Genomic DNA, 72089 nt, shown 5'->3' on the forward strand with positions numbered 1-72089 from the left:
TTTGGTGGCCCTTTGATGGACCATGCTCGCTCCTTCTGGCTTGGCCTGGGGAAGGGAGGAGTACTCACTTTCCAGGTGAGACCCTCCCGACACTGGTTTCCTGAGTAGGGCTCCTGCCCCAGGCAAGATGGCAGCCCCAGGACTGAAGAAGCTGACTCAGCCTCCTCCCTGCCCTCTTCCCCACTCCCTCCTCCTGGACCACGAGTCCTGTCCAGGGGACATGGGAGTTGTCTGCTGCCCCCTCTCCCCAGAGTGCACCCCCCCACTCCCCTGTTTGTCCTGTCCCTTCCCTGTGCTGCCTGTTCTGGCTTCCCAGCCAGCTGCCCCTTGGCTTTTACTTGAGGTCCTTTTTACTGAGACAGAAGAAGACTCAGACCTCAGGGGAGAAGGCAGTGGAAACCATAGGCTTGGAGCATCCTGGTCCCTGAATACCTGGGGAGGGTGCATTCCTTATATAGATGAAAAGACTGAGGCACAGAAAGGTTCCCCCAATGGGTAACCCTAGAGTCCATTCAGTCCAGTTACCTTCTTCCCACTCCTTCCACTGGATTCTTGATGCTCCGCAAATACCCAGAATGCCTCTGCCTCAGGGCCTTTGCACCTGCTATTTCTTCTGCCTGGAATGCCCTTCCTGTACATACCTGAATGGCTCATTCTTAGCCCTTCAAGTATTTGCTCAAATGGATATCTGAAGCCTTCCCTGACCATCTTATTCTTCCAGAACTCCTTCCTTAACTCCCATTCCCTGCTTAATTTTTCTGCACAGCATTTATCACCTAACACACTACAGAGTTAATTATTATTATTTTTTGTTGTCTTTTGTGTGTGTGTGTGGTACGCGGGCCTCTCACTGTTGTGGCCTCTCCCGTTGCGGAGCACGGGCTCCAGATGCGCAGGCTCAGCGGCCATGGCTCACGGGCCCAGCCGCTCCACGGCATGTGGGATCTTCCCGGACCGGGGCACAAACCTGTGTCCCCTGCATCGGCAGGCGGACTCTCAACCACTGCGCCACCAGGGAAGCCCCTGTTGTCTATCTTTCTCACCAGAGTATAAGCTACCCCAGGTCAGGAAATTCTGTATATCTTGTTGCATTCCCAACTCCTAGAACAGAGTTTGGCACCCAGGAGGCAAACTTGTGCCCTGACTGGAATGCCCTTTCTCTGATACCAGGAGAGCCTCTACCTAACCTTGAAAGCTTGGCCCATGTTTTCCTCCAAGCCTCTCCTATTCTCCAGGCAGGTTTTGATCCTCCCTGCCCTGCCCCCCATTTGCTCTCCACCAAACACCTGTTGCTCTTGAAAGCTCACGTGCATCTGAGCCCAACTGTGATTCACATTCTTGCTTCCCCTCTTCCTAGCCATTGACAAGTGACTTAGTCCCTCTGGGCCTCAGTTTCTTTATCTGTAAAATAGAGGTGATAAGAAGAAATGATATAATATGATACCATACGATATGATATATGACACGACGTGATATGATACGATATGATGTAATAACATATGATACTATACAACATGATACATGATACAATATGATATGATACTGTATGATATGATATATACTTACTATAGAGCAGTTCTGAGCATCTCTTTTGAGATGGACCTGGCACTGCTGGCTCATCTGGATGGCAACCTGGGGGGTGGGGGGGGTACGTTCTTTGGCAGCACCTCCAGTCCAGGCTCCTGAGGGTGGTGGAGGCCGCACCTGCCCACTGCAAGCCGAGAGACAGAGACGTGGCAACATTCGACGAGCACTTGAGTTCTGTGAAGAGGACCTGCCTGGGCTGGTGTGGGCACCCATGACTGGGCCTGCTTAGCCAAAGCCCCTGCCCTGTGAGACCCCGTGTTCACAGGGGCATGGACAGAGCATGACCGTGACTGCCACCCCTGACCCTGTCTCTGCCACTTCCACGTGCTTCCTGTGTCCCGTGGAACCCACAGTGAGGATGCCATCACCCCCATCTTCCACAGGCGCAGGTGAGCCTTGGACACCCCCCTGCCTGCCTCCTCTGGAACGCCAGGCCTTTGCTGGGAGAGGGGGGAGTCTGGGGAGGTACAGCACCTCTCTGGGCCGGCCGAGAGGGGTCCCCAGCCTTTGCTGAGGGCCATTTTACCACTTGTGGAAGACTGGACTTGCCAACCTTGAACATTCCTTCCAATTCTTAGAATCTACAGTTCTAGGAATATTTATCCTCTACATCCAACCAAAATGTCATCCTTCAACCCTTTGTTGTTTCTCCTACATTTCAAAACCAGAAAGCAAAATGCTCAGGTCTTGTGTACCTGGAGGCAAGTAGTTCCTCCTCTTCCAGTGCCCCTACGTGCCTGGGAAGGCATTCCCGGTCATCTGTGGCAGCCGGCTTTACAGAACATCGATAAATCAAAGGCGGTTTGGGTGGAAGAGAAAAGTGGACTCGTGTTTATTCAGCCAATTAGCAAAATGCCCAACAGTCCTTCTCAACTAAGCATCTCCTCTGAAATGATCTTGTGTTTGTGCACCCAACAAACACATTTGCTTGGAGATTATTTTTTTAGTCATTCAATATGATATATTTTTGAGTGTCTACTCTGCCATGTGCTAGGCTGGGTACTGATCATCCAGCGCGCTCAAGAGCAGACATAGAACCCACCCATCTGGCTCTTCGTACCTAAAAAGGGATAGACCTTTTCACCAGTAGGAATTCCAGTCCTTGTGAGAAGTAACAGGCAGCTGCTGTCCTACAGTGGGATAAAGACAGGCGTGTGTTTCAGCCAGGGATCCATGAACACAAGAATCAGAAGCCTGCTCAAGCTAGCTCAGCCAGAGAGGTTGTTGGAAGGGACTCTGGAGTATGGGATGCGTGGTCATGCCGTGTGGGTCCTGGAAAGTCACCAGGCAGCCATCTGCTCCTTGGATGCTCTCTACAGCTACATGATCCTGCTTCTACAAGGGCTATCATGATGCCCCCAAGTTGTGACCTCAGGTCATTAAATCTTTGAGGCTTTCCGGTTTGGCTCCCTGTATTGTCAGGGGTCCAGCAGGACACAGATGGTCTGCTTGACAGGGGAGGTCAAAGAGAGCTTAGGGCAGAGACTATTTACCAGTAAAGGCCTCAGGGAAACCAACAAGGGACCCTGAAGCACGTTGGGGCTGGCAAAGTGGGAAACCATTTCTTTTTGTAGATCAGAAGGGGCAAGGGGAGGGAGCGGTGCCCTTGAACCTGGCAAAGCCTGTGGCAATGGGAGAAAGGCTGCCTGACAAGAGTCACGGCCTTCGGTAGAGGAATTCAGCCCCTGCCAAACCATAACCTGGCAGAGAGGGAACTGTGGGAATAAGGGCCCCTACCTTTCTCTCCTTCCACTCTTCTCTCTCCTGCTGGTGCCTCATGTTGGACAGATCAGGCTAGAATCCAGGAGGTCAGGGAGGCCAGTGGATACAATCCAGATAGAGGTCAGCTTCCCAGGGCACAGAGCAGGGCAGAGAAGGATAGGGTGTGGATTTGGAGGGGCAAATGGAGGATATCCATGGCTAACTTATGTGGTCTTTCCATCTCACTTTCAAGTGCCCAAGAGGGAGAATCTAATTGGATCAGCTCAGACTGAGGCAATGGTGGAAGGAGCTTCTGAGAGATAAGCACCATCATTCTCATTTCCAAGTTGAACAAACCAAGGTTGATAGAGGGGAAGGTGCACTCCCAAGATAGCGAGTGGCAGTGCCACTGAGCTCGGGGAGCTGCCCTTCCTGAATATTCTCTCAGCAACATTCCTGGCCTGGGCTTAGAGAAGTACTTTCTGCGTTTCCCCTTCGACATGTTTCCAACAGGTGTTGTATTCAGGTGTCTCTATAAGATCATAAAGAGTTAGGAATGGGTGTGTGTGCTCTTCTAAGTATGTTCCATCTGAGAAGAGCACTGTTCCAGACCCACTGTGCACTGTCTGGTCCAGTATCCGAGACTCCCATGATGCTCCTTTCTACCTGCAGTTGGACTCCAGTGTTCGTCTGTGCTAGGCTTGCCTGGTGGGTTTTCTGGACAACGTGGGGTCCCCACACCATGGTCACTATACCTCCACAAGGGTCAGGGCCTGATTTCACAGGGTCTTTGCTCCTGATGCAGGCCTGAGCCATGCTTTTGACTTTGCTGTGCCTGGAGTAGCCTGGACACCTTGAAGAGAACAACCTCCATCCCAGCGCAGGTCAAAGGGGCTCCAAGAGGCCCCTTACTAGAACTACATTCACACCATCTGGGAAACTGTAAGTGCTTTCCTTTCTGGGAATCCTCAATAAAAGAGGTTCCTTGTGGTCGTGTCTTAAACTGTTCTGCCTGGAAAGCTTTACTAGGTGTCTTACCTAACCCCCTTTCAGTGTCATCGAAGCTTGTTTTGCTTAGTGAGAACAGAGTAGTCACCTGAGGTGTGTTCAGAGGCCAGTACAGACTTTGTTGTCAAGAGCAAGGAACAGTGAGAACATTCCCAGTGAAGCAGCTGCCATTCTGGGGCACCAGTTGTGTGGAGTGGGTGCCAACTGTGAGGGCCTGGGTTCCAGCCAGGTGTGTGGACTGGGTCACCATCTGAGTGGACTGGGGTGCCAGCCGTGAGAATCCAAGTGCCAGCCAGTTGAATGGACTGGAGTGCCAGCTGTGTGCACTGGGATGCCAGCCAGGTGTGGACTGGATTAGCAGCCAGCTGTGTACACTAGGTGCTCACTGTGTGGACTGGGGCTGCCAGCTGTGAGAACAGGGGTGCCAGCATGGGCCAAGTTGAGACTGGATGGCGTCTCGGCTGCATGCTTACCACTGTTTATGGCACTGAGGTTCTCTTCGAGCAATTTCAATAAATCCAGGTCACTGAATCAAACTGTCTTTACCCAGTGACTTTTTTTTTTTTTAACATCTTTATTGGGGTATAATTGCTTTACAATGCTGTGTTAGTTTCTGCTTTATAACAAAGTGAATCAGTTATACATATACATATGTTCCCATATCTCTTCCCTCTTGCGTCTCCCTCCCTCCCACCCTCCCTATCCCACCCCTCCAGGCGGTCACAAAGCACCGAGCCAATATCCCTGTGCCATGCGGCTGCTTCCCACTAGCTATCTACCTTACGTTTGTTAGTGTGTATATGTCCATGACTCTCTCTCACCCTGTCACAGCTCACCCTTCCCCCTCCCCATATCCTCAAGTCCGTTCTCCAGTAGATCTGCGTCTTTATTCCTGTCTTACCCCTAGGTTCTTCATGACTTTTTTTTTTCTTAAATTCCATATATATGTGTTAGCATACGGTATTTGTCTTTGTCTTTCTGACTTACTTCACTCTGTATGACAGACTCTAGGTCTATCCACCTCATTATAAATAGCTCAATTTCATTTCTTTTTATGGCTGAGTAATATTCCATTGTATATATGTGCCACATCTTCTTTATCCATTCATCCGATGATGGGCACTTAGGTTGTTTCCATCTCTGGGCTATTGTAAATAGAGCTGCAATGAACATTTTGGTACATGACTCTTTTTGAATTTTGGTTTTCTCAGGGTATATGCCCAGTAGTGGGATTGCTGGGTCATATGGTAGTTCTATTTGTAGTTTTTTAAGGAACCTCCATACTGTTCTCCATAGTGGCTGAACCAATTCACATTCCCACCAGCACCCAGTGACTTTTGATGCAGAATTGAAGATGTGTTTCTCTGATGCAAAGAAAAGAAAATGTCCTTAAGAATAATAAAACCATCATTAGGCATGGGACAGATCTTTCAGGATCACATTTTAAAGGGAAAGAATGACTATTTATGCTAAGATGTTAATTTGTTCATACTTGCTGAATGCCTACTATGTGCCAGACAATGTATAAATAATCATACTTAGATGACCAGTGCTCAAGATAAAGTACCTGGGGTTGTTTTTGTACTTGTTACCCACTATAAGTGAATGCTCCATGGCTGAGGCCAGAAGGGTGAGGAAGACTCTCCCGTTCATCCTTTCTTCTCATGGGAAACAATCATTACCCATAATCTATAGAGGCTTAGGCTGAGGGCAGTGTGAAGGACCACGGTAGGTACATGATTGCAGACCAGAGCCGTGGGGTTCTTAGAGGTACTGGTTGTGAGGGGTGCAGCTCAGAGTGAGGGGACCTGAACATTTCTGCAAAGGGAGATGATTTCTGACTTATCTAGCCACAGTTATCATTTCCACACTTTTCCTATATCATTCCTGCCCCCTTAAAAATTTTTTTTTGAATTGAAATATAGTTGTTTCACAATGTTGTATTAGTTTCAGGTGCACAGTAAAGTGATTCAGTTACACATATATGTATAAATATATATATTCTTCTTTTATATTCTCTCGCATTGTAGGTTATTAAAAGACATTGAGTAGAGTCCCCTGTGTGTTATTACAGTAGGTCCTTGTTCGTTATCTATTTTATATATAGTAGTGTGTATATTTGAAGTTCAAACTTTTAATTTATCCCTCTCCCTGCCTCCCCTTTTGTAACCATAAGTTTGTTTTCTATGTCTGTGAGTCTATTTGTTTTGTAAATAAGTTCATTTGTATCTTTTTTTTTTAAGATTCCACATATAAGCGATATAATATGATATTTGTCTTTCTCTGGCTTACTTCACTTAGTATGATTATCTCTAGGTCCATCCATGTTGCTACAAATGGCATTATTTCATTCTTTTTTATAGCTGAGTAATATTCCATTGTGTGTATATATACCACATCTTCTTTATCCATTCGTCTTTTGATGAACACTTAGGTTGCTTCCATGTCTTGGCTATTGTAAATAGTGCTGCTATGAACACTGCAGTGCATGTACCTTTTTGAATTGTGTTTTTCTCTGGATATATGCCTAGGAGTGGGATTGCAGGATTGTATGGTAGCTCCATTTTTAGTTTTTTTAAGGAATTCCCATCAACAGTGTAGGAGGGTTCCTTTTTCTCCACACCTTCTCCAGCATTTATTATTTGTAGATTTTTTGATGATGGCCACTCTGACCAGTGTGAGGTGATACCTCATTGTAGTTTTGATTTGCATTTCTCTAATAGTTAGTGACGATGAGCATCTTTTCATGTGCCTATTGGCCATCTGTATGTCTTCTTTGGAGAAATGTCTTTTTAGATCTTCTGCCCATTTTTTGATTGAGTTGTTTGTTTTTTTGATATTGAGCTGTATAAGCTGTTTTTATATTTTGGAGATTAATCCCTTGTCAGCCGTGTCATTTGAATTCCTGCCCCTTTTCAGCTACATCCTAGAATTTTGTTTTGTTTTTTTTTGTTTTTGCGTTACGCGGGCCTCTCACTGTTGTGGCCTGTCCCGCTGCGGAGCACAGGCTCTGGTCGCACAGGCTCAGCGGCCATGGCTCATGGGCCCAGCCGCTCTGCGGCACGTGGGATCTTCCCGGACCGGGATACGAACCCGTGTCCCGTGCATTGGCAGGTGGACTCTCAACCACTGCACCACCAGGGAAGCCCCATCCTAGAATTTTAACATGTGACCTTGGGGGAAGTGCATTTGGTGGTTGTTTTGAAAAAAATCAAGCAACAAAGGAGGACCTGTTCATATTACTTTTCAAAGAGCCATTGGAAAGATATATACATATGTATATATATATATATACATACATAATATATGTACATAAACCTATAGACACACAAACACATATTGCATAGTTGATTCTTATTATTTATGTGGGTTGTGGTCTACAAAGTTGCCAAAAACTCTGACTTAGTGGATACTGAATCATTGCTTCTAGGGGAAATAAAAGGGTCAGGTTCCTGCGAGCCTCAGGTTGCAACATTTCTGTCAGCCAATCAATACATAACCTTGTTTTATGTGTTTCTCTTTAAAGACACATTCTCTAATATATACTGTTGACTCACTAACATTGAACTCACGGCCAACAGCACTACAACTCACGCCTGAATGAAGCTCATCTAACACACGTATTTTCTCCCCGAGGCCCACCGCAACTTTCTTGTGCTTGGGAACACTAGACAGCACTTCATCACTATGCCTGGGGGGCCTTTTAAAATAGTAAAATCACCAGAAAAAGCACAAAAATGCAAAAAAAGAAAAATGGGGCGGGGCATTAAATAGACTTCAGATAAGACACTTGTTTATAGTATAAGAGAGTGTTGCCTTGTTCAACCTCAGCTGAGAATGTGCATGTCAGGCCACTCAATTTTTTTGCTGCTCTGGACACGTCCATAAATGACTGTGAAAGTATTGACTTTCGTGTTACAAATAAATTTTACCAAGCAGGGGAATTCATGAACATGGAATCTGTGAATAGTGAGGATCGACTGTATATATACTTGCTAGTCTGTGTACACACACTCACACTCACACACACACACACACACAGAAATGACATGTTACTCAGAGGTTAGGGACTCAACCTAGAGGCAGAAAACACCAGTTAGATTTGACCTGATGCTTCAGAACAGAGACACATGAAGATGAGTTCCTTTGAGGTTGTCTCATTATTATATTGGACTTCTAAGCGTTTATAAGTGACCAGGGTAGGGAGGGGCACACTGGTGTTTCTAAATCTGCAGTTGTACTGAGCTTTTTTAGGACATAAGTCATTAAGTTGTTTGGCTAGACTCTGGGAAGACCTTCAACTCTTCTCAAGTGGACAGAAAATGGTAACATGGAATAGGGCCAGGTGTGAATGTAATACATTTAGAATACATAGTTATGACACAACAGGCTCCAGGTCTCGGGATGGCTCTTGGGGTGGGAAGTCAGCGTACACCCTTAAGCAACTCTGAACAAGGTACTGTAAAAGTCAAGGTGGCTGGTCTCGTTCTAGGCAACATCCTATCACTCACCCAGATCCACCAAGTTGGACACCTGAGAGGTACCTTAAACTACCTTTCCTTTCAACATTTGTGATTCTGCTTCTTTTATATCTCTTTAACCAGGCCATTGGTCATTTTCTGGACCATCTCCAACCAGAGGTGACCACAACTATCACTCAGGTATGGACCATGAGCATTACGTAAGAGGAAAGAGCATATTTGCTTACGTTTCTAGTGCTACACATTAGGCCCTAGACCCTGGGTAGATAGGTGGGTGAGTGAATGGTGAAGTAAAAATTGTCTTTGGTTAATATTTTTTCTTATTATCCAGGAGTAACAATCAGTGATCTATCACTTTCTTATCTGTTAAATTGGACCACTTAGTGAGAAATAATGATGGTGATAATGATAAAAATACTAATGATAGCTAGCTATATAAATATATCAGGCATTGGGCCAAGTGTTTTATTTTTATCAGAGTAACAATGTACCTGATAAAATGTTGTGGTTTTCCCACAAACATATTATTTTGAAAAATTTAAAAGATGATCGAGAGCTTTCCTGGTGGCGCAGTGGTTGAGAATCTGCCTGCCAATGCAGGGGATACGGGTTCGGGCCCTGGTCTGGGAAGATCCCACATGCTGCGGAGCAACTAGGTCCGTGAGCCACAACTACTGAGCTTGTGCGTCTGGAGCCTGTGCTCCGCAACAAGAGAGGCTGCGACAGTGAGAGGCCCGTGCACCGCGATGAAGAGTGGCCCCTGCTTGCCACAACTAGAGAAAGCCCTCGCACAGAAACGAAGACCCAACACAGCCAAAAATAAATAAATTAATTTAAAAAAAAAGATGATTGAAAAGTTGAAAGAAAAGTACAGTGAACATCTACATACCCTTTATCTAGTCTCACCAATTACATTTTGTTACATTTCTTTATTTTCTTATCTCTGTCAGTCTATCAACTATCTCTCTATCTACCTACCCATCTATTATCTACCTATCTTATTATTTATTTTTGCTGAATAATTTAAAAATATATTACAGATATTGTATTGCTTTATACCTATATACTTCATCATGTATCTCCTAAGAATTAAAGGCATTCTTCTATATGATCATAATACCATTATAGTAACTAGGGAATTTAAAGTTAATTCAACACTATCATCTATTATGCAGTCCATATTTAAATTTCATGTACTTAGTTTAAAAGAATAAATATCCATATAAGTCTTTGAAGGGAAGACAGCATTTTTCCTTTCTCTTGATTTTTTTTCTCCCTCAGGCAACCATTTCCAACTCTTTTAGCTGTTTTCTTCCAGTATTATCCATGTTTCTAAATAACATGTTTATTTTGTTTTTTTTTTAAAAATCTACTTACCATTTGTTAACTTCTTTTTGTGTAAGAAGAGGATTTATCTCTCTTATCTCCCAAAACACATTTCTTTCTATCTTCCTAATATGATTATATTATCATTTTTGGGTAATATTAGTATTCAGTATTTATGTTATTATGGTTGTATTAATCTCAGCTTGAGTTACATAGTGTATCATGATTACATTTCTTTTCTTGTACAACTTTGTTGTTTTCCTTGGGTTATAATTGCCCTGATTTGTCATTTACTTGGTTTTCTATGTACCTATCACTATTTTATCCCCAAGCTCCCTGGCAGAATTATAATTTTCTCTTAAATATGTTGACACGTAAAATTATGTATTGATTTAATTCTTGGTCCTCCTGCTCAAACTTGGTTTCTCGCTCGTCTGTCACACTGGAACTTCCCTTCATCATCACATTGGAAATTCCCTTGACTCTCTCCTGTATTAAATTCTTGATTCCCTGGATGCCAGACTTTCTCTTTTTTGATTTGCTCCCTCATCTTGGTGGAGAACATCCTTTAGCGGTTTTCTGAGGAAAGGTTCATGGGAGGCACTATTTTTGAGATCTTGTATGTGTGAGGTGATTTTCTATTATATCCTCCCACTTTCTTAAGAGTTTGGCTGAATATAAAATTATAGAATGGAGATCATCTCTCCCCTGATTCTCAGGATTTTTAACGTATTTCTCCATTGTTTCCGCCTTGCAGTGTTGATATTGAGAAGTCTGATGCTAGTCTTGTTCCTGATTTTTTGAGTGTCAGTTGGTGGGTGATGTTTTCCATCCTTTGTTCTGGTACTTGGGGACCCTTTCAATCTGGAAATTCATGTCCTGGTTTATTGTTTCAATAATTTCCCCTCTTGGTTTCTCTCTTTCTGGAGCTTCTGTTATTTTTTTAAACTTTTTATTGGGGTATAGTTGATTTACAATGTTGTGCTAGTTTCAGGTGTGCAGCACAGTGCATCTGTTACACATGTATATACATCCACTCTTGTTTAGATTCTTTTCCCACATAGGCCGTGACAAAGTATTGAGTAGAGTTCCCTGTGCTGTACACTAGGTACTTATTAGGAGCTTCTGTTATTCAAATATTGGCTGTTCTCATTGGTGTTATAATCTTCTTGTACTTTCCCCCATTTTTCACTTCTCTGGTGCTCTGTGCGTCTCTTTGGAGGTTCCCTTAACTTACTCTTACAACTGTTCTACTGAGGTGTACTTGTTATAATATTTTTAGTTTTCAAGAGTTCTTTTAATATTTCTCTTTAATCATTATAAGTTCTTGTTTTAAGGATACAATAGTTTTCCCTATATCTCTGAGGATATTAGTTACAGGTTTTTTAAAAAATCTATCAATACCTTGTTTCTATTTCCCAATTTTTCCCCCCCTGCTTTGCTTATGTTAGTCTTTCTTCCATGATAGAGCAGTTCCTCAAACATCTGGTGAGCCCCAGTGCCTTTCATATTTAAAAGGGAGGCACCAAAATGCTCAATGGAAGTTCCATGCATATAGCTTTATGGACTAGTGACTTCCCAGTATTGCTACTAGGGAAAGAAAGGAAGAATGGTGAACCCAGGCAGACAGGATTACAGACCCCTACACTTAGGTGAGGGATCTGCATGAATCCTCAAATCCCAACTGAAGCCCCTTAACTTATTTGGTGTTGAACCTCATGAACTAGCAGAGTGCCTGGCTTGCAGAGGGCATAAATCAATGACTGAAGCATAAGCAAATCACTAAATTTTGGAATTACACATATCATATCTTGTTTAACTTCCATGTGTTCATACCCAGATCCCTGTGTATTGCTTCTGGCACTTCTGGTCTGAGGTGCTCTAGAGAGGCTGGAGATGAATGGTAGGTATAACCCATAAAAAGAAGTTATAGAGATCTGTGTTTGTCAGTCAGGGAAACTGAGCCTTGAACAGAGATGTCTTCTCTCCTTTTGTAACATCAGTGTCTTCAGTGGGGACTCACCAAGTTCTTGATATGGAAGCTCCCTGAACATTGAACACAGTCAGTTTAGACAAACTTCAATACATTTCATCTTATCAGTGGAGGACCAGCTCCTGAAACTAGTCCCCCCCACCTCAGAAAAGGGGGGCAAACGCTTATAAACAGGCATAAATGCTGTGGACCTGCAGCCCCTTCTCCAATATCCCAACATCAGCAGTGCATGTTCATGCTAAAGTGAGGAGAGGTTGGGTCTTGTCTGCACCTTCAGTGAGGAATCCATACATATATCAGGCAACCCAAACATATAGCTGACATTTACTAGGCACTTACTATGCACCACAAACCACTTTAAGCCTTTTGTAGATTAACTTATTTTATCCTCTCTAGACACCATGAGAAGATAACTTTATTTCATAGCTATGAAACAGAGGCACAGAAATTATAAGTTATTTTCCAAGATCACATAGCTAATAAAATGCCCATATTAGTTATCTATTGCTGCATAACAAATTACCAGTAGTACCCCCTTATCTGCAGTTTCACTTTCTGTGGCTTCAGTTACCCATGGTCAACTGTGGTCCAAAAATATTAAATGGAAAGTTCCAGAAAGAGACAACTCATAATTTGTAAGGTACATGTCATTCTGAGTAGTGTGATGAAATCTCTCGCCATTCTGCTCTGTCCTGCCCAGGACATGAGTCATCTGTTTGTCCGGTGTACAATAAGATATTTTGACAGAAAGAGAGAGAGATAGAGGGAGAGAGAGACCACATTCAGAAAACTTTTATTACAGTATAATTGTTCTATTTTATTATTTGTGATTATTGTTAGTTTCTTACTGTGCTTATAGATTAAATTTTATCATAGGTATTATATATAGGAAGAAACATAGTATATGTAGGGTTTGGTACCATCCATAGTTTCAGGCAACCACTGGGGGTTTTGGGACGTATCCCCCCGTGGATAAGGGGAGAGTATTGTATTCCCAAATCTAGCATCTTAAAAAAACAAAATTATTTCACAGTTTCTGTGGGTCAGAAATCTAGGTATGGCTTAGCTGGGTCCTCTTGCTCAGGGTTCCTTACAAGGCTGCAGTCAAGGTGTCCACTAGGGCTGCTAGTCATCTCAAGGCTCAACTAGAGGAGGATCCGTTTCCAAGCTCACTCACGTGGCTGTCAGAAGGATGCAGGTCCTTGGGTTTGTTGGACTGAGGGTATGTGATTCTTACCATAGGGCAGCTCAAAACATGGCACTTGGCTTCCATCAGGGCCAGCAAGAGAAAAAGCAAGAGAGCGAGAACAAGATGGCTGCTAGAATCTTTCTGCAACCCAGTCTTGGAAATGACATCCCATGATGGTTGCCATAGTCTCCTCAGAAGAGAAACAAGCCTTGAAGTCCAGTCCTTGCTCAAGGGAAGGAGATTACACAAAGGAGTAAATATGCCAGCTGGCTGGAATCACTGGCAGTCATTTTAGAAGCTGCCTACCACCATGGCAATGATGTAGGCAGTGAAGTTCCAGAGCTGCCTTCCTAACACCAAGCTGTTTCACAAGATGCAAAGGAATGGTAAACACAGAACTCAGGAAAATCGTTTTTCCCTTTGATGGCAGGAAGGAGATAGGATGAGGAGGAGCATATAGGTGGATGTAGCAATACTGATGATATCCTAGTTTTTAAGGCGGTATTCACTTTACTATACACTGTATAACTCACACGCAGATTACATATTTTCTTTTGGATGTACCAAATATTACATGACAAATTATTATTATTTTATAATTTGTTTACTTGTTTCCTTGTGGAAAGAGATAAGAGCAAACACTCACTCTCAAGAATCAAGCATCTCTGTGTGCTTCAATTGGTGATATGCAACAGGATTGCACATGAGAAATGACTGGGAAACTTTTTCTTTTTTCTTCCTTTTGTATTTATTTATTTATTTTTGGCTGCATTGGGTCTTCGTTGTTGCGCACGGGCTTTCTCTTGCGGCGAGCTGGGACTACTCTTCATTGCGGTGTGTGGGCTTCTCATTGCAGTGGCTTCCCTTGGTGTGGAGCATGGGCTCTAGGTGTGCAGGCTTCAGTAGTTGTGGCTGGTGGGCTCTAGAGTGCAGGCTCGGTAGTTGTGGCACACGGACTTAGTTGCTCTGCAGCATATAGGGTCTTCCCGGACCAGGGCTCGAACCCGTGTCCCCTTCACTGGCAGGCAGATTCTTAACCACTACTTCACCAGGCAAGCCCCAAACTTTTTCTTTTTTAATTAATAGATTTTATTATTTTTTTAGAGCAGTTTTAGGTTTATAGAAAAATTTAGTGGAAGGTACAAAGAGTTCCCCATCTCTAGTTTCCCCTGTTATTGAAGTATTGCATTATTGTGGAACATTTGTTATAATTGATGACAATATTTATACATCATTATTAACAAAAGCCTGTAGTTTACATTAGGATTCACTCGCGTGTTGTACGTTCTATGGGTCTTGACAAATGCATAATGGCAAATATCTACCATTATAGAATCATAAAGAATAGTTTCACTGCCCTAAAAATTCCCTTTGCTCCACCTATTCGTCCCTTCCTCTCCCCAACTCCTGGCAATCACTGATCTTTTTACTGTCTCTGTAGTTTTGCCTTTTACAGATATCATATAGTTGGAATCATACAGTATGTAGACCTTTCCAGACTGGCTTCTTTCATTCAACAATATGCATTTAAGTTTCCTCCGTGTCTTTACATGGCTTGATATGTCATTTGTCTTTATCTCTGAATAGTGTTCCATTGTTTGGATATACTACAGTTTAACTATTCACCTATTGAAAGACATATTTGTTATCTTGGCAATTATGAATAAAGCTGCTATAAACGTTTGTGTGCAGGCTTTTCTGTGGATACATTTTCAACTCATTTGGGTAAATACCAAGGAGTGCAATTACTGGATTTTGTATTAAGAGTGTGTCTGGTTTTGTAAGAAACTGCTAATCTGTCTTCCAAAGTGGCTGTACCATTTTGCATTCCCACCAGAACCTAATGAGTATTCCTGTTGCTCCACATCCTTGTCAATATTTGTTGTCAGTGTTTTGGATTTTGCCATTCTAATAGGTGTGAAGTGGTATCTCGTTTTAATTTGCAGTTCCCTAACGGCAGGTGATATTTAGCATCTTTTCCTATGTTTATTTGCCATTTTTATGTTTTCTTTGGTGAGGTGTCTGTTTAGATCTCTTGCCCATTTTTAAAGTGGGTAGGTTTTTTCTTGTTAAGTTTTAAAAGTTCTTCATATATTTTGAGTACAAATCATTTATCAGGTATGTGTTTTGCAAATATTTTCTTCCATTGTGGCTTTTCTTTTTTTTCATTCAACAGTGTGTCTTGCAGAGCAGAAATTTTTAGTTTTAATGAAGTTTAATGAATAAACATTTTTTTCATTCATAGATTGTGCTTTTGGTGTTGTATCTAAAAGTTCATCTCCAAGCCCATGGTTACATGGATTATCTCTTATGTTATCTTCTAGTTTTATAGTTTTGTGCTTTACATTTATATCTGTGATCCATTTTTGAGTTAAATTTTGCAAAGGGTGTAAAGTTAGTGTCTAAATTCTTTGTTTGTTTTTGCATGTGGCTGTTCGGTTTTTCTAGCAACATTTGTTGAAAAGACTATCTTTTCTCCATTGTATTGCCTTTGCTCTTTTGACAAACATCAGTTGGCTGTGTTTGTGTGGATCTATTTCTGGGCTCTCTATTTTGTCCCATTAATTTATCTGTTCTCTCACTAATACCATGTTATCTTGATTACTTTAGCTTTATAGTAAGTCTTTAAGTCAAGTAGTGTCAGTCCTGTGACTTTATTGCTCTCCTTCAGTATTGTGTTGGCTATGGTAGGCCTTTTGCTTCTCCATATAAACTTCAGAATCATTTTGTTGATATCCACAAAATAACTTGCTTGGATTTTGACTGTATTGTATTGAATCTCTAGGTCAAGTTGGGAAGAACTGACATCTTAACAATGTTGTCTTCCTATACATGAGCGATGATGATTTTTAGACAGCTTTATTGAGAGATAACTCACATTGCCACACAATTAAACCATTTAAAGTGTAGATTTCAATGTTTTTTAGTATATTCACAAGTTTGTGTAACTATCAACACTATCTAATTTTAGAAACTTTTTGTCTCCCTAAAATAAACTCCATGCCTGTTAGTACTCCCCATTTCCTCCCAACCACTGCTCCAGCCCAACCACTAATATACTTTCTCTCTCTACAGACTTCCCAATTCTGGACTTTTCTGGACATTTTATATAAATGGATAGTTCATATAAACACAAGGTGTTGTTTTTTGAGACTAGCTTCTTTCACTTAACATAATGTTTTCAAGGTTCACGCATATGGTAGTATGTATCTGTACATTATTTGTTCTTATTGTGGAATAATATTTCATTATATAGATATACCAGATTTTATTTAACCATTCATCAGTTGATGGGCACTTGGATTGTTTCTACTTTTTGGCTGTTATGACTAATGCTGCCGTGAACATTTGTGTACAAGCGTATGAATATATGTTTTCATTTCTCTTGGGTATATGCCTAGGAGTGGAATTGCCGAGTCACATGGTAACTTTATATTTAACGTTTTGGGTAGCTGCCAAACTCTTATGCAAAGTGGCTGCACCATTTAAAAATCGGCCAGCGATGTGTGAGGCTTCTAATTTCTCCACATTCTTACCAATGTTTGTCATTGCCTGTATTTTAAATTATAGCCACTGTAGTGGGTGTAAAGTGGTATCCAATTGTGGTTTTGTTTTGCATTTCCCTATGAATAATGATGTTGAATATCTTTTTATGCACTTATTGATCATTTGTATATCTTCCTTGGAAAAATATCTATTCATATCCTTACCCACTTAAAAACTGTGTTATTTGTTTTTGTCATTGTTAGTTTTAAGAATTTTAAAATATATTCTGAATGTAAGTCCCATATTAGGTATAAGATTTGCAAATATTTTATTTCATTCCATGGGTCATCTTTTCACTTTCTTGATGGTATCATTTGTGGCACAAAAGTCTTAATATTGATACAGTCCAATTTCCTTTTTTCCCCCCTTTTATTGCTTGTACTTTTGTTATAGTATTTAGAAACCATTACTTAATCCAAAGTCACAAATTGGCTTCTATGTTTTTGTTTAAAACTTTTATAACTTAGCACTTATATTTAAGTCTATGATCCATTTTGAGTCAATTTCTGTATATAATTGAGGTAGGAGTGCAAATTTATTCATTTGCTTGTGGATATCCAGTTGTCCCAGCTTCATTTGTTGAAAGAGTGTTCTTTCTCCATTGAGTTGTCTTGCCGCTTTTGTTGAAAATCAACTGATTATAAATGTAAAGGTTTATTTCTAGACCCTCAATTCCATTCCATTGATCTATCCTTATGCCAGTACCACACTGTCTTGATTGCAGTGTAATTTTGCAGCAAGTTTTGAACTTGGGGAGTGTGAGTCTTCCAACTTTATTTTACAAGATTCTTTTGGCTATTCTGGGTCCCTTTAATTTGCATATGAATTTGAAGATCAGCTTTTCTGTTTCTGCAAAAAAGGAAGTTAGGATTTTGATAGGGGTTGTGTTAAATCTGTAGATGAATTTTTTGAGTATTGCTATCTTAATATTAACCCTTCCAATCCATGAACATGGAATGTCTTTCCATTCATTTATATCTTTAATTGCTTTCAACAATGTTTTGTAGTTTTAAGTGTACAAGTCTTGTACTTCCTTTTCCTGACTATGTTATTCTTTTTCATTCTATTTCTTAGTATGAAATAGCATGCTATTGTAAATGGAATTGAATTCTTAATTTTTCCCATAATGTTTATTGCCAATGTATAGAAATAAAACATTTTTATAAATTAATCATGTGTGTTGCATCTTTGCTGAGTGCCCCCCCCCCGCCCCAGTGCAATATTGAATAGAAGTGGCAAGAGTGGACATCCTTGTCTTGTTCCTGACATTAGGAGAAAAGCGCTCAGACTTTCACCGTTAAGTAAGATGCTGTGGGTTTTCTTCCATCCCTTTAGCAAGTTGAAAAAGTTTCCTTCTATTTATAATTTCTTGAGGTTTTTTTTTTTAATATTGAAAGGTTATTGGATTCTGTCAAATTATTTTTCTGCATCTTTTGAAATGATATATTTTGCCATTTATTCTATTAATATGGTGCGTTACATGAATTGATTTTCGGATAGTAAACTAATTTGCCTTCCTGGGGTAAATCTCAGTTGATTATGGTATAGAATCCTTTTCACATGTTGCTGACATCAGCTTGTTAGTATTTTGTTAGTGATTTGTGCAAATATATTCGTAAGGGATACTGGTATGTAGTTTTCTTGTGACATCTTTGTTTTGTTTTGATATCGGGGTAGTAATGACCTCATAGAATGAATTGAGAAATGTTTGTCTTCTATTTTTTAGGAAGATTTCATGAGGGATTGGTACTGATTCTTCTTTGAGTTTTGGTAGAATTTACCAGGGAACTTATTTGGGCCTCGGCTTTCCCTTGTGGGAAGTTTTAAAATTACAAATTTGATTTCTTTACTTGTTACAGGTATATTCAGATTTTCTATTGCTTCTCAGGTCAGTTTTGGTAATTTGTGTTTTTCTAAGAACTTCCTATTTCATCTATTTTATCTGATTTGTTGGCATAAAGTTATTTGTAGTATTCCTTTACAATTCTTTTTATTTCTGTAAGGCTGGTAGGGATGTTCTCATTTTCATTCCTAATTTTAGTGTCAAGTATTCTTTCTCTGCTTTTTTCTTGGTCACCCTAGTTAAAGGTTTGTCAATTTTCTTAGTCTTTTTAAAGGACCAAATTTTTGTTTTTATTTTTTTAAAATCATTTTTCTATTCTCTATTTCATTTTTTCTGCTCTAATCTTTATTATTTCTTTCCTTCTGCTTTTTTTAGGGGTTTAGTTTACTCTTATTTTTCTAGTTGAAAGAGTAGGTTATTAATTTGAGTTCTTTCTCATTTTTAAAAAAATAGTTTTTGGGCTTCCCTGGTGGTGCAGTGGTTGAGAGTCCGCCTGCCGATGCAGGGGACACGGGTTCGTGCCCCGGTCCAGGAAGATTCCACATGCCACGGAGCGGCTAGGCCCGTGAGCCATGGCGGCTGAGCCTGCACGTCCGGAGCCTGTGCTCCGCAACGGGAGAGGCCACAACAGTGAGAGGCCCGCGTACCGCAAAAAAAAAAAAAAAAAAAAAAAAAGTCCCTCTATCTGTAGTAACATGAAACCTCTTCCCTATAGGCAAACTGGGAATAGAGTGATTGGGTCCCCAGTCATCTCAGCCTGCTGAGCCTAGAGTAGAGCTTTTCCCCTATAAGTAGGGGCTGAGTGAGGGAAGGGAGACTGGTCCTCTCTGCAGCAGCAACCAGAATAGAACTTCTGCAACCTGGGGCTGGGGAGGGGGATGAGCAAAACCAGTGGACTGCCCCCTGACAAGATGAAACAGGAGCTCCACACTGGGAGCTGGAGGGAGAGGGAGCCCTCTTCTTCTTGGACACATTGACTTGGGGCAGCGCTTCTGTAATGTAGAGCTGTGGGGTAGGGGGTAAGGGAGTGAGTTGTGGCTCAGATACCATAGACTCTCACTGTTCTTACTGAGGTTTAGTAGATTTTCTAGAGTGAATGTTTCTCCCATTGCTGTACATATTTAGGACAATTTCTAGAGACTTTAAATAATTTTTTAAAAATAATTTTCACCAATTAAATAGTTGTTTTGCTGGAGAGAGAGAGAGTCTGCCAAGCTCCTTTTGCACCTTTCAGGAAGTACTTCCCCTTCATGTATATTTTTAAAAGAATAAGTAGGACTAGGTGTAGCTTGCTTGGGTTGAACACCACCCAGCTATTCTCGACAGTTGAGGTTGCTGTGACCAGAAAGGAGGAAAAACGAGACATAGTCCTTGGTGGCACTAAATTATAAAGAAATAGAAGTTGGCTGCTGATGGGCTTCCCTGGTGGCGCAGTGGTTAAGAATCCGCCTGCCAATGCAGGGGGTATGGGTTCGAGCCCTAGTCCGGGAAGATTCCACATGCCACGGAGCAACTAAGCCCGTGCGCCACAACTACTGAGCCCACATTCTGCAACTACCGAAGCCCATGCGCCTAGAGCCCGTGCTCCACAACGAGAGAAGCCACTGCAATGAGAAGCCCACATACCACAGCAAAGAGTAGCCCCTGCTTACCGCAACTAGAGAAAGCCTGTGCACAGCGGCAAAGACCCAACACAGCCAAAAATAAAATTAAAAAAAAAAAAAAGAAGAAGAAGTTGGCTGCTGAGTGGCCACATATTTGCCTTTCACTTCTCTGAGAAATCAGTCTCGTTACTCAGCAACTCAAAATTATGGCAGCAGTAAAAGTGCAATTGCATTTGTGTGAAGGCCTAACGTAGCCTAGTGCTTTGGATTGCTGTATAAGCTCAGTGCACAAATGCCAAGGCAGGAGGTTGATTAGCAAGAGGCCATTGATTTAAAAAAAAAAATCAAATTATGTAGTTAAAAGGGAAAGTGGAACTTGGTAGAAATGAAGAAATGCCATTCCCAAACTGGGTGACTCTTGTTGGAAGAAGACCTAGTTAGCGGTGGGCTGATGTAGGCCAGGGAGGTCTCAGATCCAGAGGGCAGGCATGTTTACCAGGGAAGGAGATTCACTTGGTGGCGGTATGATCAGAAGCCCAAGGGTGTTGCACCAGCCAGGCAAGGACGTGCCAGGATGGAGTAGTCTCAGCAGGTGGTTAGCTTGCTGCTTGCAGGATACCCCCTGCACCTCGGCCCCTCATAGCCTTGGGAAAATGCATGCTGAGGCATGAGACAGATCCCCAGTGTTCATGGGGCACAAGATCAGAATGGGTCCAAGCACCAAGGCTGACAAGATGAATCTTGAACAGCAGGCTATGGGCTTCTTAAATTCTTCTAAGTACCAGATGATTGGGTTTTGAGCCTGGGGTTTAGCTAAATCTGTGGTGGAAGCTGATTGGCTATAGCTGTAGGCATTTGAGACTCTTGGGGACAGAGAATTATGTAGGAGAATACAGCTCTCCTTAGTTGGCAATTCAGGTAATAATAATAATCACAGTAGTCATAGTAGTAGTGACAGCAACAGCACCTATATACCACTTATAATGTGCCAAGCTCTCTTTCTAAGCATACATTTAATCTTTAGGAAAATCTCATGAAGTAAGTAACATTATTACCCCATTTTAGAGATGAGAAAGCTAGAGGCATAGAACATTTAAGTAGTTGGGCCTGTATTGCACTGCCAGCACTTATTGGAGACAGAGCTGAAACCCAAGCATCTGCTCCATGGTCCATATCTTCCTACTGCATCTATCACATCAGATGATTTCTGAACTTTTTTACTCATCCCTAAGTGGGAAGAACAATAGATACCTCATCAGAATGTAGAGAAGATTAAATATCTGTGAGAGTACATGTAAGCCAGAAATTATGCTCCCTACGTTCATTATTCGTGATTGCTACAATCCCCAGGCTACCCTCAAATACAACCCCTCTGCCTGCTTCTTCTTCTTCTTTTTTTAAATAAATGATTGCTTTTATTTATTTATTTTTCATTGCGCTGGGTCTTCATTGCTGTGTGAGGGCTTTCTCTAGTTGCAGTGAGTGGGGGCTACTCTTCATTGTGGTGTGTGGCCTTCTCATTGTGGTGGCTTCTCTTGTTGTGGAACACGGGCTCTAGACGCATGGGCTTCAGTAGTTGTGGCACGTGGGCTCAGGAGTTGTGACTCATGGACTCTAGAGCGCAGGCTCAGTAGTTGTGGCACACATAGGCTTAGTTGCTTTGTGGCATTTGGGATCTTCCTGGACCAGGGATCGAACCCATGTTCCCTGCATTGGCAGGCGGATTCTTAACCACTGTACCACCGGGGAAGTCACTGCCTGCTTTTTTTTTTTTTTTTTTTAACATCTTTATTGGAGTATAATTTCTTTACAATGTTGTGTTAGTTTCTGCTGTATAACAAAGTGAATCAGCTATATGCATAGATATATCCCCATATCCCCTCCCTCTTGCATCTCCCTCCCACCCTCCTTATCCCACCCCTCTAGGTGGTCGCAAAGCACCGAGCTGTGCTATGCAGCGGCTTCCCACTAGCTATCTATTTTACATTTGGTAGTGTATATATGTCAATGTTACTCTCTTACTTCGACCCAGCTTACCCTTCTCCCTCCCCGTGCCCTCAAGTCCATTCTCTAGGTCTTGTGTCTTTATTCCTCTCCTGCCCCTAGGTTCATCAGAACCATTTTTTTTTTTTTTAGATTCCATATATATGCGTTAGCACATGGTATTTGTTTTTCTCTTTCTGACTTATTTCACTCTGTATGACAGAGTTTAGGTCCATCTGCCTCACTACGGATAACTCAATTTCGTTTCTTTTTATGACTGAGCAATATTCCATTGTATATATGTGCCACATCTACTTTATTCATTCATCTGTTGATGGACACTTAGGTTACTCCCATGTCCTGGCTATTGTAAATAGAGCTGCAATGAACATTGTGGTACATGACTCTTTTTGAATTATGGTTTTCTCAGGGTATATGCCCAGTAGTGGGATTGCTGGGTAATATGGTAGTTCTATTTTTAGTTTTTTAAGGAACCTCCATACTGTTCTCCATAGTGGCTGTATCAATTTACATTCCCACCAACAGTGCAAGAGGGTTCCCTTTTCTCCGCACCCTCTCCAGCATTTGTTGTTTGTAGGTTTTTGATGATGGCCACTGACTGGTGTGAGGTGATAGCTCATTGTAGTTTTTTTTTGTTTTTGTTTTTTGCGGTACATGGGCCTCTCACTGTTGTGGCCTCTCCCGTTGCGGAGCACAGGCTCCGGACGCGCAGGCTCAACGGCCATGGCTCACGGGCCCAGCCGCTCTGCGGCATGTAGGATCTTCCCGGACCGGGGCACGAACCTGTGTCCCCTGCATTGGCAGACGGACTCTCAACCACTGCGCCACCAGGGAATCCCCTCATTGTAGTTTTGATTTGCATTCTCTAATGATTAGTGATGTGCATCCTTTCATGTGTTTGTTGGAAATCTGTATACCTTCTTTGTAGAAATGTCTATTTAGGTCTTCTGCCCATTTTTGGATTGGGTTGGTGTTTTTTTTTTCCATATTGAGCTGCATGAGTTGCTTCTAAATTTTAGAGATTAATCCTTTGTCTGTTGCTTCGTTTGCAAATATTTTCTTCTATTCTGATGGTTGTCTTTTCATCTTGTTTATGGTTTCCTTTGCTATGCAAAAGCTTTTAAGCTTCATTAAGTCCCATTTGTTTATTTTTGTTTTTATTTCTATTTCTCTAGGAGGTGGGTCAAAAAGGATCTTGCTGTGATTTATGTCATAGAGTGTTCTGCCTATGTTTTCCTCTAAGAGTTTGATAGTGTCTGACCTTACATTTAGGTCTTTAATCCATGTTGAGTTTATTTTTGTGTATGGTGTTAGGGAGTGTTCTAATTTCATTCATGTATATGTAGCTGTCCAGTTTTCCCAGCACCACTTATTGAAGAGGCTGTCTTTTCTCCATTGTATATTCTTGCCTCCTTTATCAAAGATAAGGTGACCATATGTGCATGGGTTTATCTCTGGGCTTTCTATCCTGTTCCATTGATCTATATTTCTGTTTTTGTGCCAGTACCAGACTGTCTTGATTTCTGTAGCTTTGTAGTATAGTCTGAAGTCAGGGAGCCTGATTCCTCCAACTCTGTTTTTCTTTCTCAAGATTGCTTTGGCTATTTGGGGTCTTTTGTGTTTCTATACAAATTGTGAAAATTTTTGTTCTAGTTCTGTGAAAAATGCCATTGGTAGTTTGATAGGGATTGCGTTTAATCTGTATAGTCATTTTCACAATGTTGATTTTTCTAATCCAACAACATGGTATATCTCTCTATCGTTTGTATCATCTTCCCTGGTGACCGAGCTGGTGGCCGAGGACGGGAGCTGGGTGCACATGGTGGGCATGGCGCACTTCAGCGATGACAGCATAAAGGACATGGTGAAGACCATCTGGGAGGTGCAGCCTGACGTGCTGAAGGTGAACTAGTGTACACTGCTGCGTTAGGCCAAGGACATCAGCCTGGAGGAGCTGCAGTAGGCCATAAGGCAGAACGGGGTCATGTCGGAACTCATGCAGATGCTGCTGCTGAAGGTGTCCGCCCACATCACTGAGAAGCTGGGCATGGTCCCTGGAGGTGAGTTCAGGGAGGTTTTCAAGGAGGCCAGCAAGGTGCCTTTCTGCAAGTTCCACCTGGGTGACCAGCCTATCCCCATCACCTTCAAGAGGGCCATTGCCACCCTCTCCTTCTAGCAGAAGATCAAGCTGGCCTGGGGCCTATGTTTCCTGTCAGACCCTATCGGCAAGGATGATGTGGAGTGGTGCAAGCAGGACTCCCTGGAGCAGATGATGGCTGAGATGATCGGCGAGTTCCCCGACCTGCACTGCACCATTGTGTCTGAGTGGGACATCTATCTGACCTACATGCTGAGGCAGGCGGCCTGGTGCCTGGAGCTGCTGCATGCCTCTGATGCCGAGTGCAGAAAATGCGTCCCCTCTATGGTGGTGGGCATTGTGGGCATGGGCCATGTCCCTGGCATCGAGAAGAACTGGACCACTGACCTCAACATCCAGGAGACAATGATGGTCCCCCTGCTCTCCGTCTCTGGCAGAGTGTCTTGGCTGACCATGAAGGCCACCTTTTTGGGCCTCCTGGGCTACGGCCTGTACTGGATGGGGCGCCATGCCAGCAGCCTGGTTTTGTCACTGCCTGCCACCCAGTACTGCCTGCAGAGGGCCCCCGAGGCCTGGTCACACAAGTAGGAAGTACAGAGGGAGCCACCACGTCCGTCCAGGGGGCTGCCTGTGGCTGCTCCTGTGACACAGCCAAGGGGCACAGGGGCTGGCCTCCTAAGGAGCTCCTGGGTGTCACCCCCCATGGGGGTCCAGCTTAGCCTCGCCTGCCCTCTCCCAACTGGCCCAAATAAAGAATTATTTCACTGTCAATAAAATAAAATAAAATAAAATAAAATAAAATAAAACAAAACTACCCTTCATCAGTGTCTTATAGTTTTCTGCATACAGGTCTTTTGTCTCCTTCGGTAGGTTTATTCCTAGGTATTTTATGCTTTTTGTTGCAATGGTAAATGGGAGTGTTTCCTTAATTTCTCTTTCAGATTTTTCATCATTAGTGTATAGGAATGCAAGAGAGTTCTGTGCATTAATTTTGTATCCTGCTACTTTACCAAATTCATTGATTGGCTCTAGTAGTTTTCTAGTAACATCTTTAGGGTTCTCTATGTATAGTATCATGTCATCTGCAAACAGTGACAGTTTTACTTCTTTTCCAGTTTGGATTCCTTTTATTTCTTTTTCTTCTCTGATTGCTGTGGCTAGGATTTCCAAAACTATTTTGAATAATAGTGGTAAGAGTGGACATCCTTGTCTTGTTCCTGATCTTAGAGGAAATGCTTTTAGTTTTTCACCATTGAGAATGATGTTGGCTGTGGATTTGTTATATATGGCCTTTATTATGTTGCAGTAGGTTCCCTCTATGCCTACTTTCTGGAGGATTTTTACCATAAATGGGTGTTGAATTTTGTCAAAAGCTTTTCCTGCATCTATTGGGATTATATATGTTTTTTATCCTTCAATTTGTTAATACGATGTACCACATTGATTGATTTGCATATATTGAAGAATCCTTGCGTTCCTGGGATAAACCCCACTTGATCATGGTGTATGATCCTTTTAATGTGCTATTGGATTCTGTTTGCTAGTATTTTGTTGAGGATTTTTGCATCTATGTTCATCAGAGCTACTGGCCTGTAGTTTTCTTTTTTGTAACATCTTTTTCTGGTTTTGGTATTAGGGTGATGGTGGCCTCATAGAAAGAGTTTGGGAGTGTTCCTCCCTGTGCTATATTTTGGAAGAGTTTGAGAAGGATAGGTGTTAGCTCTTCACTAAATGTTTAATAGAATTCACCTGCAAAGTCATCTGGTCCTGGACTTTTGTTTGTTGGAAGTTTTTTCTTTTCTTTTTGTTGGAAGATTTTTAATTACAGTTTCAATTTCAGTGCTTGTGATTGGTCTGTTTATATTTTCTATTTCTTCCTGGTTCAGTCTCAGAAGGTTGTGTTTTTCTAAGAATTTGTCCATTTCTTCCAGGTTGTCCATTTTATTGGCATAGAGTTGCTTGTAGTAATCTCTCATGATCTTTTGTATTTCTGCAGCGTCAGTTGTTACTTCTCCGTTTTCATTTCAAATTCTGTTGATTTGAGTCTTCTCCCTTGTTTTCTTGATGAATCTGGCTAATGGTTTATCAATTTTGTTTATTGTCTCAAAGAACCAGCTTTTATTTTATTGATCTTTGCTATTGTTTCCTTCATTTCTTTTTCATTTATATCTGATCTGATCTTTATGATTTCTTTCCTTCTGCTAATTTTGGTATTTTGTTGTTGTTGTTCTTCTTTCTCTAATTGCTTTAGGTGAAATGTTAGGTTGTTTATTTGAGATTTTTCTTGCTTCTTGAGGTAGGATTGTATTGCTATAAACTTCCCTGTTAGAACTGCTTTTGCTGCATCCCATAGGTTTTGGGTCATTGTGTTTTCATTGTCATTTGTTCCTAGGTATTTTTTTATTTCTTCTTTGATTTCTTCCATGACCTCTTGGTTATTTAGTAGTGTATTGTTTAGCCTCCATGTGTTTGTATTTTTTATAATTTTTTTTCTGTAATTGATATCTAGTCTCATAGCATTGTGGTCAGAAAAGATACTTGATACCATTTCAATTTTCTTAAATTTACCAAGGCTTAATTTGTTACCCAAGATATGGTATACCCTGGAGAATGTTCCATGAGCACTTGAGAAGAAAGTGTATTCTGCTGTTTTTGGATGGAATATCCTATAAATATCAATTAAGTCCATCTTGTTTAATGTGTCATTTAAAGCTTGTGTTTCCTTATTTATTTGCAGTTTGGATGATCTGTCCATTGGTGGAAGTGGGATGTTAAAGTCCCCTACTATGATTGTGTTACTGTCGATTTCCCCTTTTATGGCTGTTAGCACTTGCCTTATGTATTGAGGTGCTCCTATGTTGGGTGCATAACTATTTACAATTGTTATGTCTTCTTGGATTGGCCTCTTGATCATTATGTAGTGTCCTTCTTTGTCTCTTGTAATAGTCTTTATTTTAAAGACTATTTTGTCTAATATGAGAATTGCCACTCCAGCGTTCTTTTGATTTCCATTTGCATGGAATATCTATTTCCATCTCCTCACTTTCAGTCTGTATGTGTCCCTAGGTCTGAAGTGGGTCTCTTGTAGATGTTATATATATGTGTTTTGTTTTTGTATCCATTCAGCCAGTCTATGTCTTTTGGTTGGAGCATTTAATCCATTCACATTTATGGTAATTATCGATATGTATGTTCCTAGTACCATTTTCTTAATTGTTTTGGGTTTGTTTTTGTAGGTCTTTTCCTTCTTTTGTGTTTCCTACCTAGAGAATTTCCTTTAATCTTTGTTGTAGAGCGGTTTGGTGGTGCTGAATTCTCTCTCTCTTTTTTAAAAAATTTATTTATTTTATTTTTGGCTGTGTTGGGTCTTTGGTGCTGTGTGCAGGCTTTCTCTAGTTGTGGTGAGTGGGGGACTACTCTCTGTGTGGTACACGGGCTTCTCATTGCGGTGGCTTCTCTTGTTGTGGAGCACGGGATCTAGGTGCCTGGGCTTCAGTAGTTGCAGCACGTGGCCTCAGTAGTTGTGGCACACGGGCTTACTTGCTCCACTGCATGTACGATCTTCCTGGCCCAGGGCTTAAACCCGTTTCCCCTGCACTGGCAGGTGGATTCTTGACCACTGTGCCACCAGGGAAGGCCAGTGGTGCTGAATTCTCTTAACTTTTGCTTATCTGCATAGGTTTTAATTTCTCCATCGAATCTGAATGAGATCCTTGCTGGGTAGAGTAATCTTTGTTGTAGGTTTTTCCTTTCATCACTTTAAATATGTCCTGCCACTTCCTTCTGGCTTGCCAAGTTTCTGCTGAAAGATCAGCTGTTAACCTTATTGGGATTCCCTTGTATGTTATTTGTTGCTTTTCCCTTGCTGCTTTTAATATTTTTTCTTTGTATTTAATTTTTGATAGTTTGATTAATATGTGTCTTGGCGTGTTTCTCTTTGGGTTTATCCTGTATGGTACTGTCTGTGCTTCCTGGATTTGATTGACTATTTCCTTTCCCATGTCAGGGAAGTTTTTGACTATAATCTCCTCAAATATTTTCTCAGACCCTTTCTTTTTCTCTTCTTCTTCTGGAACCCCTATAATTCGAATGTTGGTGCGTTTAATGTTTTCCCAGAGGTCTCTGAGATTGTCTTCAATTCTGTTTTCTTATTCTTCTCCCTGGTAGTTATTTCCACCATTTTATCTTCCAGGTCACTTATCTGTTCTTCTGCCTCAGTTATTCTGCTATTGATTCCTTCTAGAGTAATTTTAATTTCAGTAAGTGTGTTGTTTGTCACTGTTTGTTTGTTCCTTAGTTCTTCTAGATCCTTGTTAAATATTTCTTGTATTTTCTCCATTCCATTTCCGAGATTTTGGATCATCTTTACTATCAGTACTCTGAATTCTTTTTCAGGTAGTTTGCCTATTTTTCCTTCATTTATTTGGTCTTGTAGGTTTTTACATTGCTCCTTCTTTTGTAACATATTGTTTTGTCATTTCATTTTTTTTTTTGATGGGTGGTGCTGTGTTCCTGTCTTACTGATTGTTTGACCTGAGACGTCTAGCACTAGAGTTTGCTGGCAGTTGGATGGAGCTGGGTTAGGAACTCTTGGAGACCTCACTCCGATCAATATTCCCTGGGTTCTGAGGTTCTCTGTTAGTCCAGAGGTTTGGACTCGGAGCTCCCACCACAGGAGCTCAGACCTGACCTCTGGCCTGGGAAACAAGATCCTGCATACTTCGTGGCATGGTAAAAAAAGAAAGAAAGAAAGAAAGAAAGAAAGAAAGCAGTACAATATCAAAGAATAAAAAACAAAATAAAATTAGAAAGATAGAAAATATATTAGGAAAAATAAAACTATAATTGAAACAATTGCAACAAAGTATAACAAAACCTGAACAGAAAAAAGGAAATAAATAAAGGGGTGGGGGGAAACAAACCAAACGGAGAGAGCAATAACAAAGTATAAAGGATAAAATAAAAGTAGAAAAATAAAAGATTTATTAGGAAAAATAAAAATATAAAAGAATGAGCAACAATGAATCAACAAGGTAAAACAGAACCCCAATCTAAAAGAGGGAAAAAAAGAAAAGGCTTGGCTATGGGGGCAGACTTTAGGCGGGGGTGGAACTTAGGCTGCAGCAGGACCTAGGCGGGTGGGGGGGGTCACGTTTGAGCGTGGAGCGAGGCCTAGGCTCAGGACCCATGGAGCCGGAAAAGGCGGGGCTATGTTCAAGCATGGGGCGGGGTCTCTGCTGAGGACCTGCTCAGAAGGGGAGAGGCAGCCGGTTGCAAGGAAGGCCTATGGAGTGTGGAGTTCCAGAGTTTGGAGGTAGGGCCCTGAGTGAGGGTGTGTGGGTGGGGTTTAGGCCCAGATCGTTGGAGGGGGTCTCCGAGTGTAGAGGTAGGGCCCTGGCTGGGGGTATGGGGCAGGGCTTGTGTTCTGTGCGGCAGGAGAGAGGCTCTGAGGGCAGAGGATTAGGCCCAGGTTCCCAACAGGCTCCCCAGTGCCTAAATGGACAGGGAAAGCACTGGCTGCGTTCCCTCCCCCAGGGTCTCCCCCATCGCCACTGGACCCCAAACCGTGGGTGGGTCCTGCTGGGTATAGGAACTCCTCCCCTCCCTCAGCCATCCCTCAGGGGTGCTGTCCTGGAGGTCCAGCCGTTACTTTTGCTCCCTCTTCCCTCCCTCTCACTCCTTCAGGACACACCCGGCTGGAGGGGGCCTTGGTGGGCAGAGGATCAGGCCCGGGATCTCAGCAGGTTACTGGGGGACCAAGAGGGCAGGGGAAACCTGGTCATGCTCCCTTTTGATCCTCTGCCCTCCCAGTGGTTCCCCAATTTCCCCCTTCGGGTGTGGGAAACCCTTCCCCTCCCCCAGCCACCCCTTGGGGCGCCAGTCCCTTCCTGGCTACACTTCTCCTCCCCCTTCACTCCCCCCATGCCCCATGTCCTACCTGGTCACTGGGGGTTCCTCGCATCCCCTAAGGTGTCCGTGGTCCCCCACTGGTGCCTGGTAGGTGCCCTAGTTGTGTGGAGACACGAATTCCACATCCTCCTAGTATGCCATATTGATTCCCCCCCCCACTTCTTTTAATAATTGAAAATGAGCTGGAGGTAGAAAGCATTACCTCTGTAGCCATGTTTTATTGCTTAAGCTGGATAGGGTGCACAACATTCATTGCATTATTTTTAAACCTTTTGTCTACCTTAAATATTACATAATAGGCTAAAAAATAAAATGAGTCTGGGCAGGTTGAGAGAATGGGCATCAGAATAAGTAACTCTAAGGGTGTGGAGAAAAGGGAACCCTCCTACACAGTTGGTGGGAATGTAAATTGGTACACGCACTGTGGAGAACAGTATGGAGGTTCCTTAATAAACAAAAATAGAGCTATCATATGATCCAGCAATTCCACTCCTGGGCATATATCTGGAGAAAAAAATTGCTTGTAAGGATACATGCACCCCAATGTTCATTGCAGTGCTGTTTACAATAGCCAAGACAGGGAAGCAACTTAAATGTCCATTGACAGATGAATGGATAAAAAAGAGGTGGTACATATATACAATGGAATATTACTCAGCCATTAAAAGGAATGAATAATGCCATTTGCAGCAACATGGATGGACCTGGAGATTATCATACTAAGTGAAGTCAGGCAGAGAAAGACAAATATCATATGATATCTCTTATATGCATAATTTAAAAATGGAATGTTACAAATGAAGTTACTTACAAAACAGAAACAGACTCACACATACTTAGAGAACAAACTTATGGTTACCAGAGGGGAAGGGTCGGAGGGGACGGATAGATTGGGTGTTTGGGATTGACATGTACACACTGCTATATTTAAAATAGATAACCAACAAGGACCTACTGTATAGCACAGGAAACGCTGCTCAATATTATGTAATAACCTAAATGGGAAAAGAATTTGAAAAAGAATAGATACATGTATATGTATAACTGAATGACTTTGCTGTACATCTGAAACTAACACAACATTGTTAATCAACTATACTCCAATATAAAATAAAAATTTAAAAAAAGAATAAGTAACTCTAGAGTGGCCTTAAGATAAACTTTGTTGATGTGACAAGATGGCTTTTGGACCATCCTAGCTTTCTAGACACCACTGGACACATATGAAAAGAGAGCAAATGTTTCAGGCAAGGAAATTTCTACATTGGGAAAAGGGCACCCAGAAAGAAAGGATAGAAATGTAGGAAGAAAACTAGCTAGAGTACCATGTGTTAGAAAAAGCAAAAAAGGAGGCTGGGGGAAGGGCCGTGGGACTAACCTAATCAAAGGCAGTAAAGAGGCTGAGAAGGCTGATGAAAGTTTGTGCTGCACTTTGTCTACAACATACATATTCAATTGTTTTAGTGAAGGATGGACACTAAGGAAAATTTGGGACCAAGGATAAAAGAGAAACTAAACATGACAACAGCAAAGCTTGACAGTGTTATATTGTGATTTATAATAAGAAATATAGATATATAATAAGAAATAGATATTGTCCCCATTTCTGGCACAAAACTCCTAAAATATTTGGAATTTCCTAAGTGATGAGAGAGACAAAGTGCTCTTTTGTTATGTTAATGAGGTGAGTTTTGGACTGCATCTAAAGATGGGGGTTGTTGGTTGCTTGGAGAATCAGCTGGGTGATTAGAAGGTTGGAACTTTTAGTCTCACCCACCTGACCTCAGGGGAGGGGAGCAGGGCTGGAGATGGAATCAATCACCAATGGCCAGTGATTTAATCAGTCATGCCTATGTAATGAAGTCACTGTAAAGATGCAAAGGACAGGGTTTGGAGAGCTTCCAGTTAACTGTGTTGATACTTGGAGAGTGGTATGTCCAGAGAGGGCATGGAAGCTCCGAGTCCCTTCCCATGTACCTTGCCCTGTGGATATTTTCCATCTGGCTCTTCCTGGGTTATAGCCTTTTATAATAAACCAGTAACCTAGTAAGTAAAATGTTTCTCTGAGTTCTGTGAGCCACTCTAGCAAACTGATTGAATCCAAGGAAGGGGATGTTGAAACTTCCAATCTATAGTTGGTCAGTTGGAAGCACAGGTGACAACTTGGACTTGTGATTGGTGTCAGGGTGGGGGGCAGTTTTTTAGGACTGAACCATTAACCTGTGGGATCTGATGCTATCACTTGATAGATCATGTCAGAATTGAGTAGAATTGTAGGACAGCCTGCTGATGTCCCAGAGTTGCTTGGTGGTGTGGGAAAAACCCACACACTGGAACTGTGATCAGAACCATACTTAGCTTCCCAGAAGTCCAGGCAAAAAGTCAAATATGGAAGTTACAAAACACAGATGATCAGAAATGAGGCCACAGGCCAGTTCCTCAGGACAAGAATGATTTTTTCCCTCTGCTAGCTTCAGCCTTTGATACCTTGGTATACTTGAAAGTAGAAAAGGCCTACTTTAAATTGGCTGTGACATTGGTTCAAGATGGCAGAGAAGGACGTGCACTCACTCTCTCTTGCGAGAGCACTGGAATCACAACTAACTGCTGAACAATCATCGACAGGAAGACACTGGAACTCACCAAAAAAGATACCTCACATCCAAAGACAAAGGAGAAGCCACAATGAGGTGGTATAAGGGGCGCAATCACAATAAAATCAAATCTCATAACTGCTGGGTGGGTGACTCAGAAACTGGAGAACAGTTATACCACAGAAGCCCACCTACTGGAGTGAAGGTTCTGAGCCCTATGTCAGGCATACCAACCTGGGGGTCCAGCAATCAGAGGACGAATTCCCAGAGAATCAGATTTGAAGACTAATGGGATTTGATTGCAGGACTTCCACAGGACTGGGGGAAACAGAGAATCCACTTTTGGAGGGCACACACAAAGTAGTGTGCATATCAGGACCCAGGGGGAAGGAGCAGTGACTCCATAAGAGACTGAACCAGACCTACCTGCTAATGTTGGAGGGTCTCCAGCAGAGGCAGGGGGTGGCTGTGGCTCACTGAAGGGACAAGGACACAGGCAGCAGAAGTTCTAGGAAGTACTCTGTGGCATGAGCCCTCCCGGAGTCTGCCGTTAGCTCCATCAAAGAGCCTGTAGCCTCCAGCGCTGGGTCACCTCAGGGCAAACAACCAACAGGGAGGGAACTCAACTCCACTCGTCAGCAGACAATTGGATTAAAGTTTCACTGAGCTCAGCTCACCAGAGCAACACCCAGCTCTATGCACCACAAGTTCCTCCCATCAAGAAGCTTGCCCAAGCCTCTTAGTTAGCCTCATCCACCAGAAGGCAGACAGCAGAAGCAAGAAGAATTACAATCCTGCAGCCTGTGGAACGAAAACCACACTCACAGAAAGAGAGGCAAAATGAAAAGGCAGAGGACTATGTATCAGATGAAGGAACAGGATAAAACCCCAGAAAAACAACTAAATGAAGTGGGGATAGGCAATCTTCCAGAAAAAGAATTCAGAATAATGATAGTGAAGATGATCCAGGACCTTGGAAAAAGAATGGAGGCAAAGATGGAGAAGATGCAAGAAATGTTTAACAAACACCTAGAAGAATTAAAGAACAAATAAACAGAGATGAACAATACAATAACTTAAATGAAAAATACACTAGAAAGAATCAATAGCAGAATAACTGAGGCAAAAGAACAGATAAGTGACCTGGAAGACAGAATGGTGGAATTCACTGCCACAGAACAGAATAAAGAAAAAAGAATGAAAAGAAATGAAGACTGTCCAAGAGACCTCTGGGACAACATTAAATGCACCAACACTCACATTATAGAGGTCACAGAATGAGAAGACAGAGAGAAAGGACCTGAGAAAATATTTGAAGAGATTATAGTTGAAAACTTCACTAACATGGGAAAGGAAATAGCCACCCAAGTCCAGGAAGCACAGAGTCCCAGGCAGGATAAACCCAAGGAGAAACACACCAAGACAGAGAGTAATCAAATTGACAAAAATTAAAGACCAAGAAAAATTATAAAATGCAACAAGGGGGCTTCCCTGGTGGTGCAGTGGTTAAGAGTTCGCCTGCCGATGCAGGGGACATGGGTTTGTTCCTCGGTCCGGGTAGATCCCACATGCTGCGGAGTGGCTGGGCCTGTGAGCCATGGACACTGAGCCTGTGCATCTGGAGCCTGTGCTCTGCAACGAGAGAGGCCACAACAGTGAGAGGCCTGCATACTGCAAAAAAAAAAAAAAAAAAAATGCAACAAGGGAAAAATGACAACATACAAGGGAGCTCCCATAAGGTTAACAGCTGATTTCTCAGCAGAAACTCTACAAGCCAGAAGGGAGTGGCATGATATATTTAAAGTGATAAAAGGGAAGAACCTACAACCAAGATTACCTGGCAAGGATCTCATTCACATTCGATGGAGAAATCAAAAGCTTTACAGACAAGCAAAAGCTAAGAGAATTCAGCACCACCAAACCAGCCCTACAACAAATGCTGAAGGAACTTCTCTAAGTGCGAAACACAAGAGAAGAAAAGGACCTACAAAAACAAACCCAAAACAATTAAGAAAATGGTACTAGGAACATACATATCGACAATTACATTAAATGTGAATGGATTAAATGCTCCAACCAAAAGACACAGGCTCGCTGAATGGATACAAATAAAAGACCCATATATATTCTATCTACAAGAGACCCACTTCAGACCTAGGGACACATACAGACTGAAAGTGAGGGGATGGTTAAAGATATTCCACACAAATGGAAATCAAAAGAAAGTTGTAGTAGCAATACTCATATCAGATAAAATAGACTTTAAAATAAAGAATGTTACAAGAGACAAGGAAGGACACTACATAATGATCAAGGGATCAATCCAAGAAGAAGATAGAACAATTATAAATATATATGCACCCAACATAGGAGCACCTCAATATATAAGGCAAATGCTAACAGCTCTAAAAGAAGAAATCAGCTGTGACACAATAATAGTGGGGGACTTTCACACCTCACTTACACCAATGGACAGATCATCCAGACAGAAAATTAATAAGGAAACACAAGCTTTAAATGACACATTAAACAAGATGGACTTAATTGATATTTATAGGACATTCCATCCGAAAACAGCAGATTACACATTCTTCTCAAGTGAACATGGAATATTCTCCAGGATAGATCACATTTTGGATCACAAATAAAGCCTCAGTAAATTTAAGAAAATTGGAATCATATCAAGCATCTTTTCTGACCATGGCACTATGAAATTAGAAATCAATTACAGGGGAAAAACGTAAAAAACAGAAACACATGGAGCCTAACAATACGTTAATAAATAACAAAGAGATTACTGAAGAAATCAAAGAGGAAATCAAAAAATACCTAGAGACAAATGACAATGAAAACACGATGATCCAAAGGCTATGGGATGCAGCAAAAGCATTTCTAACAGGGAAGTTTATAGCAATACAATCTTACCTCAAGAAACAAGAAAAATCTCAAATAAACAATATAACCTTACATCTAAAGGAACTAGAGAAAGAAGAACAAACAAAACCCAAAGTTAGCAGAAGGAAAGAAATCATAAAGATCAGAGCAGAAATAAATGAAATAGAAACAAAGAAAACAATGACAAAGATCAATAAACAGAAAGCTGGTTCTTTGAGAAGATAAACAAAATTGATAAACCTTTAGCCAGACTCATCAAGAAAAAGAGGGAGAGGACTCAAATCAATAAAATTAGAAATGAAAAAGAATAAGTTACAACAGACACTGCAGAAATACAAAGCATCATACGAGACTACTACAAGCAACTCTATGCCAATAAAATGGACAACCTGGAAGAAAGGGACAAATTCTTAGAAAGGTATAACTTTCCAAGACTGAACCAGGAAGAAATAGAAAATATGAACAGACAAATCACAAGTAATGAAATTGAAGCTGTGATTAAAAATCTTCTAGGGCTTCCCTGGTGGCGCAGTGGTTGGGAGTCCGCCTGCCGATGCAGGGGACGCGGGTTCGTATTCCGGTCCAGGAGGATCCCGCGTGCTGCGGAGTGGCTGGGCCCGTGAGCCATGGCTGCTGGGCCTGTGCGTCCGGAGCCTGTGCTCCACAGTGGGAGAGGCCACAGGGGTGAGAGGACCACGTGCTGCGGAAAAAAAAAAATCTTCTAACAAACAAAAGTCCAGGACCAGACGGCTTCATAGGTGAATTCTATCAAATATTTAGAGAAGAGCTAACACCCATCTTTCTCAAACTGTTCCAAAAAATTGCAGAAGAAAGAGCACTCCCAAACTCATCTGATGAGGCCACCACCACCCTGATACCAAAACCAGACAAAGATACTACAAAAAAGAAAACTACAGACCAATATCACTGATGAACATAGATGCAAAAATCCTCAACAAAATACTAGCAAACAGAATGCAACAACACGTTAAAAGGATCATACACCATGATCAAGTGGGATTTATCCTAGGGATGTAAGGATTCTTCAACATATAAAAATCAATCAATGTGATACATCGTATTAACAAACTGAAGAATAAAATCCATGTGATCATCTCAATAGATGCAGAAAAAGCTTTTGACAAAATTCAACACCCATTTATGATAAAAACCCTCCAGAAAGTGGGGATGGGGGGAACCTGCCTCAACATAAGAAAGGTCATATATGACAAACCCACAGCAAACATAATTCTCAATGGTGAAAAACTGAAAGCATTTCCTCTAAGATCAGGAACAAGACAAGGATGTCCACTCTTACCACTATTATTCAAAATAGTTTTGGAAATCCTAGCCACAGCAATCAGAGAAGAAAAAGAAATAAAAGGAATCTAAATTGGAAAAGAAGAAGTAAACCTGACACTGTTTGCAGATGACACGATACCATACATAGAGAATCTTAAAGATGCTACCAGAAAACTACTAGAGCTAATCAATGAATTTGGTAAAGTAGCAGGATACAAAATTAATGCACAGAAATCTCTGGCATTCCTATACACTAATGATGAAAAATCTAAAAATGAAATTAAGAAAACACTCCCATGTACCACTGCAACAAAAAGAATAAAATATCTAGGAATAAACCTACCTAAGGAGACAAAAGACCTGTATGCAGAAAATTATAAGACACTGATGAAAGAAATTAAAAATGATACAAATAGATGGAGAGATATATCATGTTCTTGGATTGGAAGAATCATCATTGTGAAAATGACACTACTACCCAAAGCAATCTACAGATTCAATGAAATCCCTATCAAACTACCACTGGCATTTTTCACAGAACTAGAACAAAAAGTTTCACAATTTGTATGGAAACACAAAAGACTCCGAATACCCAAAGCAATCCTGAGAACAAAAAACGGACCTGGAGGAATCAGGCTCCCTGACTTCAGACTATACTACAAAGCTACAGTAATCAAGACAGTATGGTACTGGCACAAAAACAGAAAGATAGATCAATGGAACAGGATAGAAGGCCCAGAGATAAACCCACGCACATATGGTCACCTTATCTTTGATAAAGGAGGCAAGAATGTACAGTGGAGAAAGGACAGCCTCTTCAATAAGTGGTGCTGGGAAAACCGGACAGCTACATGTAAAAGTATGAGATTAGATCACTCCCTAACACCATACACAAAAATAAGCTCAAAATGGATTAAAGACCTAAATGTAAGGCCAGAAACTATCAAACTCTTAGAGGAAAACATAGGCAGAACACTCTATGATATAAATCACAGCAAGATGCTTTTTGACCCACCTCCTAGAGAAATGGAAATAAAAACAAAAATAAACAAATGGGACCTAATGAAACTTCAAAGCTTTTGCACATCAAAGGAAACCATAAACAAGACCAAAAGACAACCCTCAGAATGGGAGAAATATTGGCAAATGAAGCAACTGACAAAGGATTAATCTCCAAAATTTACAAGCAGCTCCTGCAGCTCAATAACAATAAAACAAACAACCGAATCCAAAAATGGGCAGAAGACCTAAATAGCCATTTCTCCAAAGAAGATATACAGACTGCCAACAAACACATGAAAGAATGCTCAACATCATTAATCATTAGAGAAATGCAAGTCAAAACTACAATGAGATATCATCTCACACCGGTCAGAATGGCCATCATCAAAAAATCTAGAAACAATAAATGCTGGAGAGGCTGTGGAGAAAAGGGAACACTCTTGCACTGCTGGTGGGAATGTGAATTGGTACAACCATTATGGAGAACAGTATGGAGGTTCCTTAAAAAATTACAAATAGAACTACCATATGACCCAGCAATCCCACTACTGGGTATATACCCTGAGAAAACCATAATTCAAAAAAGTCATGTACCGAAATGTTCATTGCAGCTCTATTTACAATAGCCAGGAGATGGAAACAACCTGTGTTCATCATTGGATAAATGGATAAAGAAGATGTGGCACATATATACAATGGAATATTACTCAGCCATAAAAAGAAACGAAATTGAGTTATTTGTAGTGAGGTGGATGGACCTAGAGTCTGTCATACAGAGTGAAATAAGTCAGAAAGAGAAAACAAATACCGTATGCTAATATATAGATATGGAATCTAAGAAAAAAAAATGTCATGAAGAACTTAAGGGTAAGACAGGAATAAAGACACAGACCTACTAGAGAATGGACTTGAGGATATGGGGAGGGGGAAGGGTAAGCTGTTATAAAGTGAGAGAGTGGCATGGACATATTTACACTACCAAACATAAGATAGATAGCTAGTGGGAAGCAGCCACATAGCACAGGGAGATCAGCTAGGTGCTTTGTGACCGTCTGGAGGGGTGGGATAGGGAGGGTGGGAAGGAGGGAGATGCAAGAGGGAAGAGATATGGGAACATATGTATATGTATAACTGATTCACTTTGTTATAAAGCAGAAACTAACACACTACTGTAAAGCAATTATACTCCAATAAAGATGTAAAAAAAAAAGAAACTACCATGAGGTATCACCTCATACCAGTTAGAATGGGCATCATCAGAAAGTCTAAAAACAACAAATGCTGGGGAGGGTGTGGAGAAAATGGAACCCTCTTGCACTGTTCGTGGAAATGTAAACTGATATAGCCACTATGGAGAACAGTATGGATGTTCCTTAAAAAACTAAAAATAGAATTACCATAGGACCCAGCAATCCTACTACTGGGCATATACCAAGAGAAAACCACAATTCAAAAAGACACATGCACCCCAATGTATATTGCAGCACTATTTACAATAACCAGGTCAAGGAAGCAACCTAAATGCCCATTGACAGATGAATGGATAAAGAAGATGTGGTATATATATATATATATATATATATATATATATATATATATACCATGGAATATTACTCAGCCATAGAAAGGAATATAATAGGTCATTTGTAGAGAAGTGGATGGACCTAGAGAGTGTCATACAGAGTGAAGTAAGTCAGAAAGAGAAAAACAGGGCTTCCCTGGTGGCGCAGTGGTTGAGAGTCCGCCTGCCGATGCAGGGGACACGGGTTCGTGCCCCGGTCTGGGAGGATCCCTCATGCCGCGGAGCGGCTGGGCCTATGAGCCATGGCCGCTGAGCCTGCGTGCGTCTGGAGCCACAACAGTGAGAGGCCCGCATACTGCCAAAAAAAAAAAGAAAGAGAAAAACAAATATTGTATATTAACAAATATATGTGGAATCTAGAAAAATGGTACAGGTGAACCAGTTTGCAAGGCAGAAATAAAGACACAGATGTAGAGAATAAACGTATGGACACCAAGGGGGGAAAGTGAGCACGGTGGTGGTGGTGAGATGAATTGGGAGATTGGGATTGACATATATACACTAATATGTATAAAATAGATAACTAATAAGAACCTGCTATATAAAAAAAATAAATTTCAAAAAAAAATTGGCCTTAAAGATGGGACAAACATCTCACAGTTAATATTTAAAACAGAGCTTTGTTAGACTGTACCTTGAAATGTGAAAGCAAAAATTATTAAAAGTAAGTTTATTTTATTGTAAACTTAACAAAATTGGATTTGCACATGATACTATCAGTCTGCTCTTTGAATGAACAGTGGAAACCAAGGGCTGACTTTTTTGGTGGAATTTTCCCCACAAAAGTATATGGTAGAATGAAATAACATTCTCAAATTCATGTTTGACTTTTTCAGCATGATCATAAAAGTGTTATGTTTTGCAAAAACTCTTTGAGCGCTTTATAAATTTTCTCCAGAGCCTCTCTTATTCCTTTCATATTCAAACCAATCCCTTTCAAAGTCTTCATGGTATCATCGTCCTTGCTGTTCTCCCCTCTTCAGCTGTTAACTGCTTTAACGCTCCCAAATACACATTCGTCAAAGCCTTTGCACACGATGCCAGCAGTTCCTCAACTTCACTCTCATAGACTTTATGAAATCCTGCCCCCTTCCTCTGCAATATTTGCAATTATACTTGGCAATCAGTTTGCATTGTATTCCCAGGGTATTGATCCTCTGTCAACCAGGGAAAGGTTGAGCACCAAAGATGTTGATAAGAAAGGAAGGCATAGATCCTAGTGTGCATGTGGGAGGAATATTAAGGAGAGAGGACTAATATTATATGTGGAGACTTTTGCTTCCCTAGGTAAACATGTAACTGTAGGAGTTCAGATAATGAATACCTGGATAAAGGCAAACCCTGTTCTAAACTCTTAAAGTGTTTCTCATATGGCCCTTTACAAAGAGAACCACGAAGTTAATGAAGCAGTAAACAATATGCTTAATCACACATGTGCGGCAGAATTGGTGGCACATTCTATGTGGCTGTTTCTTGTAACCACTTCTGATAAAATTTGGGACAGAACATCCAAACTCAGCTCAGTGGAGGTGCTTCTGTGAGGGGCTGAGTTGATCTGACTCCACATGTGGTTTGCTTGCATTCGTTATCTGTTGCTGCGTAACAAGTGACCCCAAACTTATCAGCTTAAAACAATAAACATTTATTATCTCATAGTTTCTATAGGTCAGAAATCCAGGAGCAGCTTAGCTGTGAGTCAGCCAGGGCTGCAGTCATCTGAAGATTGTGTTTGGGGGATCTGAGCTCACCCATGTGTCTGTTGGCAGGAAGCTCCTGCTCCTTGCTAGGCGGATCTTACCAAATGGTTTCTTATGACATGGCTTCCTCCAGAGCAAAAGGTTCAAGAGAGTAAGAGAGAGAAACTGATCAAGATAGAAGCCACATTGTTTTTATAACTTGATCTTGAAAGTGACATGCCATCATTTCTGCAGTATTCTATCAATCACCCTGGTACAATTTGGGGGTATAAATTCCAGGAGGTGGCGGTAACTGGGGGCAGTCTGGGAGACTGGATACAATGCTGTCCGTTGGTTGATTGGTTGTAAGGAAGAAGCAGTTTTACCATAACAAAAGACTGGGAAGGGGCAAGAAGTTGAGAGGAGGGGAAAAGGAGGGAACAGATAGAAACAACTTATGGGGTAACGGGTGTTGATACTGTGGCAGGGCTGCCCCATACAGTTATGCTGGTTGTGCACTGCACTACTTTAGGAGGTTCCATTTACATAGATCATCCAAAGCCCTGAGTGGAGGTGAGCACAGCCTCTTCCCTGCAGAAGTTTGACATGGAAGGGGCTTCACCGTGGTGACCTCTTCATCATGCAGAAATGACACAAATGTCCCTGAAAGCTGGGTTTGTGGAAACCCATTCTCTGTGTAGACCAGGTGGGATGTGGCTGCTCAGGGGAGGGAAGTGGGTATCTAACAGGCACCTGTGAGCTCTTGGCTCTGGAATGACATTCCCCTCTTCCGCTGAAGGAACCAGTGGAGGTGGGTGTTACGTGGGTGTCACAGGAGATCCTGGCTCCATTTAGGGATGGCAACATGACTTGCTAAGCAGGAACAGCAGTGAGGCAGACTGCTTTTTTTCTGCTTCTTAGTGTCTGCAATTCCATTTACACCTCTGTCAAAAACAAGGGTTGACTGGGACGTGACAACTTTGGAATAAGCCCCAGAGTTTCATAGATAGGAAGTCAGAAAATATGAAGTTCAATTTCTGGAATCATTAATGACTTTCTGTGTTGCCCTGTGTTATGGGCTGAATTGTGCCCCCCCCCCACCTCCAAAACCCATATGTTGAAGTCCTAACTCCTCAGTACCTGAGAATGTGACTATATTTGGAGATAGGGTCTTTAAAGAGGTGATTAAGCTAAAATGAGGTCATTAGGGTGGGCCCAAATACAATACGGCTGGTGTCCTTATAAGATGAAGAGATGAAGACACAGACACATATAGAAGGAAGACCATATGAAGACACAGGGAGAAGACGGTCATATATAAGCCGATGAGAGAACCTCAGAAGGAACTAATCCTGCTGACACCTTGATCTTGGACTTCTAGCCTCCAGAACTGTGAGGCAATAAATTTCTGTTGTTGAAGCCAACCTGTCTGTGGCATTTTGTTATGGCAGCCGCAGCAAACGAATATACCCTGGACAAGTCTTTCTCCTCTCTGTGTCCTGGTCTTGCAATGCTTAAATTGATAACTCCTTGTCTTTGGTGCTTGTATATAACGCATGTTACACATGTGAATGCTGTTGACCCACATGGTGCTTTTGTGCAAATTAATAAGATACTCTTCTTGGCAGTTGCAATCCTGCATCAGGGTGCTTGGCTTGGTGATGGGGGTGTGGGCAAGATTCCAGTGCTGCATCATCTCTAGGCTGGGTGTGCTTGTGCTGGGTACAGTCTGCATCTTTACATGGCAAGCCTGCCATGCAAGAAGCTCTGGATCCTCAGGTTGCAGGGAGGGATGCTGGTTCCGGCTGGGGAAGCCAACCATGCAGCTCTTCTTAAGGGGAAATGTTGAGATGACATCCCTTTCTCCTCATTGACCTTTCTTAGAGCAAACTCGGTGGAAAACTTCTACAAATGATGCATTAAACTTTTAAGTTTACAAGATACTTTGCAAGTCTACTGTACCTTAATAACGTAACACACCAAAAGGTTGGAAAGAGCTTCCTTAAAACTTCTTTATGAATTCACGGCTCTGTACTCACTCTCATTCTCATTCTCAACCACAGACACTTACAAACCCAGAAATTTACATATTCATATATAGAGAAATGCCACTTAGCTCTCTCTATAAATACACTTTAATATCATTTTGAGGAAATTTGTGGGTCTGGCTACCTTGTCACAGTTTACTGAATATTTGGTTAGATGAAACTGGCTCTTCCATGACAAATCTTCTCCTCCTAAGCGAAAAGCTCAGGAGATGTCGTGATTCTCTTCCCATTACATAGTCTTCTCAAGGAAGCTCAGGAGAACTGGAGAAGTTGAGGAAATGGAGACAAGCAGACTGAACTTGGGCCTGCCATGGCCACTGGTGTCTGGGGCAAGCTAAGGCCCATCTTTCCCCAGAACCACAGGAGACCACTCTGCCTGTGCTGGGGAAGCAACAACCCTGGGAGCAGCCTTCAACCAATGATGAATGTGGGTTTGTATGTAAAATCCCCTAGCTACTTTGCTGGGTGTGTGTGGTTAATTTTGAGGCGTGTGCTTTATAGCATTTCCTGGAGTTTCCTTATGGGATTATGTTGCAGACCCTCACTGGGGAAGCTGGCTTATTAATGCACACATTTTGGCTGCCTTCCTCTCTCTGGATGATTTCCCGTTTCCATATAGTGTTCCTGGTGCCCCCCAAATAAATTATTAGCACTTGAATCCTGTCTCAGGGTCTGCTTCTAGGGGAGCCTAAACTATATCCCCCTCCAGATTATAAAAGACTCTGCTTCAAACTTGGGATAGAGTCAGCTAATTGCTCAAAGAGCTTGGCCAGAATGGTTCCTGCTGCTAGTTGGTTGTAATAGGGCACATCCTGAAACACATCCAGAAACACATTCAGTATGTTTTGCAACAATCCTATGGGGCCACTTATAAATTCTTGAGGTAGAGCAGTCAAGTTCAGGAAGTGGAGGGATGGAAAGGGAATCTGAAGCTATTGCATGCCTATTACATTCTAGATTCTTCATATACTTTAAAAAAACCTTTAATTTGAGTGAACAGAAAAATTGCAAAGATAAAACATTCTCTTAAGTTTCCTACCTCATTTTCTTCTTGCAAAACCACAATATAGATAGATGAAGAAATATCAATATGCATATATGCATGGGTTGGTGTACATACCTATATTTCTTAGCTCTGTCTGATGAGAGGGCCTAGAATCAATGACACCTCAGTAACCATGAGCACATGTAATGCTCAGATCTTGGTCTCTAAACACCATTTTCCATTAAAAGGAACCAGGGGTCCTAGAAGAAGTGGTTGATTCCAGGAGTGAGGAAAGGAAAATACAAGATGAGCTTAGAATATCTGGAGGCTTGTTGAAAGAAGATAGGAGCCAACTTGATGGAGCTCCCAATGGCTAAAGCTTGAACCATTTGAGCAGCAAAAAAATAATGCTGGTATTTTAATTAAAAAAATAACAACCCTATGATATGGATATAATTATTCCCAGTTTATAAATCCCTGAGGTACTGGAGAAGTCAAGATTCAGTTTCAGGTTCATATAATACCAAAGCTCCACTATACACACCTTCCCCATTGTAGCAAGGCAAATAGAATCTCTCAATGCATTAAAGCACTCACTTCTGCTTTGAGGTGAGCAACACCAACCTTCACCCAAATGAGAGTAGGTTCCATTTTCTTTCTCCACCTTTCCATCTTTCCAGCAAAAGTTTAAGTCCTACAGCCCTCACACCGAATTTTCTCATTGAGTCAGTTTTGCTTACTCTGCCGGCTTAAATCAGAGGTCACTTGGCATGAGCATTACAATAAACTCCTTTTTCAAAGTCTACTGATGCGCCAGGTGTTTTAGACCAACTCTTCCATTCTGGTCCACAACTCAGATTCTCTGGGGAATTCCGGCGCATGGGAGGGAGTTAAAATAAGAACTAGAGACGGCAGGGGGGTGGGAATTTGACATCCCATTCTTAATCACCCTCTGTGCTTTGATGCCTTCCTTGATAGCATGGGTTTCAGATTCCTCATTTGTTCACATTTCCTGGGGGGCAGCGGTGAGGGCTGAGCACTCCACACTGCTATAAAAATAACGATAGTGATAAATAGCCTCTAACAGCAAGGAAGGGAAGAAACGGCATCTTTTTTCCCTCTTTGCCTTGGCTGTAGATAAATTGCATCTGTCGTGGCTGAGGCCATGGAGTTTAACTGTGATGCAGTTGGGGTGGCTATCTGCCAGACCCTCCCTCCCCCTACAGCAAGGAAGCTGACCTGGCTGGCTAATTTTAAAAGAAATAAAAGGAAACAGGGGGGCTCCCCGGGACTTCCCTGGTGGCGCAGTGGTTGAGAGTCTGCCTGCCGATGCAGGGGACGCGGGTTCGTGCCCCGGTCTGGGAAGATCCCACATGCCGCGGAGCGGCTGGGCCCGTGAGCCATGACCGCTGAGCCTGCGCGTCCGGAGCCTGTGCTCCGTGGCGGGAGCGACCACGGTAGTGCCTAATAGTTAAAAGCTCTGACTCTCCAGGTCCTCAAGACCTTCACCTCCATGTAGGAGCAGCTTTCTTCTTGAGAGCAGAGCCAACCTGTGTGTTCACGGAGCATCTGTCCTTTACTGCACCCGTGGCTGACCATTTAGATGGGTTGAATGAAGATGGGTTCTGAGGCAGAGGGATGTATAAAATGGCCTCTGACAGACTCCTTACTACCTCAGGTTATTTTAAACAACAGCTTTATTGAGGTATAATCAATGTACCCCAAACTGCACATAGTTAATATATTTAAGTTTGGACATACGCCTACACCTGTGATACAATAACCACAAGCAAGGTAATAAGCACACCCATCACCTCCAAAAGTTTCCTTGTGTCCCTTTGCATTTTTGTGTGATAAGAACAATTAACATGAGACCTACCCTTTTTATTTTTTAAGTGCACAATATCGTATTGTTAACTATGGGCACTATGTTATACAGCAAACCTCTAGAACTTCTTCATCTTGTAGAACTGAAATGTTATACTCATTGAGCAACAACTTCCCGTTTCTCCCTCCCCCCCCACCATCTAGCAACCACCAATCTATTTTCTTCTTCTGTAAGTTTGACTACTTTAGATTCCCCATGCGAGTGGAATCATGTAATATTTGTCCTTCTGTGATTGATTTATTCCACTTAGCATAATGTCTTCAAGGTCCATTTATGTTATCACAAGTGATATGATTTCTTTCTTTTTTAAGCTTAAGTCATTCTCCACTGGATGTGTATTTTCTTTAGCCATTTGTCTGCTGATGGACTTTCGGGTTGTTTCCATATCTTGGCTATTGTGTATTATACGTCATTGAACGTGGGAGTGCAAAGAAGCCATACAGATGACCAACAGGCACATGAAAAGGTGCTGAACATCATAATCACCAGAGAAATGTAAATCAAAACCACAGGGAGATATCATTCACACTTGTTAGGATGGCTCTTTTATTTTATTTTTTTTGTGGTACGCAGGCCTCTCACTGTTGTGGCCTCTCCTGTCGCGGAGCCCAGGCTCCGGACGCGCAGTCTCAGCGACCATGGCTCACGGGCCCAGCCGCTCCGCGGCATGTGGGAGCCTCCCGGACCGGGGCACGAACCCGTGTCCCCTGCATCGGCAGGTGGACTCTCAGCCACTGCGCCACCAGGGAAGCCCAGGATGGCTCTTTTAAAAAAATCAAAATATAATAAACGTTGGCAAGGTTGTGGAGAAATTGGAATACTTGTGCACTGTTGGTGGGAATGCAAAATGCTACAGCAGGTATGAAAACAGTATGGAGGTTCCTCCCAATTAAAAACAGAAGGGCCCTATGATCCAGCAATCCCAATTCTGGGTATGTGTCCAAAAGAATTGATATCAGGATCTTGAAGAGATGTCTGCATGATGGTTTTTGAGCTCTGGCCCCAAATCAGTCTGTGATAAAGCTCTGCTGTGTCAGAACTTTAAAGGCGAGTGGTGATGTCAATTGCTTCTTCTGGTCATGATTTTAGTTAGGTCAAAACCTGGGAGTCACTCTAGCCTCCTCCCTCTCTACCATTCCATATGTCCAACAGGATTCCGTATCTGGATGCTTCTATCTCCTTAACATCTCCTGCTTGTGCCTCTTCTCTCCTCCCAGGGTCCCTGCCTTAGGGCAGCCACCTCCTCCCTGCCCTAATCTATGCAAGGGCTTCCTGGTGGTCCCCATGCCTCTACCCTTGTCCGCTCTAATCCATCCTCTAGACCGCAGCAACAGTGAGCACACATCTAGGTACAAATCTCCTCCAGTTAAAACATTTCCATAGCCCCCGGTGTCATGAAGATAAAACCCACATTCTGCTGCATAGCACACATAGTCTCGCATGATCTGGCCGCTGCTTATCTCTCCAGCCTGGCCTCTGCCTGGTTGCTTTGCAGCAAATCCTGGGAATACCAAGCCTCCTTGTGAGGCCTTAAAAAAGACTTACTTTTTCTTGCCTTTAACGAGATGCACAAACATGCTTCCGTCTTCTTCTCCTGAGTGACTCCTACTTATTGTCAGTGCCTCAGGTCCAAGGGCACCTCCTCTGGGAAGCCCTCCTAAGGTTAGATTAAGAGGCCTTCCTCTGCCGTCACATGAAAGCCTCCTTCTGTTACCCATCTCGCAGTCTCACCAGACTCCTTGATAATAAGGCTCGTACTATCTTCCAGATACTGTTTTAGCACATGAGCTGAATAATCAAGTCCTTACACACGCCCACCGTTTAGCATCTTCATTTTACAGATGATAGTGCTGAGGCACAGAACAGGTAAGTGACTTTTCTAAGGTTACGGAGCTTGTAAGGGACAAAGCCAGGCTTGAACCGAGCCTATGGTTTTGACCACTAGGCTGTACCATGTGTACTTGCTTTCTCACAATTTTGCATTTTTCCTTTGAGCAACTGGGCTGAGCGCCTGTGGCTATAATCAGTTTTGTGAGTTGCATCTGAACTGGGAGGATGATGGGAGGGAGGGGCCAATTATGCCCTGAGGGCAGGCTGCCTGTTTTTGTAAATAAAGTTTTATTAGGACACAGCCATGCCCATTCAATTACATATTGTGTATGGTGGCTGTGGTTCTACAATGGCAGAACTTAGTAGTTGTGAGAGACTTCTTGACTTGCAAACCCTAAAATACATACCATCTGGGCCTTTAAGAAGAGGCTGGCAGACCCCAGCCTCTTCTTAAAGCCTTTCAGACTCCAAAGCCTGTGCACCAATTTCCCAGGCATGTCCCCTGCAGCCAGGTGCTGGGATATATGATGCACAGTGGCAATGTACACATGAAAGGTGGTGGTCAGGGCCCCAGGAGGAGCTCTGTCAGCAGTATTGCAGTTTCTGTGTTTTCTCCTCCCCACTTGGTGTCTGGTGTCTTAGCTGAGGATGTTGGTCTATAGAGCTCACGGCCATGGCATCAGTCTCCATCCCTTCTTTAAGTTGCTCCTGGAGCAACCGGTCAGCCTCCTCTTGCCCCATACCAGCTCGCTTCCTCTAGGCATGCGCCAAGAATTAAAGTTTGCATTTCCTCCAGCCGGCTTCCTGGCCTCCTCTCCCAGGGCCCCATCGCTCCAGACTGGTCTCAGTGCCACAGATGGAGTTGGTTATAAAAGTGCATCAATAAATGGAATTGGGGAAAAATAAAATCCCCAGCATGGAGAAGAGCTGTGTGTGTGTGTGTGTGTGTGTGTGTGTGTGTGTGTGTGTGTGTAGAGGGGACGCTGGAGGATGGGCTGAGAGGAGGGCTTTTCAGAGAGGGAGAGAGGGCAAAGACACCAGGAAGGGAGGGTTTCGTGGGAGCTGTCAGCAACAAGAAGGGTGATTTAAAATCAATTTCCTGGCCAAGAAGAATCATTCTTGCCAGGGTGAAATATAATGTGAAATAGGAAAGAAGGGCGAGCTCGGGCCCTGCCATGATGTGCCTTGGGCCCTCCTGCTTATGAAGCAAATAACCTTCTCTATAGGCAGCCAGGCTGGCTCCGTTTTCATAGCAGGGACAGTTGCTAGGCGTAACCATCTCTAGTTGTCAGACTGGGGACATCAGGCTCAGGAGGGACAAGTGGCCCACGAGGGCTGCCCTGGCTCTATACATGAATGATTTTAGCATCAAGCATCTTGGGTACCAAACATTGTGAACCTGCCCTTTGGTCTAAAGTCATGATATGAAAATTTTTTTGGTAGAAAGTGACAGAAACTCAGTTTGATTTAGTCTAAGATCCAACTGGCTCTATTGACTCAAATGACCATATCTCAGGCCAAGCAGGCAGGGGCAGAGCTGAGTGTCAGGCACTCACATGCTCCAGGACAAGACTTCTGTTTCTCTAAACGTCAACTGAATTCTCCCACATGGACTTTCTCCACCGGGCTGGGCTACCACAGGGACCATTGGCTACTCTTGGACTCACAAACCCAGGTTTTAACACTAGAGAGGAAAAGCCTCTATTCCCTTGATTCTAATTTGAGAAATCCCAGGGAAGGGCTTTGATTGGCTGAGCAGAGACTCAAGGCCCAGGTCCCACTAAAATGAAATGGTTGAAGTTGGGGAGGATATGGCCCCAAAAGAAGAGGGCATATGGTTCCCAGAAGAAAGAAGAGTCTGGACACACAAACTGTGATGTGCACCACAGTGTCTGAGCTCTTGCCTAAGTCCCTGGCCCACCCCAGATCCCAGCAACCAAGTCCTCCCTTTGGATCTTGAAGGTGTTGTCTATACCTCCTGCCTCTGCTTCTCCACTTCTCATTTTCTCCTCTGCACCTTGCAGTCCAATTTCTGGTCCTTCCATGTCATGGAAAATCTCCCTTGAAGGTTATGATGAGCTAAATCATTAGACGAAGCCCTCTATCTCATCCCATTCTCTTGGCCCCCCTGCAGGATCTGTATGGTTATTTACCACCTGCAGCTTTGGGATGTTCTCCCATCCTTCTTGTATCTGGGAAAGTGTGCCCTCCTGCTTCCACCTACCTTCTGACTACTCCTTCTCAGTTTCTTCTCTTGTCCTTCATAAGCCCATCCCATAATGAAGGGGTTTTCTCCAAGGGTGGCCCTTTTCTTCATCTCAGCATTCTCTTTTGGTAATTTCAATTGGTCTCAAAGCTACGTTAACAGAAGCCTAGTGAATAGAGAAAAGGAGGTGATATTCCTGTAGACAGACCCCACCTGTGGTAATATCCTTGGTTCTAGGCAGCATAGTTTTAAAGGAACAGTGAAAAATTAGTACATGTTCAAGGGTCATAACCAAGGAGACTAAATATGGGGTCATATGGGGAAAAATCACAGGGACTGGAAACACTTAACCTGGACAGAAGAAGCATGTTAGGACTCAAGAGGGCTCTTCTAGAGAGCTGTCCATTTCATCGTTCTAGTGGTGGGATGGGGGTAGGTCTCAGAGCAAGGCCAGAAAGGACAGGGTGGCCGATTTCCTCTCTGTGCCCCCAGGGCTAGCCCAGGCTTCAGCATGGGAATTAGGGCCTTGAATAGATGACTGGGCTGTTCTGTGTGAGGGGGAACTCCCCCTCCTGGAAACATGCAAGTGGAGACTGGGCAGCCATGATTTGGGACATACGGGTGGGTGGGTGGGAGGTTTGACTCCCTGATACTTACAGGTCCTTCCAATTTCTAAATCACTGTGGCTCCCGGGCTCAGGGATGAGATTTTAAAAGAGGCTTGAGTCCTCTAAGTGAGTCACTCTTCCTCCTCTAGGTCACCTGGTTTCATCCTGTGGCCCTGGAGAGATGACAGTGCTCAACCCCACCCTCCAGCAAACCTCAGGGGGCCTTCCTTCTCTGTTTATTCAATTGTTCAAGTAGTACTTATTCAGGGCCTGTTATAGGCCAGGCAGTGCTCTAGGTGTAGAGACAGGTGGTTATACTACTATTACTACTACTGCTAGCACCACCACCAACACTTAATAGTGCCTATTACATGCCTAGAACATCAAGGCGACATAAGTGAAACAAGGTCTCTGCCCTTATGGAGCTCATACTCTAGCAGAGGAGACAGGCAGTAGTGAGTCAAGATACTGTTATGGTGCTAAAGGTTACAATGAGAATAATATTGGGTAATAGGAGGAGCTGGAGTGTGGATTAGGGGATGCAGAGGGGGGATCATTAGGAAAGGTGTTCAGGGAAGGCACCCCTGTCTGGAGGAGGTCTCTGCCTCTTCAGCCCACACTCCCAGCCTGACAGCTGCCCCTCTCACCTCCAGCCGCTGGAAGAGCTCAGCCTGCTTTAGGAACGGACCAGACTCCCCACCGAGGACAATAAATAGGAAATTAGTTGAAAATGTCTATACACGCAGAAAACACACACTGACATAATATCCAGAGAGCAAGATGGTTTTTATTTGACTTTTTTTTTTTTTTTTTTGGTACCAGAAGGAGGTCTACGTAGGCCTGTGTATATTGGTTGGGGGAAGGGCTGTGCAAACCACTGCAACTCACCCTAATTCTTCCCAATTTGTCACCCTCTCACTCACCTAGTGGAGGGCCCTTCTGAGCTCAGAGGGACTCTCTCTGGAGGATAGCCGTGCACAGCACAATGGGTACAGAGGGGATGTGGGAGGTGGCACCCAGAGAACTGCTGGCATCATCTTTCCGCCTTTAAAATTCGAGTTTATGGGCTTTGTCTCACGAGCCCGCGGTTTTCTCGTTGCGGAGCTTCCATTTTATTTGCGGGAATAAAAGTCAGCGGCAGCTGATGTGGCCCTCTGGAGTTGGAGGCAATAACCGCTGTGGGCAATGCAGCCTGGAAGATAATCATAATAATAAGCAGCAGAAGGGGAGGCAGCTCTTCGAAAGTGGTTGATGAATGGCTATAGACTCAATAACCCCTCTCCACCCTTCCCACCACCATCACCAAACACACACACCTAGCTTCCCTGCAGTCCTGCAAGAATCCTAATAAAAAATGCAGCACACAGAGAGACTGGTACAAAGGAGGGAAGCTGAGGAAGTTTCCAGGGGTCCCACAACTGGAAGGCTAAAGTGGCCGCTGGGATGAGCAGGTGTCCCTGGAACAGGGAGGGAAGGAAGATGAGGCTTTCTGAGCCTCCAAAACATCTGAAACATCCCTGCTTCATAGTTGTGTGAGCGGCTTATGTGAGATAGCACATGTAGAGCATCTAGCATAGAGCCTGGCACATAGTAGACTGTTAATAAATGACAGCTCCACAACCTCCCATCCCAAGGCTGAAGAGGGAACCAATGATGCTTTTTCAAGAGATGAAGAGGAGAAACCCGAGGGGAAGCACTTGGGTTAGATCTGGCCCCTTGAATGTGCCAGTTGAAAAGAATTGAGGGTGTCACCAAAGGCTAAGGGGATGCCTCCCATTCAAATGCTATCTCCTCCACTTCTGACCGCTCCCTGCCCAGCTCAGTGCTCTCTGCTTCCTAGATCTTGGGCTTTCACTGCCTGTGTGCCTCTGTCAGCCTTGCTCTATGCTTTCTCCTATGTTCTACATCCCCTGCCCTGCTGTATGTGGAGTCTTGTTCACTATGATGTGACCAGACACTCCATTTCGTTCTTTCAAGGAGAGAGGACCTAACATTTTATTAAGCCTTGTACCGTGTGCCGGATACTGTGTAAGTCGTATCAACGTCATTATTTTTTTCTAATCCGTAAAACAATCCGACGAAGCAGGCATGGAGGTTTTCATGTTACAGAGGAGAAAATTTGGCTTCTGGAAGGTTGACTGATTTTGTTGTGAGCGAGGGAGCGAGGGGTCTGGAACACAGTCTGCTCAGACCCCAGAGCCCATGGTACCAGGGCTCCAGACTGTTTATGGTACCAGGTTGCCTTCAAAGGAGTCAGAGAGACCCGAGCTCAAATGGGCATTCAATTAACAGGCTGAGCTGAGCCCACCTGTCCCCAGGAGATCCTGGGCACCCTTCCCATCAAGGGCCCAGTCTCTGGGAGCCTCTCTCTGGGAAAGCTCTGTAAAGAACGTTTGGTGGGGCTTCCCTGGTGGCGCAGTGGTTGAGAGTTTGCCTGCCAATGCGGGGGACATGGGTTCGAGCCCTGGTCCGGGAAGATCCCACATGCCGCGGAGCAACTGGGCCCGTGAGCCACAACTACTGAGCCTGCGCGTCTGGAGCCTGTGCTCCACAGCAAGAGAGGCCGCGACAGTGAGGCCCGCGCACCGCGATGAAGAGTGGCCCCCGCTTGCCGCAACTGGAGAAAGCCCTCACACAGAAACGAAGACACAACACAGCCAAAAATAAATAAATAAATAAATAAATTTATTAAAAAAAAAAAAGAAAAAGAACGTTTGGTGGACTCTGCCCATCTACCACCTCTGTTACCTCTGCTTGAATGTTTGCAAAGACGGGGAACTCACTCCTCCCAGCAGACTGCATACTATATAGTGCAGCGGTTCTCAAAGTATGGTACATGCAACTTTGTATGGCAGCTTCAGCGTCACCTGGGGACCTCTTAGAAATGCAACTTCTCAGGTGCCACCCCAGAATCAGAAACTTTAGGGGTGGGCCCAGCAACCATGCCTTCTGGGTGATGTTCCTTAAGTTTGAAGCCCATAGGCTTAGTGGAAAGGAAAACAGCTTTGGGATCAGGGAGATTGGGGCTCCCAGCACTGGTACCTCCCATTTGTGTGACTTTGGGCAAGTTAGCTGGGAGGACCTTGTCATAATCACTCACACTTAGTGAGCACTGTGGTAGGCTGAATAACGTTCTCTTCACCATCAAAGACGTCCATGTGCCAATCCTCAGAACCCGTGATATGCTACCTTATACAGCAAAAGGGACTTGGTGGATGTGATTAACTTAAGGATATTTAGTGGGAAGGTTATCTGGGTGGGCACAATTTAATCACCTAAGTTCTCATAAGAAGAAGAGAGAAACATCTGAGAGAGGAGAAGGTAATATAATAACAGAAACGGAGACTGGAGTGATGGGGCACGAGGCCAGAAATGCAAACAGACTCCAGGAGCTGGTGAGGAAGGCATGCATTCTTCCCTGGAGCCTCCAGGATGAAGCAGCCCTGCTGACACCTTGGTCTTAGCCTTGTAAGACTCATTTCATACTTCAGACCTCCAGAACAGCAAGAGAATACATTTCTGTTGTTTTAATCTACGAAGAGTGAACATTTTTTCTTTCTTTTTTTTTTTTTAACAGAAGCAATGGGAAACTAATACAAGCACTTGCTAGGTGCCAGGCTCTGTTCAAAGTGCCTTACCTATAGAAACTTATCCATTACTTCTGTTCACTCATTTAATCCTCACAACAAGCCTATTCTGTGAGCACTGTTATTAAGCCCTTTTTGCAAATGAGAACACACAGGCACAAAGAGGTTAAGTCACTTGCCCAAGATCATACAGCTACTGAGCGGCAGAGCCTGGATTTGCTGTCTGTCTCTAAGTTTTATGTCACGTGGTTGGATTCTCCCTTTATCCTAGGAGGATTGCCATTGCACATTTCACCTGTCTGCCCCTTCTCTATTCTCAGCAAACTTCAATGCTTCCTTGTGGCTGTTTTATTCTATCAGCAAAGCTCTGCCTGTTGCTGGGGCCAAATTGCCCAAGTCAAAGCCTTGACCTACTTGAACTCCTTTCTAATCGTCTTCTCTCCGACCTGGAAGAAGCTTAGCTTTGGGGCCTCTCCCAGAGGCAGGGGCTCAGGCCGCAGAGCCCCCAGCTGAGTCCTTCCTGCACGTAGTAAAAAGAACTCCAGCTCTGCTAGGATGCTGGGCCTCCTAGCAGGCAAAGCACAGAGGGCAGCCTCAGGAGAGCTGCCTGGAAGCTATGCCCAACCAGAATACCCTTCCTGGCCAGGTACCAGGGCTCTCTCTCAGGCTCCCATCCATCCCACAGCGAGAACTACATTCTGGCTCTTGTTGCAATGGATACACGTGTGTGAGCTGCATTTCTGCCAGAATCTGACACATGGGCAGAATTTTTGTAGCAAGCATATGGCTGGGAACCCTCAGATAACATGCTCAGTGGGAACCCATTTGAACCAAGATTTCAAGTGAAAACATAAATCTGCAAAGAAGTGAAGGCTGGGATAGGCACAGAAGAGCCCTTAGCCTCCAAATGTAGAACTTCCAGTGTGTGTGTGTCTAAGTGTGTGCAATGCATGCTTGACCATGTGTGTTGGAATATGTCTGTGTGGCCACAGGTGAATTGCACAACTACTTGTGTATTGTGAGGTGTGTAAACTCTGAGGATTATGTGAACCTCTGAGTGGGTGAATGAATGGCTCTGGAGTGTGAGTGTGTGCACAGGTGTGTTTGAGTGTGTGCTTCCATGAGTGCAGGTGAGTGTGCCTTATGCATGAATAGTAGGGTAGAGTAAAAACACATGCTTTTGGGAGTGAGAACACATGTGTGTGCAGTGAGAGGATTTATGTGACTGTGCTTGCCCAGGTGTGAGCTTACGTGTGTGTGCAATGGTGGGAGTGAGCAGGGCAGTATTCCGCATCTCCGTGCTCTGTATCTCAGTGAACGGTCCTGATTAAACAGACTCAATGTTGTCTCTCCGGCTCCTGTTTGCAGAGCCTGGTATTTTATGACCAAGCCTCCCGGGCACAATTTCAGTGATACCCAAACAACAAGGCCATTCAGCAAAAGATCCTGATAGATGGGCCACAAGTTTCTTATATCCCAGCCCCATGGTTGTGCAACTGAATTTAGACCCTTAACTTGGCCAGAGTGCTCTCAGCAGCCCTCCCCCAGAGCTTTCTGGCCTGGGAAGCCACTGTGCACACCAGATCCAGGAAGGTTGTATATCTCAGCTGGTGCCTCCTGGCGAGCAAGGGAACATGGTCTATATAGATTCCTTCTGGATTTGGTCACCAGGGACTGAGCCTGGGATCCTGCCCCTCCATCACCACTGTCTTGCTCTGCAACTTTTTGCAATGCACTAAACCATTTTAGTATGTTGCAAACAGGGTGGGCACAGCAAACAGGCCACATGTTCTCCAAAGGAGGGCATTTTCTCCATGCTGTAGATCTGATGGAGAGTTGGAGATTGAAGCCGAGGTGACTTTGAGAAATCCCAGGCGGAGAGTGTGAAGTAGAAGAAAGTGATGGAACGGAGCAAGTGGTATGTGCCCACGGGAGCAGCTGGGCGGCGATTGTTCCTCAAGCTGTGGTTGTAGCTTATAAAGTGCTTTCACATACATCAGCAAATTTTATTCTCACAACGATCCTGGGAAGCAGCACTGTTCATGTTTTATAGGTGACAAATCCGAGATTCAGAGAGGTTAAGTGTCTTGTCCAAGGCCACACAGCTTTGAACTGCTGGAGCAGGATGGCAATTTGGAGGAATGACTCTGATTTGCCTTGAACAGGTGAAGTCTGAGTAAGGTCTCAGCCTGAGGTAGCTTTTGTAAAAAGTCATTAGTAACTTGAGTCGCCATGTTCTTCCTCCACAGACACATCCACAGTCAAGCCCTGGTCTTTTCCTTCTAGCATACGTTTTCCCTGGTAATCTCTCCTCAGCCATGGTACTTTTGACTCCAATCAAGGGCAAACAAATCCAGACAAAAAGTCAAGTCAGGAGTTACTGATGGAATCGCTGCTGTGGGCTTGCTCTGTGCCAGGTATTGTGGTGTGATATAAAAGAAACAAAAATGTAGTCTTTGTTTATGCTTTGCTACAGGAGGCAAGCCTCAAACACCTGTCACTTTCTTGCTGGGTGACAGTGGGTAAGTCATTTGCTCATTTACTCACTCTCTGACAGGGCCGTCTGTTACTTTGGCTCTCCAGCAGCTACCTTTCCTTCATAACTACACCCCAGATTTCTTTGGGGAACTCACTCCTCCCTCCCCATATGGCACTCTCTGTGGTGCTTTATCCCCTGATACTCTGGATAGAGCATTTGACTCAGATGGGGATAATCCCAGCATTGTGTTTACGGGCCACAGTGACTGGCCCGAGGATAGTCATGTGACCCAGACACAACCAATGAGATGTAAGGAGGCTTGGATGGAACTGTCAGAAGTGGATACTCAATTTATGACTGGTGAAACATGAAAGAGTAGGAATCTGGGGCTGCATGAGCAGTTTGCCTCCAGATGGAGCCTGAGAAAAGAGCCAATGCATGGGGAGGACCAGAGTCAGGCTGGAGACAGAGCTCAAGTCCTGGCATTGTTGAGCCTCTGAAACCAGCTATGCTGAACCTGAGCTGGCATATTCATTAGTGTGCAGACTAAGCTGCCATAATAAAGAGGCTGACATATGCAATGGTGTCAACAAAATACATTCCCCTCTCAGGTCATAGCTGAGAGATAAGTGATCCAGGGATCCATCCTCAATTCATGGTTTCTCTCCCTAGGTCCAAGGCAGCTACTCCAGTATTTTGTCTTCTCCCTCGTTGGAGAGAGAAAGTGAGCAGGGGAACTTTAAAAAATGTTTAATTAGCTTTATTGAGGTATAAGTTACATCCAAAATTAACCTATTTTAAGCGTAAAAATCTAAGACTTGACAAATGGATACTGTCATGTAACCACCACTACAATCAAGATATAGAACATTTCCACCCTGTACAGTCAATCCCACTCCCCAACCCCAGCCCCAAGGAATACCAACCTATTCTCTGTAACTATAGCTTTGTATTTTCCAGAATTTCATATCAATGGAATCACACAATATGTATTATTTTTATCTGGTTTCTCTGATTTAACATAATGCTTTTGAGATTCAGCCATAGTATTGCATGTATCATTCATTGTTTGTCTCTTTTTATTGCTGAGTAATAGTCCATTGTAAACATCTACCATAAGTTATTTTTCCTTTCACCAGTTGATAATCATTTGGGCCATTTCCAGTTTCTGACTGTTATGAATAAAGCTGCTATGAACACTTGAGTAGAAGTCTTTGTATGGATATTTGCTTTCATTTTTCTTGAGTAAATACCTTGGAATGAATTTACTCTGTCATAAGTGTATGTTTAAGTTGGTAAGATACTGCCCTACTGTTTTCCAAAATGGCTGTACAATGTTGCATTTCCATCATCAATATATGAGTGTTCCAGTTGCCCCACGTTTTTGCCAGCACTTGATATTTTCAGTTTTTAAAAATTGTTATGATTTTTTTAAGCCAATCTAATAGGTATGTAGTGGGGTCTCATTGTGGTTTTAATTTTGATTTCCCTAGTAATTATATTGAGCATCTTTTCATGCTTTTGGTTGCTCTCTATATATCTTTGGTGTTCAAATCTTTTGCCATATACAAAAAATAAAGCTTCATCCATACTTCATATAATATATAAAAATTAACTCAAAAATGGGTCATATGGGTTTTCAGTTTTTCTAGAACCAGCTGTTGAAAAGACTATCCTGTCTCCGTTGGATTTCCTTGGCACTTTTTTTGAGAATAAATTGATCATATATTCAAGGTTTATTTCTGGATTCTCTTGTATTCCATTGATCTACATGCCTATATCTATTTACACACCACAGTTCTTGGTTAATGTAACTTTATAGTGAGTCTTGAAATCAGGTTGTATGAATCCTCCAACTCTGCTCTTCCTTTTTATTATTGCTTTGGCTATTCTGTTTCCTTTGCTTTTTCATGTAAATTTCATAAACAGCTTGTAGATTTCTACAAAACTATGCTGGAATTGTAATTGAAATTGTGTTGACTATGTTGATCAATTTGGGAGAATTAAAATTTTAATAATTGAAACTTCTAATCTATGAACATGGTATATCTCTCTATTTATTTGTCTTTCTTGTTTTTCTTCCATCAATATTTTGTAGTTTGCAGCATGCAGATTTTGCACATATTTTGTTAGATTTGTATTTAAATATTTTAGATTTTATGGTGCTATTATAAATGGTACTTTCAAAATAAATTTCCATTGTTGGTTACTACTATATATTATAGAAATAAGATTGATTTTTGGTGTATTTTCCTTATATCTTTTAACCTTGCTATACTTGCTTATTAGTTCTAGTAGCTTTTTCTGGTACTTTTTTGGGAATTTTCTAAATAAATAATCTGTGTGGAAACAGTTTTGTTTCTTCCTCTCTATTCTTTTTTTAAAAAATTTATATTTATTTATTGTTTTTGCTGTATTCGGTCTTTGTTGCTGTGCATGGGCTATCTCTAGTAGCAAGCAGGGGCTACTCTTCATTGCAGTGCGTGGGCTTCTCATTATGGTGGTTTCTCTTGTTGTGGAGCACAGGCTCTAGGCACGTGGGCTTCAGTAGTTGTGGCACGTAGGCTCAGTAGTTGTGGCTTGCGGGCTCTAGAGCGCAGGCTCAGTTGTCGTGGTGCACGGGCTTAGTTGCTCTGCACCATGTGGGATCTTCCCGGACCAGGGATGAAACCCATGCCCCTGCATTGGCAAGCGGATTCTTAACCACTGCACCACCAGGGAAGCCCCTTCCTCTCTATTCTTTCTTTTATTTGTTTTGTTTGTCGATTTTGCCTAATTGCACTAGTTAGAATCTCCTGTATGAGGCTGAATAGAAATTGTGAGAATGACCATCCTTGCTCTGTCTCTATTTGAAAGGAAAAGCATTTAATCTTTCAGTATTAAGTATAATGTTAAGTTTTTGGTTTTTAATAGGTGCCCTTTCTCAGGTTGAGGTAGTTCTCTTTAATTTCTAGTTTGCTGAACATTAAAAACCAAACAAACAGGAATTGAAGTTAAATTTTGTTGAATGATTTTCTGAATCTACTGAAATAATCATAATGTTTCTTCCTTTGTTGATATGTTGAATTATATTGATTGACTATTAAACCAATCTTGCATTTCTGGGATAAACTTCACTTGGTCATGATGCTAAATGGATGATGATCCTTTTAAATATTGTTGAATTAGATTTGTTAATATATAAAGGATTTTTGCATGTATAATTATAAGGGATATTCTATATTTCCTTTCTTGTAATATCTTTCTCAGATTTTGATGTTAGGATAATGTTGGTCTCATAGAATAAGTTAGGAAGTGTTCCCCATTTTGTACTTTCCGAAGGAGCTAGTGTAGAATTAATATTATTTCTTTATTAAATGATTTGTAGAATCACCAGTAAAGGCATTTTGACCTGGAGTTTTCTTTGTGGTGAAGTTTGTAATTACAAATTCAAATTATTTAATAGATATAGGGTTTTTCAGGACACACATTTTCTCTTGAGTGTGTGTTTGCAGTTTGTGTCATTCAAAGAATTTTTCCATTTCATCAGAGTTGTTGATCTATTGGCATAAAGTTGTTTGTAATGTTCTCTTATGCTTTAAATGTCTCTAATGTTTGCAGTAATACCTCTCTTTCATCCTTGATATTGGTATTTTTTGTATTCACTCCTTTTTCTTGATCATTATAGCCAAAGTTTATTAACTGTATTGCTCTTTTAACCAAACAAATTTTAGTTTCATTGATTTTTCTCTATTTTTTTCTGTTTTATTTTTCATTGGTTTTGGCTCTTCTCTTTTTTGTTCTTTTTCCTGATATCTTGAGGTAATGGCTTAGATTGTTGTTTTTAAACCTTTCTTATTTTCTAATATAAACATGTTTTAATATGAAAATTTCTCTATGCACTACTTTATCTGTATCCCACACTTTTTGATATATTATGTTTTTAAGTTCCAAATAATTTCTGTTATCCTTTGTGATTTATTCTTTGACTGTGTGTTATTCAGATATGTTGTTTAATTTCCAAGTAGTTGAGTTTTTACAGATATCTTTCTGTTATTGATTTTTAGTTTAATTTCAGTATGGTCAGATTCCGACCATTTTAAATTTATTATGAATTGTTTTGTGGCACAGAATGTGGTCTATATTTTGAATATTCATTGTTCACTTGAAAAGAATGTGCATGCAGCTGTTGAATGGAGTGTTCAATAAATGTCAACTAAATAAAAATTTTGATGGTGAGGTTAAAATCTTTATGCTTTTTATGTGGTCTACTTATTCTTTCAATGACTCAAATTGGTGTGTTGAAATCTTTGACTATAACTATGGATTTGTCTTTTTCTCCTTTCAGTTATATCTGTTTTGCATCATGTATTTTGAAGCACCACCAATAGGTGCATGAACATTCAATATTATTATATTATCTTAATGACTTTGTCCCTTTACTACTATGAATTGTCACATTTTGTCCCTGGACTAGTCATTGCTCTATTTTTTATCTTCTATTAATATAGCCACCCAAACTTTATATTGATTAAAGTTTTCAGGGTCTAATTTTTTCCATCTTTAATTTCCAACCTATCTGTGTCTTTACAATTAAAGTGAGTTTGTCTCAGGCTGCATGTCATTGGGTCTTACTTTTTTCCTTAAGCTGACAATTTCTGCTTTTAATTGGAGTGTTTAGGCCATTTAAGTTTACTATAATTGTCAGTATGGCTGGATTTAAAACTGCCATTTTACTATTTGTTTTCTATACATCCCATCTATTTTTTGTTCTCCTTTATTCTTTTCCTGCCTGTTTTTAGATCAAATATCTTTTTATATTTCTATTTTATTTCCAATTTTGACTTATTAGTATATGCCTATGTTTTATTTCATTTTACCAATTGCTTTAAGAGTGTACATATTTTCCTATCACAAGCTAACTTAAGGTATTATATCATTTCACATATAATATAAGAACTCTTGGTTTTTGTGCACAGTTGTTATATATTCTGTGTGTGATATAAACCAGAAATTCATTTTTATTGTTTTTGCTTTAAACAGTCAATTATCTTGTAAAGTGATTAAAAAATTTTAAATGTTAAATAATAAAATAAGTATTTTATATTTAACTATATATTTACCATTTCTGGGCTCTCCATTCCTTTGTGTAGATCCCGATTTACTTGTTTTACTTTCCTTTTGTCTGAAGGGTTTTCTTTAGTATTTCTTGTAGTGCTCATAAGTTGATGAATTTTTATGCTGTGTATGTCTAAAAAAAGTATTTGTTTTACCTTCATTTTTGGAAGCTATTTTCTCTGAGTATAGTGACATATTCTTCAGCATGTTAAAGATGTTGTTCCACTATCCCGTAGCTTGCATTTTTCTGTTGAGAAGTTTGCTGTTATTCTTATCTTTTGTCCTACACACATAATGTCTTTTTTTCTCCCTGTAGCTGATTTTAAGATTTTCTCTTTCTCACTGGTTGTAAGCAATTTGATTATTATGTACTTCAGTATTGTTTTCTTCATATTCCTCGGTGTTAATTGATCTTCTTTATCTATAGATTTTTTGGTCAAATTTAGAAAAAAAGGCTATTATTTCCTCATATATTTTTTGCCCCCCCATTTTTAATTTTTTTTTTTTTTACTGAGTCTAGAATGTTAGACATTTGCTGTTATCTCAGATTACTAAGCTATTTTTTTTGTCTTTCTTTTTCTTTCTTTGCTTCATTTGAGATAGTTTTTACTGGTATATCTTCAAGTTCACTGATTTTTTTTCTTCTGCCATCTAATTTGCTCTTAATCCTATTTATTTTACTTTTTATTTCAAATACTATATTTTTCATCTGTGGAAGTTCTGTTTGAGTCTCTCTATATCTTATGTTTCTCTTTCTATGTGTATTTTTCCTTTACATCTCTGAGCACATGCTATTATAAGATTTATAATTTATAGTAATCATTATGAGTTATAGTTACTTATTATTTACATGCCTGGTAATTTTTGACTGGATTCTGGATGTTGGCTATACTATACTCTTGAATGCTAGATTTTGTTATTTTCCTTTAAAGAATTTAGATTTTTTCTGATGCAAATTTAAGTTATTGAGGATCTGTTTGATCTTTTGTGGTTTGCTTTTAAGCTTTATTATTTAAAGTCCAGGATAGCTTTACTTGAGGACTAATTTAACCTCATAATGAAGTCCTGAAACTTCTGAGGATTCTACTCATGATTTCTCCACTCTGGCTTTTGGGAATGTGAACTATTCCCAAGCCTGTGTGAGTTCTGACCATTCGTTGGCCTGTTGATTACTAGTGGTTCCTTTTCTGGCCTTGAGGAGTCTTATCCCATGGATTCCTAGGTTAGTATTCAGCCACAAACTGAAAAGGACCCTTTGGCTGACATCTGAGGCTCTCTCTGAGTGCAGCTTCCTCCTTTCTGATACTGTGCCTTAAAAAGTTTGGCTGCTTCAGATTCCCCAATCTTTGTTCTGTCTTCTCAACTCAGCAGGACCACTGATCCATTCTGATTGCCCCTCACTGTGCTATATCCTGGAAAATGCTTCTAGACAGTAAGTAATGTCACTATTATGCTAAGCTTGCTTATTTCCCTTCCCTCAGGGATCACAATCCTGTGGTGTCTGTTGTCCAATGTCTTATAAAAGTTGTCTTATATATTTTGTCTGTTTTTCTAGTTGTTTATGGTGAGAAGGTAATCTCTATACAAAAGAAGCATAAGTCCTCCAAGGAAAAATCTTTTAAGGGCAAGACTCAGAAGTTGCCCATCTCACAAGACTCAGAATTTTCCCATCTCCCTTCTATTAACATTTGATTGTCAGAACTTAGTCACACAGTAACACCTAGTTATAAGGAGAGCTGAGTAATGAAGTCTAGCTGGGTTGCCATGTGCCAAACTGAAATTACATCACTATGGAGGAAGGAAGAACTGTATGTTGTTATTACTTTTGACCTTTTCAGTTATGTGCATTAGTCTGGGTTTGAGTTGTAATTTAGAGTTCTGGCTGATTTGTTTAATCAATAGACAAAGGGAAACATATGTTCAAAAATATGGAGATAGTTGATTTTTACTTAACCTCTTTGAAACTTAGCTTTCCTGTCTGTAAAATTGAGCTCTGCTCTTACTCATCTCTTCATTCTTTACCCTTAGGTTTAATAATTTCATGAATGATCAAGCTCTTTGTAAACTGTTTAATACCACACAACCATATATTATATTAAACAATTTTTTTCAAACAAAAGTTTAGTTTGTTTTTTCACCTATTATATACTTTTAAAACATCTGGTTCTTGTTCCTATAGTTTATCTCAATTGTAATAAATATTTACTTACACAATTATTTGTTTCCAGGTTGTATTCCCCAATAGAATGAAAGATGCACAGGATGCTCAGAGTTGCTATTTTTCTTGCTTATAGCTATATTCCCCAGCCCTTTGCACAGTGACTGCCATTTATTGAGCTTCTAAGAGTATTTAAGTGAATGAATGGCAACTATATAAGAGGACACATCATTCTCTGACCTCTAGGGAGAACTCCTCTATTTTCCCTGCACCTCACCCAAAGAAAAGCCAGGATATTTAGTGGAATAGGATGCTTGAGAGCCTGTGGTAGGGTGGCATATGGGCAGCTTTCCATGAAGGCAGATAAAGATTAAGAGCAGTTGCAAACATAGGGCATATCTTATGGGTATATGACCTCCCTTTGGCTTGCTCTTTGAGTATTTATTTCCTGTGGATATGCTGCACTAAGATGGACCTGGAGCTGCATCCTGATTAAAAATATGTGTCCATCCTGGGAAAGACTCCTTTTCTAGGACTTTGGAAGAAAGCTTTCTTTTCCGTGGGCCCACCTAAGTGGTTAGACTGTGAGGACCACAGTCAAGATTAGGTTTCAAATATAGGATGTGAGGTGAATTTCAGAGTATGTCCTCTCTTTGAATTACCACCTTCTCCCTCTCTATCTCATATCTCCTATTTACAAAACCATCATTTGACCCCAATCTCCCCCAATTATACTCCATTTATCTGCTTCCTTTTACAGAAAGCTTCTTGAAGGAGTTGATTCTGACCACTGCTTCCATTCCTCATTTTCCCTTCCTTTCAACCTACACTTCTCAGCATTCTGCCCCCACCACTCAACTGCAATGGCTCTTGTCAAGGCCATTAATAAAATTCACTGGTCACTATTTGTTCTTTCTATCTTGTCCTCTAAGCAACATTTAACACAGTTGATCCTGTCTCATCTTTGAATCACTTTCTTCTGCTACCTTCCATGATACCATGATCTCCTTGATTGGTTCTTCATTTTTTATTTTGCTTTTAAATGTTGGAACATCATAGAGATATGCTTCTTCATTTCTCTATTTACATACTGTCTCTAGGTGAGCCCATCCAGTTCCAAGGTTTAAGTTTTACCTATATGCTGATGACGTATAAATCTTTACTTGTAGTACTGTACTTTCGCTGGAACTCCAAACTCCTATATCCAACAGCTTATATATCCAAATGGATGTCTAATAAAGGCATTTCAAACTAAAAGTTGCCCAAATAAAACTCATGTTTTGTTACTAAAACTCTTCCTCTTCTTCCTTATCTTGAAAAATGGCAGTATATCCCTCAGTTGTTCATATCCCAAATTGAAGTGTTATCCTTAACTCTTTTCTTTTATCCCCCAATCCAACTAATAACAAGTTCTGCAGACTTTACCATTCATCTATTTCTCTCCATCTCCAGTATCTCCCATTGTTCAAGCCTCTTTCATTTCTTGCCTGGATCCTGCAAGCATCTCATAACTGGTCTCCTTGGTAGTCAGAATTAGTTTTTTAAAGCACACATTTGATCATGTCTGTCCCTCTTTTAAAAATCCTTTTACATCTTCCCATGGCATGAGAACAACATTTGACATTTTATCTTCTTTTCAAAATTTCATGTGATTTGAACTTTTCTTATCTTTCTGATAAGGAAGTCATCCTTACATGACTTGCCTCTCTCCTTTTCCACTGTGCTTTCACTGTACTGGTCTGATTTCTGTTCCTCAAACTTGACAAACTTGTTCCCAATCTGGGGCATTTGTATTATCTGTTCCCTCTGCCTAGAACGATTTCACCCCAATCTTATCATGACAGGTTTCCATCTTCCTTTCTTACTTTCGTCTAAATGTCAACAACTTAGAGAGATCCATCAGCTATAAATTAGGCATCTGGTTTCTATCTCATCACTCTATTTTACCTCTCTACATAGCATCTTTTTACTATCTGGTATAGATGTTGCTATTTATTTTTTCCTGGATGTTGTCTTCTTCCCACTAGATTGTAACTTTGAGAGTGGGGACATTATCTCTCATTTTCACTGTTATGTCTTCAGTACTTGGAATCACTCAGGGCTGATAAGTGCCTGCTGAGTCTATTAGTGAAATCAGACCACTCATTTGTTTTAGTACAGGTATCTGAAGTCTGATCTTATATAAGAAAAATGGCTTCTTATAGCAATCTTGGTCCAGCTGAACTTATTGGAAGGTCATAATGAGGTCCAGAGCCATTAATAAAGACCATGATTTTGGTGATTTCTGACTTTTGTTTGCCTCATTCACCAACCTATGGCAGCAGTAGGTCACTGATGGAAGATTTGGAACCTCCTCTTAATAAACATCTGGCAGAGTCAACAAGGTTTAGAGATCCTGGTTCCTTGTCATCACACTCCAACCCCTGAGAGTACTCACCTCTGTCAGAATTGACTACATTAATAGTGTTGGAAGTATGGTGGATAATCAGAGGAAGGAAATATTAGCCTAGCTTGCAGTTTTCATGGACTTTAGCTGGGCCATGGTAGGATTAGGATAGATAGATGCAAGAAGGAAGAGTGTTGACAAAGGTGTGGTAATGGGAAAAGTAGAGCATTTCTGTGAGAGAGTGACGAAACTTCTGAAAACCCTGAAAATACTGAATCAATTTTTAAAAGTTTTGGGTGCAGGATTTAGGAATGTGTGGTAAATTATTGAGCTATGTGCAATACTTGATTTCTTTTAACAGCCTCTAAAAATCAAAAACAACTCCTTTTCCTCCTCTTCCTCCTCCTCCTCTTCCTCCTCTTCCTCCTCTTCCTCCTCCTCCTCCTCCTCCTCCTCCTCCTCCTTCTTCTTCTTCTTCTTCTTCTTCTTCTTCTTCTTCTTCTTCTTCTTCTTCTTCTTCTTCTTCTTCTTCTTCTTCTTTTTCTTCTTCTTCTTTACTTAAGGCATCCATGGAACTGAAAGTTGCCTTCTAAAGAACTAAATGATAGAGAACTCACTCTCACACAAGGAAGGCCATTCTAATTTTAAAAGTCTTATTACTAGAAATATATTCCTTATACTGAGCACAAATTACCCTCAATTGGCTGTTCAATGGGCCTTGTTTTTCTCTCTAGAGCATCACAGAGTGAGCCTAAAATTCTCTCCCACCTGACAGTCAGTCAATAATGAATTGAATAATGTCCCTTCTCCAAATTCATATGTTGAAACCCTAACGCCAATGTGAGTAGACTTGGAGATAGGGTATTTAAGGACGTTCTTAACATTAAATAAGATCATAAGTGTGGGGCCCTAATCAGATAGGATTGGTCTTCTTATAAGAAGAGGCAGAGAAAACAGAGGAAAAGGCCATTTGAGGACACAGCAAGAAGACGGCCATCTGCAAACCAAGGATAGGAGAAACGAAACCTGCTGGTACCTTTGTCTTGGATCTCTAGACTCCAGAACTGTGAGAAAAGAAATTTCTGTTGTTTAAGCCACCTAGCATGTGGTATTTTGTTATGGCAGCTGAGCTGACTAAGACACAGTCTTTGTACACTTCAGGTAACAGTGAGATCTCTTTGTAGGCTTCTCTTATTCAAACCAAGTGGATCTAGTTTCTTCAGCTGCTCCTCACTGGAGAAGAAATGACCATTAGATGAAGGGCACTGACTAGAATAAAACATAATACCATGGTGGGCCCTGGCCACAGCAGTGGAACAATTGCTTCACTTGTTATATTGATATTATTTTCACAATAATACAGCTGAAGACTAATCTTTGGCAGCTCTTGACTCAGACTAACTTCCAAGATAATCTACTTTCTCATAAGTTTGGATGCTATTCCGTTGGCTTTTTGCGTTAAATGCCTGACTTAACCTTGATCTGGTTAGATTTCATCAAGTTAGATGATGTACCTAATTTTTCAAGTCATCCAAATACACTCATTGTCTGCCCCAACTGCTTATTGTCAGAAAATCAATGTCCTTCTTCAGACATTTCATAAAGGTGTTGAGTGGGAAGAGGTCAAGAACTGAACCTGGTATTGTGAATGATAATAATAACAACTTATATCTATATAGAATTTACAGGTTATGGAGTTTTGGCCAGCTTAGGGATTCTGGAAAAATAGGAAATGAGTTTCATCTTTCATGACCTCTTCTTTATGAGTGACTTAGTATGATGAAAAGAGGTGGGAATCAGGAGCAATAATCTTAGCTTTGAAACCATGTTACCTCTCTCAAATTTGATGTCTACCTATGAGTGAAGGAAAAAACTTGGTGATCTCCAAGGTCACTGTAGCTTCAATACTTTCTGCCCTGGATAGCCACACCACATAAAGTTTTTCTTCATACAACAGATCTACAGATATATAAAGACCTACTTTATATAAAGTCCCTTTCAAGGCAAACATCACTGGTTCCTGTGTTTGGTAAATCCACAACGATTCCCAGGCTTTTTGCTGTATCTCCAAAGTATTCATAAAACTTCTCACTAGTTGGTCGTTTGAAGAATTCATCTTTTCCCTCTTTTCTAAATCAATTACCTTTCTCCATCTGCAGCCATCAGCATCTCGCCTCTTCTCCTTGATACCTCATAGAAAATGAACAGTGGTTTTGTGACTGCAACTGCTAATCTTCCCAGGACTGTGGGGTGCAATTCCTCCAGCTGAATCTTTTTTTGGCTTCGCAAGAGCAGCCAGGTGCTCTCTTCCTCCCTGTTCACCCATTGTGAGTGCTTTCTTCAGCTTTTTCATCTGCACACTTGATATTCATGTCTGCCATATCTTTATTCAAGGTGCCAATAAAAATGCATTATGTATGACTTAGTCTGCTCAGAAAATGATCATGTTTTGTATATTTAGGGATGTAAGAGCTTATAAAGAAGTACAAAAATTGGGGGGAAATGTGTTATTTCTTGACAAACGAAACATCTTCAGAAAAATAATATTTTGGTTTCACTTCTCTCTACCAACCCCTCCTTACCCAAATCTCCACTTCTCAATCTAGAGTACTTAGTGCCTGAGGGGAAGAAGAAAGTGTTAAAATTAGATAGATGCTATACGGACAGACAAAGTTGCCTGGAAAACCAGACCAAAACATTCAGGTTAAATACAGTGGGACATAGCTAACCACGTGTGGTTTTTAAGCAGAAACATAATGCAATGGTAGCATGATTTCTATTTGTCTTTAGATGGCTCTGATCAGACCAGGGGACTGCTTTCCTGAATTCCCACAGACAAAGCATATGTACAGATTGGCATTTGTCATTTGTTTATTGAACAGCAGGAGTTTTAAAAGCAGGTTTTTCAAACCTGTGTGTGTGTATGTGTGTGTGTGTGATCTGTTAAAATACAGATTAATGGGATCCACCCCCAGAGTTTTTGTTTCAGTAGGTCTGAGGTAAGACCTGGAACTTTGCATAGTTAACAAATTTCCAGGTGATGCTGTTGCTGCTGGCCCAGGGACACTTGAAGAACTACTGCTTTAAAGAATCACAAATGGGTCTTCCCTTGAAATTTCTTCATTATTGAGATGCAGGCAGCAGCACTGGGTTCATGAAAGGTCACTGAGAATAACTACATCTTCTTTGCCCATGGTGGGACTCAGGGCTTCACCTTGACCTACAGCCAGACATTTCTTTTTCCTGGGGAGGGCTGCTTTCAATGAATGAGCTTTTATAACCAAAACCAGTGGAATTTAATATTTTGATCAATCTACAGTAGACTGAGATTTCCCTTCTCAATTGAATTGACCAGTTCATAGATATAATTCTCATCACATCATTTCCATCTTCTTAAGATGTCGAAATTATCCCGGGAAGGATTTAGATTAGGTACAAAGAAGAATCTACTGGATAATAAAAACTGCAGAATGCACTTAGAGGACACAAGAGAAGTTATGACATCTGGGCAAAAATTGGAAACAAATTAGATTTTCCTCAATGTAGACTAAGTTAGGGTTTGGAATCAGAGAAAACATGGTTTGAATAATTTTTATGTCTCTCTTTTTAGATAATTTGCCTTGGATAAGTCACTCAACCTGTCTGAGCTTTTGGAACTATATACATAAAATAGAGATTATCAGGGCTTTGGTAAAGTTTAAGCACAATGAAGTGTATAACTTGTTTAGCACCTTGCCTTACTCAGAGTAGACACTCAACTAATATTAAGAATCTCCCTTCTAATGTATTCTCCTCCTTGTTATAGAGTCAGTTTTCATCGTTGAACACTATGATTATTTTGAAATATATTAGGAAGAAAAATGAACCAGGCTGGGAGGGGAGAGACATTTTCAGAGTCAGCATCATTTCTGCCGGTTTAGAGATTAAACTTTCTTGGTGGCTTGAGAAGGAACATCAGCGTGGTAAAGGATTTACTTACAGGCTGCAGAGAGAAATTGACTCTTCAGGGGGCCAGCTGGTTCAGTGCTGGGTGCTCCCGCGAATCTGCTTCCTGCAGACAGAGAGGGGGCCAGCAATAAGCATGGTGGGCTTCAGCACCTTGGACAGGGCACCAGAGGAACAGGTTTGTCAGCTGGGCACTCACTAGCCCTGGGTAATGATCCATAGCGGACTTGCTAATGGCCTTAGGGCTTCAAATATTTCTGTAATTATTCCATCATTTGGAAGTTTTGAGTTTCTAATTATTAGGCATGAATTAAAATATTCTATGTAATTTAGTTCCCTCTAGGCTGAGAGCTAGTGGTATCGGGTTCCTGTCAGGTTATCCTTCCTGTGAGTGGTGGATGGTAGTAGTTACAGTCACCTTTCTCATCCTGTTTCTATGTATTTTACCTCCAGGACTTCCTCTTTGCCATCAGGTGCCTAAATCCTCACACCCATGTGCTCAGTGATAAATACCAGATGCTCCTCCTTCTAAGCTTAACCCCTTAGTCCAGGGTAAGAGTCTCAGCCCTGGCTGCATGCTAAAATTATCTCAAGAGCTCTTAAAATGCCAATGCAAGCCCCCCCCCCCCCCCGCCAGGGAACATGATTTAATTGGTCTTGAGTGAGGCATGAGCATCAGTATCTCTTTTTAAAAAATTTTCCATTATGGTTTATTACAGGATACTGAATATAGTTCCCTGTGCTATACAGTAGGACCTTATTGTTTGTCTATTTTATATATAGTAGTTTGTATCTGCTAATCCCAAACTCCTAATTTATCACTTCCCCACTGCTTTTCCCCTTTGGTAACCATAAGTTTGTTTTCTATGTCTGTGAGTCTCTTTCTGTTTTGTAAATAAGTTCATTTGTATCATATTTTAGATTCCACATATAAGTGATATCATATGGTATTTGTCTTTTTCTTTCTGATTTACTTCACTTAGTATGGTCCATCCGTGTTGCTGTAGGTCCATCCATGTTGCTGTAAGTGACATTATTTCTTCATTCTTTTTTATGACTGAGTAATATTCCATTGTATATATATGTCATATCTTCTTTATCCATTCATCTGTGGACGGACATTTAGGCTGCTTCCATGTCTTCACCATTGTAAATAGTGTAAGCATCAGTATTTCTTAAATACTCCTCAGGTAATTCTAATGTACAACCAAGGGTTGAGAATCACTGGTCTGGAGATGGACCTTTCTATCTCCTAATGCCCCAACCCCCGCCCCTGGAGTTGATCTCAACTTCCTATGCGTGATTATATTGGGACATAGACTGATTGAATTTCTAGCTTACTGATTTCTGGTATAAACATCACTAAGCCCAGCATTGCAACCTCATTTCCCCCAAATTCGGTTGCCCTGGTTATCTCAAAAAGAAAACCACAAGAATTTAAACAAAATAATGTAAATATTGAGAATTGCATATGAAGATACTTAACACTAATATATGATTGGAAGAGAAACAAAAGAAAAGACCTCAATTCT

The 72089-nt window shown here is 41.6% G+C and overlaps 1 protein-coding gene across 1 annotated transcript; it reads left to right on the forward strand.

Annotated features, from left to right (window-relative positions):
• The first annotated feature begins 5908 nt into the window (after nucleotides 1–5908).
• Nucleotides 5909–25139, forward strand: LOC109550361 (traB domain-containing protein). Its single transcript, XM_019937669.3, is given in 2 exon segments — nucleotides 5909–5926; nucleotides 23820–25139. Coding segments are annotated over 2 exon segments (1167 nt in total). The 3' UTR covers nucleotides 24969–25139.
• Nucleotides 25140–72089: the final 46950 nt, after the last annotated feature.

The sequence above is a fragment of the Tursiops truncatus genome, chromosome 1, assembly GCF_011762595.2.
Source record: "Tursiops truncatus isolate mTurTru1 chromosome 1, mTurTru1.mat.Y, whole genome shotgun sequence".
NCBI lineage: Eukaryota > Metazoa > Chordata > Mammalia > Artiodactyla > Delphinidae > Tursiops > Tursiops truncatus.